The sequence below is a fragment of the Glycine soja genome, chromosome 15 (assembly GCF_004193775.1).
Source record: "Glycine soja cultivar W05 chromosome 15, ASM419377v2, whole genome shotgun sequence".
Classification (NCBI taxonomy): Eukaryota; Viridiplantae; Streptophyta; class Magnoliopsida; order Fabales; family Fabaceae; genus Glycine; species Glycine soja.
Window position 1 is genome coordinate 15,898,744 of NC_041016.1, and position 72,089 is coordinate 15,970,832.

Here is a 72,089-nt window from a genome sequence, read left to right on the forward strand (position 1 = left end):
GACTTGGTGAATCACTACTATAGTAGAGATGAACAACAAAGAAATAAAAAAAGCCTCAGCATAGAGGGTTTCTTTTTTTTCTTTTCTCATGGGGAGGGGGGTAGCGAGTAGCAACACTGCGAGTCTGTGGCATGAACAGAAGTATAAAAAAAAGATCAAAATATTAATGTGTTTTGATTTGGTGTAGATGATATCAATTGAAGGTCCTTCGTATTGTTTTTGCCCAAATACGAATTCCTTGATAAGCATCCATTCTGGCATCTGTAGCCTTTTTAATTTTTTTCTTATAAAATTTAAGCATGAATTGAGTTCTACACAAATAGAATATTAAATATTCCACAAAATTGTTCACCTTCAAGATTAAAATTTATTGCCTGGAAACCTGATTTTTCTGTTATTTCGCTGAAAAGTCTTGCAAAAGTTGATCAAGTATGAATTCTGCTACTAAACTTTTGATTTCCATGTCTAGCAAGAAAATCTTGAATAGTAATGTTAGTTCAAACTGTCTTTTTACATGAGGATCTATGTAGGTGCGGAAAAATTAGTTGATTAAACCAACACTAATGCCCAATACTACTCCAGAAATTTGTGAACTTTGAATAGAAAAATCACGAAGATAATAGAAATTGAACACAAAGCAAGATACATTTGATCAGAGATGTTCTATCATAAAATTACTATTGCATGCTAAGCAAACAACACACTGACCCAATATATATATATATATATATATATATATATATATATATATATATATATATATATATATAATGGCAGATATTTCCAATAATTGATAATGGAAAGCATGAGTCTATAATGATCATAGAAGAAGAGTAAGATTTTCCAAAATTTTATTATCTTGTAAAAAAAAGAGAGGACTACTGAAAAATAAAGGTATAACATACCAGGCAAAAGATGGATAAGAACACTGACAATCTTGTCAACCGAACTGAAAACTAAGCTACAGCGCCAAACAATTAAAGCCCACGCTAATGGCCCCTGCAAAACAGTTATAGAATAAGTTATAAAGTTGACAAATGAACCATTCTTCTACCAAGACATCAAATTATCAAGGATAACATGCTTACCTCAGCAAATGAAAAGCAAACCAGGAAAAGCTTTTCATTGCTTGGGTAGAAAAGGAGGTAAACCAAGAAGATTGTATTGGCATAATAGCAAAAATCCTGAAATGCATGAACAAATCACTTTACCACCTAGTTTTCATCACATAGGTTTCTACTACAGCAACACATGGAATTAATACCTATATCCTTATGATAATGAGAACATTGAGACATATATAGAATAGTTTCATGAGGAGTGTTAGCAATTCACTCTCTAACACACTCTTTAACAAAGTTAAAATTGATTAGAAAACACAAATCATGAGTGAGAGTAGCGAGAGCCACACAAAATTTACTATTTCTAATAAATTCCAACCAATAATGAGTGAATTTAAAAGAGTATGTTAAAGAATCCATTGCTTCTTGTTACCATTTCTCTAGTTTCATAGTTGCAAAAAAAACTTGAAATACAAAATTTGAGATATCATCATTTACCAGGAGATAGTAATGCCATTTCTTGAACCTGTAATATATCCAACGGAGAGGAACAAATACCACATAGAACAAACAATATACCAAGGGAACGGCTTGTGGCCCTGGCAAAAGAGGGTAATAAAAAAATGAAAACCAATAAAGAAGGCATTAAAATCTGTTTAAAAAAAGAAAAAGAAAAACCAATGCATTGTGCCAAACAGAATCAACTTACTTGCCCCAAAGATGAAGCAAAACCAACCAAAGCCAAGAACCCCCAAAAGATGAGTCACCTGAACATTCATAAAAGGAAAAAAAAATCAAAATCCAAGCTTGTTCACTATTAACATACCCAAATGGCCTTAGATGATGAAAAAGAAACACATAGCTAAAATACATGAATCAGTAAGAGGGAAATATAAGGTTGGCCAAGTAATTGGGAAGGGAAAGGAAGAAGGGAGGGAAAGAGGTCGCGGCCCCAACTCACATTTCCAACAAAACTAACAAACTAACGGTTTGCTGATAAATAAAAACCTGAATCAGAAACAAGAATATACCCACCTTGTTGATGAACCTTTCATGCTCTTCAGCTTGTTTGGCTAACTTAACGGCTTGTTTGGACAATGCCTCCTTCATTTTCAGCCAAAACAAAAACAAACCCATGTCATGAAATTAAAAAACAGATGCAGCCATTCATGGAAATTAAATTGAAAAACCAAAAAAGGCAAAAATTATTACACCAATTAATAACGTGTCTGGTTCCACATTTTGGATGTGATTTTCAAAAGCAAATAATTATAATTTCTGCATCTCAATCAAAATTCCTTCCTTCCTTCTAGTTTCCAAAGATACTATAAATACAATTTTTGTACGTGCTTTTTATACTATTCTTCTGTTAGAATATAAATTTCATTTTATTACGCCAATCACCAAAGTAAAATTTCAAAATCTAATTCAAGAACAACACCAAAAAATGCATCGAAGTTTTATATAAAGAAAATGGATTGAAGGTAACGTACCTTGGACCTATCCCTGAACCTACGCTTTGCAAAGGATTCATTGTCTGCGTAGTCTGCATGGTCTTCGTGATCAGACATACTCACGTGTGTTCGATTCAGACAAAGAAAAATGAACCAGAATTCTGGGAGTGAAATATGGCCTATTGTTCTTCCATCCAACTATATATATGTGTCTTTCTAATTTTGATTGGTATAAAAAAATAATGTCTTCCAAAGCAAACAAAGCATATCAATTATCAGTTAATTTAACATTTACCGGTGGAATTTAATTGAATGTATTTTCTTTACTTAATTTTGAATTTTATGTGATTGGAAATTATTAATTTTTATTATTTTCAAAGTTATAATTAAGATAATTTTTAATTGATTGTTGGTATAAAAATATATACTAATGATGCATTAAAATTAAAGTCATTTGTAAATTTAATGGAAAATATGTTATTAAAAAATTAGTAAAATATTGGATAGTACATAGTTGTAATGAGAAAATTATTCATCTGTTAAGAAATATAAATTATTAGGAAAAATAGAAGGTTGTTGATAATTATAACATTTTTCTGAATTAATAATAATAATTACTATTATTATAACATAATTAATAAAAAAAATATGTATATAATTAGAAATTTACCCTGTTTTGACGAAGATATCTTAAAATAAAAAATTAATATGTGCAACCTAACCATTTAATCTAATCCAAATTTGGTTAAGTTAAAGTTAGTGGAGATATTTTAATACAATAACTAGACTAAATCTAATCTAAATTAATTAGATCTAGTAAATGTTTAGTTTTTCAAAATTATATATTTGACTTTTATTCTATGTTCGCGAAGGATAGCAGTTGATAAGAATTAGACTTATATATATGCTATAAAAATGTAAATTCAAATTCATTTTGACAAACTTTATTGATACACAATCTATAAATATATTTTTTATGAGCGTTTAATAAATTTTAAAACATATCTTGATTTCATGAAGTTCCTATCATCCAATTCACTAAAACTTTTTATCTTAAAAAAAAAAAAGAATAACAGCAATAAGCAATACAGTAAACCAATAAACACATGGTAAGGATGAGATTCATATAATATATATGTGAGTTCAATTTGATAATAGATAATCTACAAATATATCTATAAATATTTGTTAGACTTAAAATCTGATCTATTGCTAGAGAGGAGTGAATGTGTCTTAAAAGAAAGGAAGGAACATCTGACAAAGAAAGAGGTGAATTTGATGTTGAATTGTTGATGGTATTGGTGCCACACTATCAAGAGGACACGCCAACTAATTTTACCAAAGTTTGCGCCACGCGTCTCGTCCCAATCGCATAGAAATCTCAAAACTGCGATAGCATTGTTTATTGTTTCTTGTTCTTCGTATAAACAAACAATATCACACACGCTTTATAGATTCGTAGAAGTTACCAGAATTGTTACGTGGAAAAATCTTACTTGCAATAGTCTTTAATTAAAAAATTGTTTTATGATATATATATATATATATAATAATATTATAAGCATATATAAATTAATAAGAACTATTTATACACTAATAATATAAAAATATTTTATACTATCTTTTAAACAAACTATTATGTAAAAAAATTACTAGTAAATAATAAATTTGTTGCCTTGTATATACTTATCATTATCAAGAACGTTATTAATACTATGATTAATTTTTTATTTCTTAACCGTGTGAAATTTTTAACTTTAAAATTAAACTCAATTAAGAAATTTTAATTTTAATTTCAATAAAAATAACATAAAAATAAAACAAAAACCCCTAACTTTTTTTTCATACACTAATTAGCAGATCTTTTATTTAAAACGAATTCAAAACGAATTCATGAGTATTGCTAAATGTTGATTTTATAATAGATATTTGAAGTTTATATTCTTTGATCTGAATTAAATTATGCATATAACTAATATATATTTTTAAAGAAACATCTAACTATAGTAGTTCTTCTGTCAACAAAAAAATAAAAATAAATAACTAATAGTCAAATTTTAATAAATACCACAACGCTTATAAATTGCGGTTTGGTTTTCTATTAACATAAGTTTTACATATCATATCAGATTGAAATTTCCCAAATACAAAAAGGTACCAATTAATTCTTGTGAGGAGCATAAAGAAATATACCCAAAAATAAATCAAAATTTCGGCAAAAAATGTTAACAAGCCCAAATCATCCATTTGTATATTGACCAAAATCAATTAGAGATTACTATCAATCCCTGCTAAAATTGTTATTGACTCCTATATGCAGGCAACGAATCTATTATATCTTCCATTTTAAATTCATCACCCCTCTTTCCTTCCTCTATTCTACCTCCCTTTCTCACGCCACTCCCTTTGCACTCTTCCTCTTTTTGAATCCTTCTCCTCCCAACCTCTTCTTCCCTTCCCCTACTTCTTTCCTTTCCAACCCTCTTCCTTCACTTCCCAACCTAACCCTTCTCCAACTTGTTCGGAGGTATTATTTTTTTATCCAAGTTCGTGGTCAACGGCATCATGATTGTATTGTAAATGTAATTACAATGAAATCTTAATTCTATTTATATTTTTTTCCAGGCAAAAATAGGTAATAAAATGATTCTATTTTGTATTTGGACACAACAAATCTCAATTTCATTAGCTATATTTTTTTTGGGTTTGAAAAATCACAACAGAATTGTGATTCCATTGTGGCTCTATAAAACAATACAATGAAATCATGATTTCATTGTACATTTTGAAGAAACACATAATGAAATTGTGATTCCTTTGTATGTTTTATTTTTTTATTACTTTTAGACAAACATAATGTTTTTTTTAATTTTATTGTCTTAGTTAAATATAATTGTTTATTATGAAAGATTACTAGCTTATTTTTCATTTTTTTCAGATGGTTTGCATGAAACAGACATTGTATGTTGCTGGATGCGACCCCTCCCACGAAGGCCTATCACAATAAGGAGAAGATGCTACAGAGGCCCGTCACTAGTGTACCTCTACAGCCATCTCTCCTGTGTGAGGCAATATAGTAGCAAGCAATGTGGAGGTTATATGACATTGCTCATGGTAAGTAAATTATTTTAGTATTTTAATTTTTTTATTATTGTAATTAGTATTTTTATTAATATTTTTTACAGTCATGGGTGTTTGCGCATCTGTCCACTGTTGGCTACTCAAAGCTGAAGGATTATGTTGTGGAGGACCCAATAGCCACTAAATGAAAGTCGTTGAGAGGTACCAAGTTTGCCCTTCCGATCAAGGAGACACTAGATGACCTATAGATGGATGTTGTCATGTGGTGTCCGTATGAGGACCATAGGGATATGAGGCCTTTCATACAAAAATCCTTTTTCTCTGGCTTCATCAAATGCATGATTGACGTGAGGCCTTATCGTCCGTAGAGGGTGTTGAGGCAATTTGGTTATGTCCAAATGATTCCATGCCAACTTGTTTGAACTGAATGATCCATCCGTAGACAATCCACTCACTTCTTAGTTTTGATGAAAACAACTATATAAATTTATGATGACTAATGGTTTAAATATAAGTGAACAAGACCTATTAGTTGAAGTTAACATGGCAAGATTTTTCTATTCTTAGCGAGCTTCATGATTGTCCACTCTCATTCACTACAACCTCATCCATTCTCTTCATTTGGAGCACCTAAGGCTAGGGCACATCCATTGGAAAGAGACCCACTCATTTGGAGCTTTTCATTTCTTTTCTTCTTCATTTTCATCCATTCTCTTCCACTCCTTCCACCCTTAAACCACTCATTATTGGGAGCTCATCAACCAAATATTCTTGATGTAATGATTCTAATTATCTATTTAATGTTATTTCAGTATTACTGTCTCTTTTATGTGCTTATCATCATGTTTGTGGTTTGATCACACATGCTCATGTAATGTTATAGGGTTAGGCGTTGGAAAATGTTTATCTCTTAAGAATTGAAAAAAAAACATCTAAGTAATCCATCTCTAGGGATAGGATGGTGTTATTTAGCCTATTTTATGCATCTCTGTTCATAATGCAATTTGTTTAATTTGTCTCTTAAGGGATTAGAGGAGAAATTAAGCATGTTAGACTTTTTCATGTGAGGAATCATGACTAGAGTATGCAAGTTGATGTAGGTAATAATTAAAATAATATTGAATAGAGAAAAATCATTAACATTGCATCAAGAGTAGTTGTGGTAGGCTGAGCCCCTAACATGCCCATAATCCTGCATCAACCATCACTTCATTGCTCCAAGTGTTTGTTGTCTCGCCCTTGCACATGCTCGCTTTATAGTTTAATTTTATGTCAAATTCACATTTAATGTCACATGTTGTAAATATTCGATTCAATTCATTAATTGTTTAAAATTGGATATATACCTAAACTCTGAGTACAGTCAAAGTCCATGTGGACTCGACACTCAGTCTTACCATTTTAAAATACTACTTAGATGAATCGGTACACTTGTCAGAGAGTTAACAATTATAAAAATGGTGTAATAGTTATCAAAATTATACCAGTGTAATTTGATCTATCCTCTTAATATTGTTTGTACAAGTCATTTTTTTACAAAAAATATCCTTTAGTTGAATAATTGTTTATAAAAGATATTTAATTTTGATTTAATTTTATATGGAAGCTCAAAATTATTAATTCTTTTGCAGTAAAAAAAACCTTATATTTCGATGTATTTTGTTCCTCCCAAAAGAGAGCTTAGTAATACACTAGTAAGTTTCAATATGCTAATAAACTTAAAGAACCATTTGGGTTTTCTAGTTCTTAAACAGATGACATTTGAACTACCATATTAACTTGTCACCTTCCTTGACCGACTTTTGTATAAAGTGGTGTAATTTTTTAATTAACTATCAAAATAGGTAGATTTAAAAAAAAAATTATGAAAATAGGTATTTTAGAATTAAAGAAATCATGCTTCAAATAAGATTTCACTTTTCCAACTTTTTTATTTTTTATTTTGAAAAAATTATGATCCATCACAATTTGCTTCTTTTGCCACCACAAAAGTGGGAGGTTTGTCATTTTTTTATCAACAAAGCAATTTTTAACGATTTATAAGCATTTTGTGGTGGTTTTTTAGCCGTCACAAATATTTTTTAATTTTTTTTGTTAAAGTGAAATCATGTTTTGAAGTACGATTTTTTCATATATAAAATATTATTTTAAATATGACTTATCCTTTTTCATAATTTTTTAAAAATATATCCATTCTTGTAATTATTTGAAAAAATAGCACCATTTTGATAAAAAAAAAAGTCTTCTTAATGCCTTCTTTGGCAAAGCATAATAAAGTGTCAATTAACTTAAACTAAATTTGACTTTATTTAGGATTGACTAATCTAGATTTTTTTTCTTGATTAGCCTATTCTAAATAAAGCTAAATTTACTTTTTATACCCATTTTTTCTTCTTGCACCCTAAAAAACTCAAATCGGACAACAATATCCTTCATTAGGCACCCAATGTCCTTGCCCTTCCCAGCAAACCCTTGCCGCCATCAAGCCTCACCATTATGCCACAACACCATCGTGCCCCAAACACCATCATGCACCCAACACCTTTGCACCATTTTAGGAGGATGTCACCACTGTCAAGGACCGGAGATAAGCCCTCAACAAAGTCATTCCCGCTATTGTCGTTCTACGCACCATCGTCACTCACTCCTTCAACATAGATGTTATTGTCGTAGTCATATAGCCACCATGTGCTTGCTTCCTAAGAAAATGGTTTTTCATATTTCAGAATAGGATAAATAATCCAAAATTTATTCTCAAATAGGATCCTATTTTGGATTGGCCAGTTTGAAACAAGGGTGCCTGGTGAGAGGGCTATTTTTGTTCATTAGAGTTTTTTAGGAGGTGTAAGAAGCAAAAGATGGAGCAGGAAATAAAAGCCCAAGAATTTTTATTGCATTCTACAAGTTTGGATGTGAATCTTCATCTTAGGTTGACTTTCTCCATTTGAAGGGCATCCTTATTTTGTTATCGTTTTAGTAAGCAGTACAAAATTTATTTAATGATTATATATATATATATATATATATATATATATATAGAGAGAGAGAGAGAGAGAGAGAGAGAGAGAGAGAGATTTAAGAGTAAATTACAATGACACTTCCTACAGTTTTGTGAAAATACATAGACACTCTCTGCCTTTATCTATTCCTACACTAATACCCTCAGTTATTTAAAAATATACAAAAACACCTCTTCATACATTACATTACATTGCCCTCCTTAATTAGTTATTTAAAAATATACATTGATGCCCCCTTAATTGTTCGAAAAATATTACATCAGAATTCCCTGAAGCAAAGTCAATGTAAATGCCAAAAAGGCCGAGAAGATTAGTGTAATTTAACAAAACCTCAAGGAGAAATTGTGTGGTGTACTCTTTTTTTAATCATGTGCCGCCTTAACAAATGGTTTACAATTCAACCATAACACGTAGATTAAGTGGTATTTATGCTGAATATTCAAAAACAAAGTTGTATTGTTTGTAATGATTTCTCTCGGTTCAAGCACTATCATCTCTAATAAAAGACATCTTATATATATATATATATATATATATATATATATATATATATATATATATATATATATAAATATGCTCAATTCTTCATCTTTTGTGTCTAGGGATATTAAAATGAACCCTGCCCTATGGATACCTGCAAAAGCATCTACAAGGAGGGAGAATAATTACTCGCTTATTAAGGTTGTGGATGGGTATAGGTATAGGTATTCTATATAGTACCCACCCCCACATGCCACACACACACATTAATGTAGTTAAAATATGTTACTTAAGTAAATAATTACATTATACATATATTTTTTTGTCAAAAAATAATTATATTTTTCTAATTCAATTGGTATTTCAAAGTCGTGGTCGTTCATGCTTTTCAATTCAAGTGCTGATGTGGAAATTGAAGTTATTGGACTAAGATATGTCATATTGATTTTATTTCATGTAAGACCTTTTATGTTGGGACAATGAAATATGACTATAGTTTTTGTTTGTAAATTTCATGTTAGCACTTTTATGTCGAGACCAATATTATCCATATGCTTCCAAATAGCATTTTGGGCTGACTTGCAAATTCCAAATATTGTTTTGTGTAGCAGGATAATACTAGATTTAACATATCTTATATTATATTTGTTTCACTCTATTTAAGAATAATTAATTTATATATGTAGATCATCATCACATCATGTGCAAGTTTAATTAGAGATTTTGTTAAGCGATTTGAACATTAACTTTAAAAATTCATTTGTTGGATTGATTATATTATAATGTTGTTTATTTATGAATTAAGTTTGAATGAATCAATGTTATATTTGTTTGTTTCTAATATTATGTGTGGATGCTTAGATTATATGAGAGTGAATTTTTAATTTACTTAATAGTAATTTTTTTTAATTAATATATTTTTATTGATTGATTAAATTTATATATAAGTAAAATGTGAGTCATAAGTGCGGATATGAATATATAGATATCTAACGGATACAAAATAAAGATTAAAATTATTAAGTGTGTGAATATGAGATCAATTACATATATTTTTTAAATGTAAATATGAGGATGAATACTATAAAATCATGCCGCGTCTTAGAGTAAAAGTAGTAATTAAAAAATGACATAAAAACAGATAACAATAAATTGTCATGCTTGCTTAATTGTTGTGGAATATTTATATTTTCAAATTTTGAATTTATGAAGATATGGTTGCTTGGCCGTATATGTTGATTTTATATCGCTTGGTCGTATGTGTTGATTTTATGGAAGCAACTGTGAATATGACTCACAATTATTTAAAGGAGTTGGCGCAATGGCGCCTCATTTTGAAAATCGCAGATGGACCACGGCTATTATTATTTTTATTATTTATACTACTAATTATTATTAATGTAAATATTTCATACATTATCATTCAATTACATACAATATATATGACTACTTTGTTAAATTTAATAATAACTGCTTTAAAATAATTCTTATGATTATATTTTATAAGTTGACAATATTGTAAAAATCTTCATATTACAAATATATGTAAATTAAATTATTAGTATTATTACCTAAACTCATTATTTGTTTATTTTAACTAAAATAGAGCATTATTTTACAATAAATAAAAGGAAATATTCCATCAAAACAACGTGACACAGTCACCTCAACCTAATATCACTTCTAAGTTGCAACATAGACGAAAGGTAATAAGAATTAATGCTTATTGTAAACTTCCCACATGCTCCTTGTTGAAAATGGGGTCAAGATATGCTAGGATTAGGCAATTCGCCCAAGTAATCGACTCGATGGATGATTTTTTTCAAATTTCCCGCACCATGATCAACAAATTAACCTATACCCTCTTTATTATGGCACACCTCCTAAAATCTATTAGGGTGTTAAATAATTTTATGTGACATTGACTTTGACATTAGCGTCTCCAAAAACATGTGACTAATAATTTGAGAAAATTAACGTTAAAAAATTTACATTTATGATAACGTGAGATCTTTGTAAAAAGCTATTACAAAAGCATTTAATTTGTCTATGTATTTAACAAATTCATCTCTTCATCTCCCTCAACAACAAAAAATTATTAAGTGATCAAAGATAGTTATCAATAACCCTCATCAATAATTATATGACACATGAACAATTAAAAATATATATTCATTATTAATTTGACAATAATTAATGATATTATCCTTTAATTTAAAGGATTTTAATTAATTTAAAATATTAAATTATTTTTGGAACCACCAATGATATGATAGTCCTAGATTATCTAGTAATTTCTCCTCAAAAATCCCCTTTTTCTTATCTAAATCTCACCCCAATCCATAATACTCAATACTAATCCACAAACCCCGCTGTCATAGTAGTAATTAACCCCACCACCAAGCATGTGAAGAGATTGAGATCCACTTTATTTGAACCAGCCATAGGCACTGGATCACTAGCTACTTCATCTCCATGTGTGTAACAAACATGTGTTATCATGTTGTTTCTACAGAAACATACCTCAAGGTATGTGTGGTTCTCTTTGTATAATTCATCACTATTTTGTGGTGTTGTCTCCAGTATCAAATGAAGTGGTAGACAGTATTATTAATAGTTTCTCTATGTATTTTATTATGATGCTGCGTGGTCCCTATTATTTTTTTATTGCCTCTATATTATTAGTGTTATATTTGGTTCTCCTAAACATGTTGAAAAGGCCTATTAAACAAAATTCCGCATCATGTATAGAGATGAAGCAATACAAATATCATACTTGCATTATAATTACATATGTTAGCATATAAATTTTCTTGTTAGATACATGCTTCTTTAACATATGCGCACTTATTGTCATAGTGGTGACATTAGTTTCGATCGATGATTTTTGGAAGAAGTTTGGCAGGATGAGATGATGGAGAATCAGGAGATGGTTAGGGATTTGATTTCATTATATTTTTTAATATCTAAAATAAGTGTAATAATTATCAGGAACAATATTGAAGGACCAAACAAAACATGTAAAAAATATCACACTTCGACATTTATTTTATTTTATTTTTACGTAGGAAAAGGGTCACGTTCATGCAGTATTATTTTATACTTATGTTATTTACTCATAAACAATATTATATTTATGTTATTTATAGTTGTTTATAGTATATCAATAAAAATCTATCGATTTTTGTTGAGTAAAAATGCTTTTTATTTTTTAATAATAACTTTCTGCGAATAAGGCACAGGCGTTAGATATTTAAATAAAGGAATTTTTTACTTTTTCAATTTTCATTATTCCATTAATCAATATTTTTTTTTTCAATTAACATTAGATGTAATAGAATATTTGTAAATTATTACTATTAAAATAACTTTTATACAATTAAAATAATTTTTTGAATTATATATTATATTGTTATCATTAAATTAATTAATTAAATCAACTTGTACCGTACATTTTTCAAAATAAATTTGTACCTTTTTTAATAAATATATATACTCGAATTGCACAGGTCACGACGTCACGTGGTTCTCGCTGGAGAGAAGAATATGCCAAGACGAAAGAATTTATAAGCCATCGTTGACAATGATCTTTTGTGAACGACAGGCCAGTGCTATGCCTATATTGAGAAAACTATACACAAAAAAATTTATAATTATAGCCATCAATTTCTGTAAAACTATATACAAAGATTATTAATCTACTTGTATCGTGTATTGAGTTTTTATATGATGAATGCATATATATTAGTAGTCTCAGATTGACCTTTTTCTTTAAAGGAAAAACCCATGTTTAAAGTTTGGTAACCACATATATAACACTACACTTGTCTTTTTCATCAGATAAGTGATGTGATCTGGTTTATTTTCAAAAGGCAATTTCCAATTAAATCGTGTGCATATTTTTTGCCAAAGAGGATACTTTTATGTTGTATATATTTAAAACTTAGAATGATTGAGGAATAATAACAAAAGGACAATAACCCACAATGTTGATGTTTTGGATAAAGCCTTTTTGTGTTCACACCTGAATATATATATATATATATATATATATATATATATATATATATATATATATATATATATATATTTAATGAAATAATTTATGTTTAATTATTTTTCGTAAAAAAAAAATAGATTGCCAATAATTATGATAAATAGTTTTTAAATTTAATGATCGAGTATCGAGAAGACAAAGAAGATATTGATATTTGCGTTCGTACACGGATACATACAAGTGTAGATGCAAGGTTAAGTATATTGGCACATTGAAGATATTAGATATTCCCTGCATTTTTGCCATAATTTAATTGCTGCATTTTACTTTGTTCCATATACCATTTGCATCTTCATCTTTTGTTTTTCAATTGTAAGTAATGAGTTGCTGTTACAGTTGCTCAATTACTTTTTCATGAACATATATCAAGCATTAAAGTTGGTCGGAGAAATAATAAGGTGATATAATTGAATCACTATGGAAGCAAACAATTATTATCCTCTTCCATCATTATTTTAATTTCATTGAATATAATTAATTTTTTTCTCACATATATCCTCGTAGTCCAATATTAAATATAAACACTCCTTTAAGTAAAGATATAAATTTAAATTTAATATATTATAAGAGACTAACTCCGGATCCTTCTATTATCCAATTCGACGGATTAATTCAATATTTATTTTTGGTTTCATTAAAGATTGTTCTTCCTAACTTATATTGAAATTACTTCATTTTTACTGGGGTTAAAAGCTGATCTTTTATCTCTATTATTATTATTTAAACATTCCATGATATTATTATTTTTAGTTCAAATTTGAACCACGTGAGACCATAAAAGAATACTACTTACAGATGAACAAAAAATATTAAGCATTTGATTGTCTTTATTGCTATAACATAATTTTAAAAAATAAATTATTAATAAAAAATTCTTATTTAAACTAATAATATAATAATTTAACTAAAATTTATTGTTTTAATAACATATAACAATTTTTAATATCAACAAAATTATTTATTAACGTGATATATTATAGAGATTAAATGTTTGTGTACTATTCATGTAAAATTCTTTTATATTGAATTTCAATTAATATGATCTTTTCTATCACATTAGATACTATTATTATAATTAAATTAAAAATAATTGAAAAACCTACAAAAAAAATTGTATCTTTTTTGTCCTATGTCGTTCTACATTCACACTATACCATAAAAATAAAAAATAAAGACTTTTCCAATATGGTCACACTGGTTCGTCCATTGCCATCAAATAGAGAGGAATTAGGACAATTTGTTTTTTGGTTTTCTAATTATTTTTAATTTAATTATAATAATATTATTTGAAGTGGTTAAATATATCATTTTAATTATCTATCGGTGTAAAAGAGTTTTACACCAATAATACATATCTTTTACTTTTTATATTATATTGTTTAAATATTATTTGCATTTATAATTTATTTTCGCTAGATAAATGTTATATTAATATGAATTAGCTAATTCAATATTAAACTTGTAATATATGATATTTTGTCTTGTAGTATGAGTTTAATACTTTAATAACTATTATTAGTATAAACAAGGACGTGTTTGGTTGAATGAGGGATGAGAGAAATAGAAAGAAAATTGTGTGAGTCTCATATTTTTATATTTTATTTTAATTCAAAAATTTCTTTTATATTTCTATCTTTTTATTTTCTTTATCTAAACGAAACACACTCTAAGTATTAAATCTAATGGAAAGAATTTATCTCATTAACGGATTAACGGATGAGTACTCTGTTTTAAAATCTAGTGACTTATGATATAAATTTTGTTAGAGATATATCCATATTTATTGTCAATAATATCTAACTAAGATTCTCTGTTTTAAAAATATTATGAATAGCAATAAGTAAATGTAATTTGTGAAACTTCAATGTATTTGGTTGGGTGGAACAAAATAGAGTGTCACGAACGATATGATAGGTCATCAGTTCCAACTTTTTTTTTTTTTTTTAAGATGAGATAAATATAAATGCTTATGCAAGTATTTTTGAGTCCAAATACATTTCTTGTTTTTCTACCGGACACTATCTCTTTCCCTACATTTTCAGATATTTTTTGTAATTTATAGGTTATGTTAATATAAAAAAGTTATATTATAGTCAATAAAAAACTATAGGTAACATGATTTTTAAATATTATTATTATAATTTTAGAAATTATCAAACTTATCATATTTGTGAATAAATGAGAATTTACGAAATTTATGAAGATTAAAACTAATCAATGACTGTGTTGTTTAAATTTGATGGGAAGATTCAGAAAAATTATCCGCCAACCACATTTTACAATTAGGTGCGAATTCTGTATTTCTCTCAGGTGTTTTTTCCTTCAATATTCTCAATTTTTATAATTAATAAATTGTTTAAAAGTAAAAAATCAAATCAAATCTTACCTACTGCAAATTTGAATGGAAAATAACCATATAAAAAAGGACATAAAAAGAAAATCCCAACAATTGTGCAATTACCATTAGAATTACGAAAGGGCACAAATTAAAGCTTATAGGAACCGGTGCGTGAGGTGCAGAACTAGAAATAATTAAAACTACTAAGAAAGTAATAATTGGGGGTAGAAACGCGCATGAATTAAATTGCACATCAAATATTTCATATACTACATACATACATTGCATATAAATATTAAAATTATTTTTATTATTCCTTCAATTCTTTGGGTTTGAAAGAGGTAGCGGCAATTTCTAGAGAGAGAAAGAGACAAGAAAAAGAGATTGGAGAAAAAGATAAGAAACTCTGCTAAAAAAATTCGAAACTTTTCGTAAGTTTTCGTTTTAGCTTCCTTCTTCTTAGTTTCTCTCACTTTGACTTGTGACTGAAAATTGGATTCTTTTTGGGTTACAGAGTTTCAGTTTTGAATTTGAGAAGGTGGGTATCCATGGATTAAATTCGCAGACCTAAATTTCATTTCCAACACTATCAGGTACTCAATCTATCAACCCGTTTATTTTTTATTATGAAGTTTTGTTATATAGTTTATTAATTTTATGTGTTTGATTTTTTATTTTTCAATAAAAAATTCTGGGTAGTGTTCTATTTGATTTGAGTTCACTTTATTTATTTATTTATTTTTTGGGTAAAAGATGATGTTGTCGAGAATGGAGGCTGGGAAGAAGGGTGGTGGGGGTTCTAGTAACCAGAAGAAATTGTTAAAGGATGTTGAAACCATGAACAAAGCTTTGTACTTGGATAGAACCTCTTCAAGGAGTTCAATACCTAGTGCAAATTCTAGATCTAAATTCACAGGGAAACCTCAGTTGCCTGATCCCAAATCCAAGTCTAAAGCCAGTGGTGATAATAATAGTGAGAATGTTCAGAAGGATAAGAAGTCCATATGGAATTGGAGGCCACTAAGGGCACTCTCGCACATCCGAAATAAGAGGTTCAATTGTAGTTTTTATCTCCAAGTTCATTTGATTGAGGGGTTGCCTCCGAGTTTTGATGATGCTAGCCTTGCTGTGTACTGGAAGAGGCGCGATGGGGTTCTTGTGACCCAGCCGGCCAAGGTGGTTCAGCGTGTGGCTGAATTTGAGGAGAAGTTGACCTACACTTGCTCGGTGTATGGAAGCAGGAGCGGACCTCACCATTCTGCAAAGTATGAAGCAAAGCATTTTTTGCTCTATGCTTCACTTCTCAGTGTGCCAGAGATGGATTTGGGGAAGCACCGGGTGGATCTGACAAGGTTGCTTCCTCTCACTCTGGAGGAGCTTGAGGAGGAGAAGAGCTCGGGGAAGTGGACTACTAGTTTTCGATTAACGGGAGTGGCTAAGGGTGCTGCGATGAATGTCAGTTTTGGGTATACGGTGGTTGGTGATAATGCTAGTGCTACCAGAGACAGCCTTCCTAAAGCATTGACCTCCAGGCAGCATAGTTTTGCTCCGACTCCGACAAAGTTAGATGTTAAACCCAGACAGTTTGATGGAAGCAGCAAGATGAGACGGGCCACAAGTTTGCAATACTCATCTCAAGCTGCAGATGAGGTGAAGGATCTTCATGAGGTATTGCCATTAACTAAGTCAGCATTAGCCAGCTCAATAGACGTCTTATATACGAAATTGGATGAAGAAAAGGCTTGTAGTCCTCTGGATGATGAGGCAGAACTTGATTCCTTCAATCTTGGGCCAATCAAGCCAGATGCCTATGCTTCTGATCTAGGAAAAGAAAGGCTTGAAGAGCATGCAACTAAGGATGAAAATACATGTCCAGTGGATGACAAACCTGAACCCTACGTATTTCAAGAAAAGCTGGAGACAGTTAAACCAGATGGCTATTCTTTACCAGATTTTGAAAATGAAAACCCCGAACATTGTCTTGATAATGATTTTTTTGTTGTTGATAAGGGCATAGAACTTTCATCAAACGAATCTGTTAAACTAGAGGAATCCATCATAAAGGCTCCTGACGATGCTTCTACAGTTGATAGTGCCAGTACCCTTGGTATATCAGGTATACAAATATCTTCTGAAGATAGTGTTAAGCATGATTTTCTGGATGATGCAAATGATAGTTCTAAGGATCAAGCAGTGGTAGAGGAATTTGCTAGCATAAAGGCTCCTGAGGATGCTTCTACAGTTGATGCTTCCTGTACCCTTGGTATATCAGGTATACATGTATCTTCTGAAGATAGTGTTAAACACGATTTTCTGGATGAGGCAAATGGCTTGGACACTAATGAGCTGCTCATGCAAGAACTAGAATCTGCTTTAAATAGTGTCTCAAATTTGGAGAGAGTGGCACTAGAATCTCCTAAAACTGTAGAAGCGAAATTGGAATTTAAAATGACAAAGTCACATAGCTTGGATGATGTTACAGCATCTGTTGCCACTGAATTTTTAAGCATGTTAGGCTTAGACCATAGTCAAATGGGCTTGAGTTCTGAAAGCGAGCCCGAGTCTCCAAGAGAGCTACTTTTAAGACAATTTGAGAAGGAGGCTCTGAATGGGGGCTTCTCTTCTTTGTTCGATTTTGACATGAACTATGATAATGAAGCAGATGGTGGCTATGATGCTTCTGCTGCTTCTGAGCAGTGGAACTTTTCTGAAGGTGTCAAGTCGTCATCCTTCTTGCAAGATGATCTGCAGGAGGAGCATCCAGTTGAGTCTCAGGATGTGAGGAGCAAACAGAGGGCTCAAATGCTAGAAGACTTGGAAACAGAAGCCTTGATGCGTGAATGGGGTTTGAATGAGAAGGCTTTTCATCATTCTCCACCAAAAGATTTTGCCGGTTTTGGAAGTCCAATTCATTTACCACCTGAAGAGCCTCCCACATTGCCTCCACTTGATGATGGGTTGGGCCCTTTTCTTCAGACAAAAGACGGGGGTTTTCTACGCTCTATGAATCCCTCAATTTTCAAGAATTCTAAAAGTGGTGGGAGCTTAATCATGCAGGTATCCAACCCTGTTGTGGTACCTGCAGAAATGGGTTCTGGGATAATGGAGGTTTTGCAGTGTTTGGCTTCAGTGGGTATTGAAAAGCTCTCAATGCAGGCAAAGGAGTTAATGCCACTGGAAGATATCACAGGGAAGACAATGCAACAAATAGCATGGGAAGCTATGCCTGTCTTAGAGGGTGCAGAGAGGTTAGTCTATCCTGTTTGTATCACTGCTCTTGGAGTGAGTTTTTAGTAGTCATTCCTAAATGTTTTACTGATTGAATTTTGCTTTGCTTTATGTAGGCAATGCCATTTGCAGCATGATCCAATAACATGGCCAGACAGTGCTTATGTGCAAAGGGACTTGAAAGGAATGCCATCTAAACAAAAGTCTGGCAAGTTTAGTTCAAGAACAGTGGCCAACCAAACAGGCTCAGAGTTTGTTTCAGTAGAAGACCTTGCTCCATTGGCTATGGATAAAATTGAAGCACTTTCAATGGAGGGTTTGAGAATCCAATCTGGGATGTCAGAAGAGGAAGCACCGTCAAACATCATTGCTCAGTCCATTGGAGATATTTCAGCTCTCCAAGGCAAGGGGGTTGATGTTAGTGGGTCCCTTGGCCTGGATGGAGCTGCTGGTTTGCAGTTGATGGATGTAAAGGACAGTGATGATGGTGGTGATGGTGTTGATGGGATAATGAGCCTATCATTAACTCTTGATGAATGGATGAAGCTGGATTCTGGTGAGATTGATGATATAGATAATATCAGTGAGCACACTTCCAAACTTCTTGCAGCCCATCATGCCAACTCTTTTGACTTCATTCGTGGGAGTTCAAAGGGAGAGAAGAGACGAGGCAAAAGCAGAAGATGTGGTTTGCTAGGAAACAATTTCACAGTAGCATTAATGGTGCAACTCCGTGATCCTCTGAGAAACTATGAGCCGGTTGGAACACCAATGCTTGCTCTTATACAAGTTGAGAGAGAGTTCATGCTTCCAAAGCAAAGAATTTTCGACAGTGTGTCTGAGATTAGGAAAAACTATGATGAGGATGACGAGAGCGAAATAGTAGCAAAGGTGGAAATGAAGGACACTGAGAAAGAGGAGAAAAGTTCTGAGGAGGACGAGGGCATTCCTCAGTTCAGAATCACTGAAGTCCATGTGGCAGGTCTAAAGCCTGAGCCTCAGAAAAAGAAGCTCTGGGGCACTTCAAGCCAGCAACAGTCTGGTTCTCGCTGGTTGCTCGCTAATGGAATGGGGAAGAGCAATAATAAGCTTTCACTAATGAAGTCAAAGGCTGCATCAAAATCTAATGCTCCAGTTACCACAAAGGGGCAACCTGGTGGTGACTCCTTGTGGAGCATATCATCTCGTATTGATGGCGCTCGAGGAAAATGGAAGGAGTTGGCAGCACTAAATCCACATATAAGAAACCCCAATGTCATTATACCAAATTGAAGTCCACAAGTAAGATTTTTGTTATCTTTTGGAGTTAATTTCATCAAGCCATGTGATTCGGAGCTCCTTGTCACTCAGGAACCTGTGCTAGGGCATTGTTTGGTCTTGTTATAGCATCAATGAAATTGGACTGATCCTTTAATAATTGCAAAGTACCAGATACAGAGAGAACATGGTGGATTTTGTGTATTTTGCTCTAGGCACATTTTTCTTTTGTAAAGTCACTTGTAACTTTTGCATGCGTCTGTTGTATTTATGTCCTCTGGAAGCAGTGTTAGTATGTTAGATGGGGTAAATTATATTGCAGTCCACAAATAGGTGGACTATTCTTGCAGAAAATATTAATTATATTGCAAGTGCAAATTTAAGCTGCACACTTGTGGTCTCATCCATTTGATAAAATGTTTTCTGTTTGGTTGATTTTGAAAAACCATTATGTATGTATAGTTGGTTTTGAAAATCATTCTCAAATGTTAATCCTCGTTGTCTTCTAATTTTAGTGGTGTTATATTTTGATTTATTTTAATATAAATGGAACTTTGACATTGAATCAATGTGTAAAGTAATCAGTAATTAATTTTAAATATATTGATTTTAGTATTTAAAGTTAAAATTATTAGCATACATTCAAACCTAATTATCAACAATGAAAATTGTCAAGAATCACAGAAAGGAAAAAAAATATTTAAATTTTTTTATATTAAAATTAAATTGAAATATTACACAAATTCATCTCTTATCTGGTAATATATTCATTTTTAGTTATCGTAAAATATAATTGTTTGTAATTCTTGTAATGTATAAATCTTGTCATTACAGGAAATGTAAACGATTACGTGACTTTATGATTCATGGAAACCTCAAGTTAATGCTTATATGGCAATGTCAAATGGAATCATGTAAGTGTTTTTGTATCAGAGACAGACTAGAAGAACAAAAGTTAATGGTTTGGAGTTTGGACATCACAGAAATTATAAAAAAAATATGGATCAAAAGCAAAAATTTATGTATATTTCCTCAGATAAAATAGGTATTTAACTATTTGAATATCTTTCAAGAGAGGAGAATATAATTTATATTAAAAAAAAAGAACAAAAAGCTACTTAAATATTGGGTGTATGGAAATAGTACCTATAATTTATATGAACTTTTAGTTACGCCTAAACATAGAAAGAAAAATTGGCAAACACAACAAAGTAATCAAGTTAGCTACTTCTAATGTTCACTCATGTTTGTCCTTTCTTTGGTTCGTTAAAATCTGTTGTAAGAACTGAACTAGACCTGGTTGAAATGGTTCGACTATGAACTGAACGATGACAATTCCGTCAAGTTATTCGAATTGGTGTAAGGATGCTGGATCAGATAAGAGCAGCGTTGTTTAAACCAGTTCAAATCAAGGCAAACTTAAAAGCTTAATTCCACTTTTGATTCCTTAATTATTTTTTTTAGTGCATTCCTTAATTATTATAATTTTACACTTTCGGTCTTCTAATCAACTATATATATAGACAATTTGATTCTCTTTGTGACAATCCCAAATTATTCTCGTAAAAATATTTTATTTTAATATTTAATCAATTCTATTAGGGCTATTCATAATTCATTATTACCTGTAATTAATAATTGATTATTATAATTGATTGTTATAATTAAATGAAACCGAATTATTAACAAAAAAAAATAAAATATAAAAATATTATATAATTGATTTTTTTAATATATAAAAATATTATATAATTGATTGTTTATATCTTAATATTATTTTAAGTTAATTATTTTAAAACACTAATATATATTTGTAATTATAGCATGTTGAAGAGTATGTATAGCTATATATTTTTAATAGAGTTTAACAAATATTTAAAAAAATACAAGTAAATGTTATTCCTTTTATTGGGTTTGGGAAGGGATGTTTGTGCCTATTGTATATGTTGGAACAAGGATGTAAGGTTACAGATGTAGTTAGGAGGTTTGTTTTTTTTACAACTCATTAGAGGGATTTGAATGGTAGGATTGATATAATTATTTATTGAAGTATGATGGTTAGTATTGCTAGCGTCTTTGTGGTTTTTGTTCCTGCACACATGATACTTGAGCATTTATTTTTTGTTGAAATATTTGCATCTAAAAAAAAGTTAGAGAATAAAAAATGGCCGGAAGAATTGATTAAAAGAACGCACATTTGACAGAGACTCAATCTTGGTATTTTTTTCTGTAACATATAACATATTATATTTTTTTAACTAATGTATTATTAAATTTGCTGACAAATTTAATTTTGAAGTAATTAAAATAATTACTAAATATATTTCATTCAAATAACTACATGTAATTGGTACCTAATTTATTTTTTATGAAATAAGATTGTTCTGTCACATATCAACACCACGGAATGTTGCATAACTGCATTGATCTTAATTATCATAATTAATAAAATTATGTAGCTAATATTTAATTATTTTATAAAAATTTAACAATTATATTTTATAAAAAATATTATAATAATAAAATTGATATCACAATATGAATCAGTTATAATTACCATGATTAATAAAATTAATTATTAATCAATACACATCAACTCAAAATAATTTAATAGATATGATTTTGGTTGGAAAGACCATAACAATCAATATACAAATATGTATTATTTTGAATTACCATGATTAATAATACTTTCAACACAATAATTTAATATCCGTGTTAGGCACAAATTATTAGACTAGTATTTTAAAATATTTATATTATATTAATTTTAATCTACATGAAAAATTTAATAAATAATTTTAGATTAATATGAAATTTTATCTATAATTTATTTATATAAAAAAACTTTTAATTCAATAGTTAATTTCAAGTTTAAAAATCATAAAATGATATACAAAATTATATTTTTGTAATTTGATTCCTCCTATTTTTAATATATAAGAAGAAGAAATAATATAAAAATAACAAATAAACATGGTGTGCCTGACTTTTTACTTATATTTCTAAAGAGTTCTTATATTTTATTTTCTTCATGATGATATTTTGAAATAATTGGTACATAATTTATTTGTATGAAGTTGATCTTGTCTGAACCATTAACTTTATATCTAAAGATGAATTAAAGTTTAAATCTTGAATCATTCATTTGACTAAGATGATTAAGAATCATAAGTTACAATTATTTGATCAATCATTGTTGGTAAAGACTAAAGAATCCTTATACTAGATTCAGTAAATTGTCATATATCATTTTTTTTTTGAAAATTTTATATGATTTTTTCGTCCTATATTAAATACAGTAACTTTGATGCTTTCAAGGTAAGAAATATATTATTCTTAGCGCCTTTTATTTTTATTGTAATCTTTTTGATAAAAAAAACTGTGAACATAAACATAATTAGAAAAGTCATTTTAAGATATTAATATAAAATTAAATATTTTATTTTTAACAAATAATCTTAATTTCCATAATCAATACTTTTAAGATAAGAGTGTATCAGCATTTATTTGAAACTAGTTACAAAACATTTGGTGGGATCTTTCCTAAAATTGTTTGTTCATTTTAAATAATTCAAAACAAATTTAAGAATTACTAAAATTGTTTCAACATTTCTTTTTTCACTTTCACGTCATGATTCCTGAATATGTGCGATATTTTATTTGTAACTATGTTATTGGTAGGAATAATTTTTTATCTTTGTCTGTAATCAATTTTATTCGGAGAACTTAACTGATATATTTGGTGAGATTTTTCTTCCAATTATATTTTTTTATCTACAAGACTAATTTAAGACCTTATTTAAGTGAATTGAATCCATACCACCTATTTAATCTATTAATTTTTATCAATTTTGACTTGGGAAAAGAAACAAATTTAATAAGGTATGAACAACTTTAAAAAGGGTATCCTCCACAATTGGAAATAACTTAATAATTAGGATAAATTATAATTTTGGTCTCTAATATATCAAATTTATGATGTTGATCCTTACTTTTTAATTGTAATATTTGGTCATTCTAGTTTTATAAATTGATAATTTTGGTTCCTTTGATAAATTATTAACAAATAATTTTGATTAATAGAATTGTTACATTAATTATAAATTAAATAAAAACTATTGATCATTAAAAACTTTAATAAAATATTATTGACCCTATGGTAGTGTTGTTGCGGTGGAGTTGCATGTGACAAGGGAGGTGAAAGAGATATTTATAGAAAAGAGAAAAAATAAAGTATTGTGAACCATTAGGATTATTTTTATCAACATTTTTAATAATTAATGATTTCTAATTAATTTCTTATTAACTTAATAACTCTACTCATTAGAATAATTTATTAATAATCTATCAAATGAATCAAAATCGTTAATTTATAAAACTAGGAAGACCGAATGTCATAATTAAAAATTAGAGAGAAAAAAAATCAAGGATTTAGAAAATTTGAGAGACCAAAATTATAATTTAGTTTAATAATCGTAACATTTTCGTTTATCATTTAAAATGTCTTTTTTATCTGCAGGTGATTATAAATTAATTGTTTTTACCCTGGTCGGGCGAGATAGCATGTTTGGGTCCCATAAAGCCCAGCCCATATAGACCCACCCAAGAAAATTGACTCATGAAGTGCTCGATAATACTAAAGAGCCCATGTCTCCGTAATCGAATCAGGGAATAGTTTCAGAAGAGTGAGTAACAACCCTTTTTGCTCCACAACAAGGTTTTCTCCACAGTAAGTTTTTTTCCTCTACAATTCCTTTTTGCTTCTTCTTCGTCTTCTTCTTCTTCCCACTTGTAGCTAGCATGGTTTGTGTTTATTTTCCCATTTCTCGAGTTTGATAGGTTTAATTAGTGTGGGCTATTATTTATTCATTTTTTAAAATTCTGTTTTGTTTTGATTGCAGGGGCAAGAAGCTGGTTTGGTGTTTCTTTCATTTCACTTTTATATGAATAGAAGTTTGAAGGGTTTTAGGGATTTGCATGATGTTAGGTTCATTACCTATATTGCCACTCCCTGCTCCTCCTTCTGATGGAAATCTAGGTCCTCTCCCTGAGTCTCAAGTGATTGAGGAGGAGCAGAACCAATCAAATTCTGCTTCTGTTCCGGCGCCGGTAACAGTTGCCACCCACACCAGAACGATTGGAATTATACATCCGCCTCCGGACATTAGGACCATTGTTGATAAAACCGCCCAGTTCGTCGCTAAGAATGGTCCAGAATTTGAAAAGAGGATTGTTGCAAATAACACAGGAAATGCCAAGTTCAATTTCTTGAACTCATCAGATCCATATCACGCATATTATCAACACAGGTTGTCTGAATTTCGTGCTCAAAATCAGTCTTCCCAGCCTGAAGACTCGGCTGTTCTTGAATCCGCCCCGTCTGCACCGGCACCTGATAGCAATGGCGTAGCAGCAGCAGCAGCAGAAAAGCCAGATGTTTCTGCCCAGTTTAGACCTGTAAGGAAAGTGCTCGAACCCCCTGAAGCTGAACTGTATACAGTTCGGCTTCCTGAAGGAATTACGGGGGAAGAGCTGGATATTATAAAGCTTACAGCACAATTTGTGGCTCGAAATGGGAAATCTTTTTTGACAGGGTTGACAAGTAGGGAAGTTAATAATCCCCAGTTCCATTTTCTGAAACCGACCCACAGCATGTTTACGTTTTTTACTTCCCTTGCGGATGCATATTCAAAGGTTTTGATGCCACCAAAGGGTTTGACTGAGAAGCTAAAGAAGAGTGTGTTTGATATGACTACTGTCCTTGAAAGGTGTGTGAATAGGCTGGAGTGGGAGCGTTCGCAAGAGCAAGCTAGGCAAAAGGCTGAGGATGAGATAGAACAGGAAAGAATACAAATGGCTATGATTGATTGGCATGATTTTGTGGTGGTTGAAACAATAGATTTTGCTGATGATGAGGATCAAGAGTTACCTCCTCCAATGACTATTGAGGAGGTTATAAGGAGAAGCAAGGTGACTGCCATGGAAGAAGATATTGTTGAGCCTGGAAAGGAGGTTGAAATGGAAATGGATGAGGAAGAGGCCCAGCTTGTTGAGGAGGGCATGAGAGCTGCTAGTTTGGAAGACCATGATGACAGGAAACAGAATGAAGTCAGGGTTACTGAAGACCCTGAACCACCGATGAGAATTGTTAAGAACTGGAAGAGACCAGAGGAAAGGATTTCTGTGGAAAGAGATTCAACCAAGTTTGTTGTTTCTCCTATCACTGGTGAGTTAATTCCTATTAGCGAAATGTCAGAACATATGCGGATTTCTCTCATTGATCCCAAGTACAAAGAACAAAAAGAAAGAATGTTTGCCAAAATTCGAGAGACAACTTTGGCTGCGGATGATGAAATTTCAAGAAACATTGTTGGACTTGCTCGGACCCGTCCTGATATATTTGGTACTACGGAAGAAGAGGTCTCCAATGCTGTCAAGGCAGAGATTGAGAAGATAAATGATGAGCAACCAAAGCAGGTTATATGGGATGGTCACACTGGTAGCATTGGGCGCACTGCAAACCAAGCCATGTCACAAAATATTGGAAACGAGGATCAAAACGATGCTTCTAATAATGAAGCCAGGAACCTTCTGGGTCCTGCTGCACCTCCTCCAAGACCAGGTATGCCTTCAGTTCGTCCTCTTCCACCACCACCTGGACTGGCATTGAATCTTCCTCGTGTTCCTATCCAATATTCTGCTCCCCATAGTGGTGCCCTTCCAATGCCTCCACCTAGACCCATGATGCCATCTATTCGGCCTGCTCCTCCTCCTCCAATGCCAATGAATACTGGACAGCAGTCAGTTATGGCTGGCCAACCACCCCCAATGCATCCATCAATTCCTATGAATAACCAAGGGATTCCCATACCCCCACCACCGGGATCTCAGTTCACTCATGTTCCAGTTCCACGACCTTTTGTTCCTCTTTCTGTTCCTCCATCAGTTATGCCTATGATGCATCCACCACCTTTGCCTCAAGGACTTCCACCACCACCGCCACCAGAGGAGGCTCCTCCCCCACTCCCAGAAGAACCAGAACCAAAGAGGCAGAAACTTGATGATTCTGCTCTGATCCCCGAAGATCAATTTCTGGCTCAACATCCTGTATGGACCAACCTAGTTAACAATCATTATTATGTTCAATGTATATATAGATTATATTTATTGTCAGTGCTATTTTTGTCCATCCTAACTGGCATTTTGTCTTCATGACTGTAGGGACCTGTTCGCATTAGTGTATCTGTTCCTAATGTTGATGAGGGAAATCTCAAGGGACAAGTTCTGGAAATTACAGTGCTATCTTTGTCTGAAACTGTTGGTAGTCTGAAGGAAAAAATTGCTGGGGAGATCCAGCTCCCTGCTAATAAGCAGAAATTGAGTGGAAAGCCTGGCTTTCTCAAGGATAATATGTCACTTGCCCATTACAATGTTGGTGGAGGTGAAACACTTACCCTCACCTTAAGAGAGCGTGGTGGTAGAAAGAGATGAGCATATTGCTTGCATTTCTGTTCAAGAAGGTTGTTGTAATCTTTGCCTTATTATGAGGCATATGGATTCTTATAGTATTGATAGACTACATGATGTTATATCTGGAATTTTATGTTGAATACATTAGATTTATTGTATTGTGATCTTGAGGTATTTACTGCTGTCATGGAGACTGATGTTAATTCTGGAATACAGATTTTGGCACCTTGGCACTTCTCTCTTGAGGTGAATGGGAAGTTCTATTAGTGGTTCCTTTATCTAAACTGATCGATTCAAATTATTTGCAGCACTAGTTTTTACATTCTTTTGAATTACCATTGATTTATTGCGAAGTTACTGATTTGTTTTTAATTGGAGCTCCTTTGTTGTCAGGAAGGGATCATTTACATATCAATATATTTGTTTGTTTTTTTCATTTTCAGTGTTCTTGCAATAATGAATGTGGAGTGATGATTTAGGGTTTTCTTTTTCTAGTTTTTAGGTTTTGCCTTATGTTGGATATGTTTGTACAAGAATACAGTTGGACAGTTGGGTAGAAGGCCGTTTGTTCCTGAGCATATGTACCTATAACCAGTGTATCTTGTTTGGGTTGTAGTGACAAGGTTATTTTATTTTGTTATGTCCTTAACTTAGGTTATTTCTGGTAATGGTTGGGACGCTTGTTGTTTATGATTTTGCTGTTTTGTGTCAACAGAAATTCTACTTGGACTTGTTGGAAGGGCTTTGCAGCTTAGCCTGATGTGTTTTTGAATGACACGAGGCAGGTAGAATGGTCAATGATATTTTTTGCGATGTTATAATCCCTATATTGAGATCTTTCACTTTTTATCTTTTAAAATTTGTGCTGATGGGCAGTTTGTGCTTGCCAGTTTATTGCAGAATGGACCAGGTTTAGTATTTTAGAGAAGGCACTGGTTCTCGTGTTTCATCTTTATGGGGACATCTTATGAAACTTATTTGCAGCTGATCTTGATTAACATGTCCTATTCTGCTATAGCTGATTTGACTTTGAGCTTTTATTTAATTTGTCGTGCCTTTGTTTCTTCCCTCTTTTTTTCTCCATTGGCCTGAATCTTTGCGCTTTTTTCCCTTGCCGTGTGTGTGTGAGATTGTTAGTATGACTTATTGGAGCCCTTTGTTTGACTCTCGACAGATTCACAGGTTTAAGATTGGTTAGTTTGCAAGCTTCAATGGTTCATTAGTTCATTTTTGTTCAGTAGGTTACTTGTGTTAACAGGGAAAATCAACATTGATGGCTGAAGATATTGAATGACATTTGTTTCAATTAGGTGTAGTTTGATAGCCAGATTAAAGTTTCATTTATCATAGGACTAGATAATAAGATGACCGTTGTTAATTTTAACCGGGCATTTATTTGAGTTCCACATTTGTCGTCCAAACATTGGCAACAAAGAAGTTCAAAATTTAGCTCTTTCTAAGTTGCAATCCATATGATCCCCGAGCTCATTCTCTGAATAGAAAAGAAGTTTTACAATGTTCTGTTGGTGAACCTCCTGATTTGTATATTCACGAATTGGGGCGGGAACATCAACAGAAACCTGTTTTTTGCACTGATTTTTTTTTTTTTATTGGTTTTGGATCAGTCTGGTTGATTCTTGATCAGTTCCTTCTGTTTTTTCAGAACTAGAAGACTGGTTCATCAAACTGGGAAACCATTGGTCCGATCTTGAAAACTATGATTAGAAATACTAAATCCAAATTTTAAAGTACTTGAAATTAATTGGCATGTGAAATGATGATTTCTTAATGTAAAGGTTTTTGGGGTGGGGCCAGAATTTTTATGTAAGGGGGACCAATATAAAAAAAATCATGACTTAGGAAAACTATTTAAATTTTACATGCTTGGCATTTATAAGAATTTTAATATATAACTAATATTTTTTTATGAATAAAAAGAAATATGTAATTCTGTTTAGTATAAAAGAGATATTAATCAATAAATGCAACCAATACATAAAGGTCTAAAAAGGAGAAGAAAGTAAAAAAAAAAAATCATTTAAATTAAATGAAAAGAAAATTGTATTATAGTCAAAGTATATTATTTAAAATATTTCAAAAAAATAAATACTTGAGTCAAACATAAAAAAATTTTGAAAAATATTTGGTTAGATGAATTACTTGTGATAAATGCTTAAATAAATTAACCGAGTATAAATGTTTTCATTGATAAAAAATAACTTTTGTTTCAAATACAACTGTAAAACCAATAATTATAATTAGATGTTTAGACTAAAAAATTCATAGCGATGAAAAATGTTATATCATAATAAAAGAAACTCATAACACAAAATAGGAAGAGTTAGCAACAATGGGAAAACTTGTGATATTGTGAAAGCTAGAAGAGTGAATGAGAAACTAAATAAAATTATTAAATATAAGAAAATAAAAAATAAAGAAAATTTTCACTTCAGATAAAATGTTAATAAAAAAACTATTAAAGAGAACTTAAAGAATTAAGAAAAAGGAGGTCAAAAAATAATTTTATATATAATAGTATGAAGGTTTAAAAACCTTGGGTGACCATGGCCCCTATATAGCCCCCTCCCCCAATTCCCTCCACCTCTAATTGGTTTGTAGGTCATGTCAATAAAGAATTCTTCATGTCATAGGTTGTGTTGTGCCAACCCAATTTTTTATACTCTTGATGCATTTTTCTTTTTGCAGTCATCCTTTTATATCTAAATAGTTTTTTATTGGCTTAAATAACTTGTGGATTCTTAATATATACTTATTTTTGTTAAGTCTTGATAAATTTTTCTGAGTTCCAGAAGATATATTGAAAGTTTTGTTTCAAGTACTTGACAAACCAATTACTCAAAAAATATTCCCATGTATATGATTGAAATTTGGTAATCCTCATAAATAACAACATTGAAAACTTATGGAGGCATTAACAACCTAATATTTATACGATGGTGCCTTTGTTTAGAAACCTTTGTTAGGAATCTTTTACACTCTCTCACCTTTACACACTCACAGCAGAGTAAAGTAACGAGAATTGCACAAGACACGAAATAGGGAAATAAAGAATGAATCTTGTATTGATCACATTCTAATAGAATTCTGTTACAACAGAGGCCCTCATCTCTTACATAAGACATGTCCTTGTACAGTTACAAATGAGCCACCCCTTTAATCAAGAGTCAAGCCTTATTTATATCAACTCCTCATGCTGAGCTGTCATAATTGATTTACTATAAATCAATTCTGACCCCTAACTACTTACTTTTTATCTTTTCTGCTGTAAACCAACAACGACTTTAGTACGGTCACAGAATGACCTCTACCCACATCCCTAACAATACCCCCATAAAAAAAACCTCGTCCTTAAGGTTGAAAAGATGGAAGTGCTCCCAAATAAAAACTTTGTCCACCCAAGTGGCATCCTTATCTGATTGTCCTTGCCACTGTATCAACAATTACTGCTTTGCATCATTCCCCTAGTTCTGAACCCTAGTACCCAACACCAATTCTGGTTGCACTTCCTCAGACGCTACCTTCAACTCCTTAGGTAGATTTGTTTAAGCTATATAAGTGCCTATTGCCAGCTTTAGTTGGGATACATGAAAAACTAAATGAATTTGAGCTTCAGCAGGAAGTTGCAGTTCGAAAGCCACAGTTCCAATCTTCTTCACCACCAGATAAGGACCATAAAACCTTGCTGTCGATTTAGGATGTAACCTACTTGGCATAGATACTTGCCTATGGGGTCGGATCTTCAAATACACCAAGTCCCCTTCTTTGATCCTTGAAGGTATTCTATAGGCATTGGCAAACTTGATCATGTGATCTTGAGCTCTTCCCAAATGGAACTTGAGTTGTTGCAGGACCTCATCTCGTTCCATTAAATCCTATGCCACTGCTTCCACCATTACCTCCCCTGGAATAAATTTGGCAAAGAAAAGGAGGCACCTTCCCATACACTATTTCAAAAGGGGTGCATTTGGCTGCCCCTTGATAAGTTGTGTTGTACCAATATTCTACCCAAGGAATAAAATCAGCCCATGCCTTAGGCTGCTTAGAACTGAAACATCTAAGATAGGTTTCTAGGATTTTGTTTAGAACTTCTATTTGCCCATCTGATTGATGGTGATATCTTGTGCTCATTTTCAATTTTGTGCCTTGCATCTTGAATAATTCTTGCCAAAATTTACTAAGGAATATAGAGTCTCTATCACTGACTATTGATGCAGGAATACCATGCAGCCTGATAATTTCCGTAACAAACACATCAGCAACTGATCGTGCTGAATAAGGGTGTTTTAATAACAGAAAGTGGCCATACTTGCTTAATTTGTCCATAACTACTAGAATAGAGTCAAACCCTTTTGATTTAGGCAACCCTATTATGAAATCCATGCTAATATCTTCCCATACAACATTAGGGATAGGTAAGGGTTGCAATAGTTCAACTGGAGAGGTTAGATATTTGCTCCTTTGGCATATGTGAAAAGCAATAATCATCTCAGATTGCTTCATTCATTTCCTGAGTGGCCACTAGAAGGGGTGGAATGAAATTCCTGGAGTAATTGAGGGATCCAAACTTATTGAACTGACAAAACCAACTTGCCCTTATGATACAGTCTACCATTTTCCAGAGTGTATTTGCCATGTGAATTTGGGTCTTTCTACAAGTCTTCCTTGATTTTAGAAAGAATGGGATCAGCCTCAACCTCCCTATCAATATTATTAACCCCTTGCAAGTAAGGTTTGATAACTCTCTGCAGCTCCTTATCCTTTTCTCTCCTTGATAAAGCATCGGCCACCTTATTTGTGGCCCCAGTTTTGTAAACAATATCGAATTCATACCCCAAAAGCTTTGCAACCAATTCTGTTGGCTTTGAGTAGTTATCCTTTGATCTAGTAAATATTTTAAACTCTTTTGATAAGTATATATTGTAAATTTTCTGCCCCCCAAATATGACCTCCAATGATGAATAGCCAAAACTAAAGCCATTAACTTTTTTTTCATATACTGATTTCCTTAGAGAAGCCTCAGATAAACGCTTACTGAAATAAGCTACTACTTTTTTATTTAGGGAAAACATAACCCCAATTCCTTTGCTAGAAGCATCACATTCAATGGTGAATGGCTGAGAAAAATCTGGTAATGTAGGTACAGGGGCAGTAGTCAATGCCTTCTGCAATTGTGTAAAAGCTTCTGCACTATCCTTTCCCCACTTGAAACCCTCTTTCTTTAACAGATTAGTAAGTGGTCTTGTTATCCTGCCATAGCCTTCAATAAACCTTCTATAATACCCAGCCAAACCAAGAAATCCCTTGACTAATTTCACTGTTTTAGGCACAAGCCATTTCAACACAACATCCACTTTCTTCCTATCCATGGTCACGCCTGCTCCAGAAATAATATGGCCCAAGTATTCCACCTTTTTTCTACCAAAGCTGCACCTTTTGAAATTGGCAAAGAACTCATTCAGAATCTGTAGTGTTAGGACAAATCTAAGGTGTCCAAATGCGCCTCCCAACTAGCACTATACACCAATATATCATGAACGAAAACTAACACATTTTCTGAGAAATGGTTGTAAAGTGGAATTCATAGCACATTGAAATGTTTGTTGGGGGCATTTGTCAACCTAAATGGCATCACCAAGTAATAATAGTGTCCTTGGTGAGTACAAAAAGCTGTTTTGTGAATGTCCTCAGAGCATATTCTTATATAATGGTAACCAGCTTTAAGGTCTATTTTAGAAAAATATTTGGCTCCATGTAACTCGTCCAATAACTCCTTTATTAATGGAATAGGAAACTTATAAGGTATTGTGACCTTATTGAGGGCTCGATAATCAATGCAAAATCTCCAGCTACCATTTTTCTTCTTAACCAGAATGACAAGACTAGAGTATGGACAATTGTTGGATCTTATGATTCCTAATGTTAACATCTCTACAACTTGGTTTTCAATTCCATTCTTCTGCAAGTAAGGGTACCTGTATGACCACACATTGATCGGATCTATTCCTAATTTGACAGGAATACGATGATCAACCTCCCTTGTAGGTGGCAGTCTTTTCCTTTCAACAAAGACCTGAGCACAATCCTGCAACACCTCAGCCAGTTATTGTTGCTCTTCTTCTGAACCTTGCCATTGATCACCCTCTACACTCTATTCTGGTTCTAAAACCCATAGCCTACAAGCCTCTTCTATTTCAGGGAGTTTGAGAAGTGTCTGGGCAGAAACCAAAGTTCTGGATAGTTGTGGCCCACCCTTGATCTCCACTACTATCCTTTGGCTCCTAAACCTCATTGATAAATTCTTTCAATTAGCCTTGACATCCCCCAAAGTTTCCAACCAAGCCACTCCTAAAATAACATCCACACCACCCAATTCGAACAAGAAAAACTCCCCCTCCATGGTATAGGCTCCCATCTGCACCTATAATCCTTTACAGCACCCTTGGGTTTGTTTCTATTGCCATCTCCCAACTTGAGTCCATTAGGTTTGGTAGGTGTGACCTGCAAGCCCAACTCCTGCACCAATTCCTTGAAGTTATGACTATCGCCATTGTTAATCAGAATTACGACATTTCTATTGTGAACCCTGTCACTCAGTTTCATAGTATGAGGTTGTGTAAATCCTCCTATGGAGTACATGGATAGATCCATCCATTGGCACTCCACCTCAAGTTCCTCTGCAACTATATCAGGAACCTCCTCCTCTTCTTCTGTTCTCATAATTTCCCCTTCTGCATTGATCCATTTATCCTCAACCTCAACGAGAATAATGAATCTCAAATTCTTTTCTTTGCATTTATGACCAACCACAAACGGTCCTCCACAGTGATAACACAGTTTCTCATTTCTCCTTCTCAAATATTCTTGATACGGTAGGTTTCATACCTAGCAGGGTCAGGCTGCCATGCCTTCTCCTACCTTACTTTCTAAGGAACTAACAAAGTTCGACCTCACTTGGCTTATAATCGAAGTACTTGGATTTGGGTGACTCCCCAAGAAACTCCGTGTGAATGGACTGCTCTTCGTCATGAATCGAGGTCCACGGTTGCACGCCTCTCCCAATTTGAGTTCCTCTTTTTCTATTTCTTCAAAATCACCCGCCAATTCCATCGCCATTGAGAGATCTTTTGGCTTATGAGGCCGAATGCTGCACTTGACATCTGGTTGGAGTCCAGTGAAGAAGTATTCCATCAATTGCTCCTCTGACGCTGAAGACATTTGCGCCACCAACAATTCAAACTCTTGAACGAACTCCGCCACACTTCCTTGTTGTCTAACCGCGGCTAACCTCTCAAACACCATTTCGTGACCAGTTATGCCATATCGTTTCAACAATGTTGCCTTAAACGCCGTCCAGTTGTGAACCTTCACTTTCTTCTTCCAATATTGAAACTAGAATATCGTGTTCCCCTCCATACTAATGAATGCCAATCGCAAACATTCACTCTTCGCAACCTGTTGCAGATTGAAGAATTTTTCTGCACACATGATCCAACCCAGCGGGTCATTAAATTCTGCCTCAAACTCCTTCTCCAATTCTTCCTCCTCCTTATCACTACTTTCTGCCATTAATCATTGATGCTCCATCATCATCTTAATCATCTTTCGCATATCATCAATTCCATTGACCTTCTTCTTCACATAAGCAAGTGTTGCTCCTTGACTCTGCAAGGATTTTTGTAATGCACTGGCAGTGGATTTCAGCGCCGTAACAGAAGATTCCAACGCAATGATGCGCTCGTCAGAGTGCGCCATGAGATCACCGATCGAAATATCGAACCAATTGTTAGGAATCTTCTACACTCTCTCACCCTCACACACTCACAATAGAGTAGAGTAATGAGAATTACACAAGACACAAAATAGGGAAATAAAGAATGAATCTTGTATTGATCACACTCTAACAAAATTCTATTACAAAAGAGGCCTTCCTCTCTTACACAAGGCAAGTCCTTGTTACAGTTACAAATGAACCACCCCTTTCATCAAGGGTCAAGCCTTATTTATATAAACTCCTAATGTTGAGCTATCATAACTGATTTACTATAAATCAAGTATAACCCCTAACTACTTACTTTCTGTCTTTTCTGCTATAAACTAGCAACGACTTTAGTATAGTCCCAGATTGACCTCCACCCTCATCCCTAACAACCTTTCTAACTATATCTTTCTAACTACAAAATTAGAGTAACAGTTATAAAAAATGTTTTACATGTAATCTCAGATATAGATTAATAACTCCAATTATTATATATTATGAAACTAAAATAAATATTATGAAGCTCACATGTGGTAAGCAAAATTCAAAACTCTTATAAAAACTTTTCTTCACTTTTATTTGTTACCTTAGAGCATCTCCAACACGGATGTCTCATGAGTTGTTTAAAATTAAGTAATGTTTTTAGCAAGTTTTTATCATTAGAAGAAATGACTTAACAATGTGTTATTTAAGTGAGTTATATAAATAATTATTGCTTAATTCATTCATATTAATTATAAAATTATTTTTTCAATTATAAAATTTATTGTAACTCAAATTAAACACTCATTCTACCAACTTTTTACATTGGAATAAATTTTTTATATATAATTTTTAAATCTGTAATATTTTAGAACTCATAAATTTAAGATATAGAACATCGTAAATGCTCTTACTAGCACGTACATGCCCATAAATCACAAGATTCCAAACACGTTACTATAGATATTTTTGGGACAGAAAACACGTTCGCTATAGATCCTATAGAATATAATGAAATCTGGTGAATTCTGCAGTGTTTCAATATAAGTATCGTATCAAAGAAAAATCCTCTAAAAAAACGTAACAGAAAAAGTATATAATTTAGTACCCCTTGAAAGTGTTTTAAGTTTGGTGTCCTTTTGTTGAATTTTAAAGTTTCGTGTGCGATCATGACAACCATCTTGGATTTTTTTAGCAAATGGTCCCAACAAGTTCCATTAAATGAACTTTCTACAAAGCGATCAAATAGTCTGAATACTTTGTTCCGCTTGCACCAGACAATCTTAGACATGTTAAAAAAAATTTGGTCCCAAAATGAACCAAACCAATGTCACGTGTCTACAACTATCCCAATACAAAATGGAAAAAAAAAAAAAAAAAAAAGTGATTAAGAGGAAAACTCCACTGAAAGTATTCAACCAGATTTTTTAGCAGATATTAATCATCTGGAAAGTTAATGAATACTATAGTAAACCTGAAAAGTTAATAATCCACTGCTGGACATCACATATTTTAAAGAAGGAAATTCAACAGTAACTAACACAAACATACTAGTTCCATGCACAGACTATTCCAATCCAGTTCAGAATCCAGTACAATAGCAACTTTAAAATACATGCCAAAGCAATTGGAAAGGTCTTATTAGTGCTAATGCAGACTGAAGAGTCTCTCAAAATGATCATTTAGTACGAACACATTAAGACACAGACAAAAGTGACTAAGCCAAGGATGATTTGCCTGACCGGTGAAGTCGGTTTCGATCAGTTTCTTCTCTCACCGGACAACTGAAGTGCGTTGCTTTGCTCCGCCAAAGGTGAGTCCCCCACTGCACTGTGGTGCTCCACTCATGTTTGCAGAATTCCCCAGAAACATGCACTCCTGCTGCCGAAAATTGAGGTTGTTGCCAGATAAACATGGCCGGTCGGAGTAGGTTGTTATGAATGATGCATTATCTCCATCTTTTGAGGAATGACTTTCCACCTCTAATGGATGTTCTTTCTGATATATGTTGGTAGGGTCAGAACCAGAATGTGCACCGGTGACAAATTCTGCATTAGACTGTGCAAGCTGTTTGGTACTCAGAAATCGACCCCCAGATCCCCTAACCCTATTCAAAGCATGGCGGTGCCGAGACTCATGAAGATATGGCTGCATTCAATTGATGTAGGAGGAAATTAAGTAAAGTAGCATCATTTTATTTGGTCCAACCAGATTAAAAAAAGCAGGCAAAACTTTGCTATACAATTCAACATTTCAACAAGAGGAAATATTATTTTTTTATAAAATAATACAACATGTAATTCTACTACTATATCACAGTTTCATTTCTGAGTCTAAAACTATCCTTTTGATGTTTAAAGAGAATACAACACTTGCAAATAAAAAGCTAACCCTGTAATTAACATGTAATTTTTCTGTAGCAAAGGTTGTTATACAATTATACTATACCCTTGCCAGGGGAGGAAATATATTCACCCTAGAAGGGTTGTACAAAATGAAAATCTCAGTCAAAATGCAAATATGCCACTTTATCTTATGGTGCATACCTTACGACTTTTGATAAGTTTGTTCTGAGCCTCAAGTTTTGCTCGTGACTGTCGCCTTCTCAGTATACCATGGTATTGTTTCGCGTTGACATAAATCGGTCCATCTTCAGCAAGATCAAGTGGTAATGCCACTCTGGTGGATGCTAGTCCCAGCATCTGGGGTACCATTTGGGGATGACTCTAAAACATAATAAAAACAGTAACATCATTGTGATTTTAGGGACTGCTGGGGAGAAAAACAATAGGAGAGGAAGAATAAATCTTGTATTTTATTCAGGAATAAAAGATTTACATATATAGGCAAGGCTGCCAATTACATAATAAATGTAGAAAGAAAAGTAAATAAAAAGGGATAAGATTAAATCAGAGAGATTTGATTTTGACCCAAAATAATAATCAAATCAGATCAAATCGGAATAATCTGATCTTGATCCTAATTATTCAATCTTCTAGCAAATTAATTCCAAAAATAAACATCCAGCTGTCTAATTAATTCTTAATATAGACATACAGCTGTCAACACCCCCCTCAAGTAGGTGCATAGATGTCCAACATGACCAACTTGCTTACAAGAAACTCAAAGTTGGACCTAAACAATCCTTTTGTAAGAATGTCAGCAACTTGTTGTGAAGAAGGAACAAAAGGCATGCAAATTAGGCCAGTATCTACCTTCTCCTTTATGAAATGTCTATCAATTTCAACATGCTTGGTTCGGTCATGTTGAACAGGGTTCTGGGAGATATTGATTGCAGCCTTGTTATCACAATACAATTTCATTGGAAGAGTCATAGGAAGCTGCAATTCTTCTAGAATCCTTTTAAGCCATAAAATCTGTTTGAGAATCCGGTTATGTCTGGACGGGTATGGGATAGATAAATTAACCTCCCCACTAATCTCTTATATCAGGTTATGTCTACAGGGTCTCCTTTGTCTTCACTCCGAAGTTTCTGGTTGGGGCCTATTGGAGTATTTGCTGGCCTACAACCCATCATCCCAATCTCTTTGAGTAGGTCCAGAATATACTTCTGTTGAGACACCATAATCCTCTTTTTTGATCTTGCAACCTCCATTCCCAAAAAATATTTTAGGAATCCAAGGTCTTTAATCTCAAATTCACCCGCAAGAGATGCCTTCAAATTATTTATTTCTCTATAATCATCCCCGGTAATTACAATATCATCCACATAGACAATTAATACAGCCATCTTTCCTTCAGAAGAGTGTTTCACAAACATGGTGTGATCACTCTGACATTGAGAATATCCCAGCTTCTTAATAAATTGGGCAAATCTATCAAACCATGCTCTAGGTGACTGTTTCAAGCCATAGAGAGACTTTTGAAGCTTGCAAATCTTTTGATTGAACTGAGATTCAAAACCAAGAGGTGAGTCCATGTAGACTTCCTCCTCTAAGTCCCCATTTAAAAAGGCATTCTTTACGTCAAGTTGTTGTAATCGCCAATCTAAATTTGCAGCCAATGATAAGAGGACTCTAATGGTGTTAAGTTTTGCAACAGGAGCAAAAGTTTCTGAGTAATCAATACCATAGGTTTGGGTGAAGCCTTTGGCAACTAGCCTGACCTTGTACCTCTCAACAAACCCATTTGCGTTATACTTTATAGTAAACACCCATTTGCATCCCACGGTTGTTTTTCCTCTTGGTAGGTCCACCACTTTCCAAGTCTGATTTTTTTCTAGAGCTCTCATCTCCTCCATGACAGCTTCCTTCCACTTAGGAACCCTTAGAGCTTCCTGTATATCTCTTGGTATTTCTATTTTTGTCAGTTCACAAGTAAAAGCTCTAAAGGTAGGAGACAATTTTTCATAAGATATAAAATTAGAAATAGGATGTTTTGTACATGACCTTACACCTTTTCTAACAGCAATAGGAAGGTCAGAATTGTCAAAAATAGGTTCAACAAGGTCAAGAACAGTAAGAATAGATTCAGATTCCACAGTATTTTGAATGGGTTGAACAAAACTAGAAGGATTCTTACCAGATGAATCCTCAGATGACTGGCAGTTTCGAGAATCATTTGGTTCTATTCTTTGAGGTCTTTTTTTCCTTAAGTAAACACGATCAAAGGGTTGAATACCTTTGTTACCAACTCTAATTGTCTCATTTTCAACTTCTGGTTTTGACAATCCAGTTTCTGAAATATCATTTTCATGACTGTCTTGACTTGACTGGTTTGATTCACCCAAATTTTTTGTTTTTCCAATGTCTGCCTCTTCTAAATTTTCCAAAAAATCCAAACTTTATGAGAAATCTAAATTTTGTGTTTGAAAATATTGAACATCTTCCTCTTGTCTCCTCCCCTGAAGACGATCACTAAAAAAAGGAATTTTTCCAAAAAAGGTAACATCCATAGTAACAAAGGTTTTCTTGGAAGAGGGATCAAAACATTTGTATCCCTTTTGGTTGGGAGCATAGCCAACAAAAACACATTTTTTTGCTCTAGGCTCAAGTTTCCCTTGGTTCGGTTCATGAATATGTACAAAAACAGTGCACCCAAATATTTTAAGAGGTAGAGTACACGAGAGCCTGTTATTTGGAAAAGCACTTGTGAAAACATCTAATGGAGTGCTGAAATTCAAGATTTTGCTAGGCATTCTATTTATCAAATATGTTCCAGTGAGAATTGCTTCACCCCAAAGATATTTTGGTGCCTTATTTGAAACAATAATGCCCTAGCTACTTCAAGAAGGTGTCTATTTTTTTGTTTAGCCACTCCATTTTGTTGTGGAGTGTCAACAGAAGAGCTTTGATGAATTATGTCATTTTCAAGAAAGAACTTGCTTAAGTGCTTGTTAAAATATTCCCTTCCATTGTCACTACGGAAAAGTTCTATTTTCACTTGAAATTGTGTTTGTATCATTTGAAAAAAAGTTTTGAATATGCTTTCAACCTCATATTTTGTTTTCATCAAGTAAACCCATGTTATCCGAGTATAATCATCTATAAAGGTTATAAACCATTTTTTCCATTTGGTGTAGGGTCCCGACAAGGTCCCCAAACGTCACTATGAATTAAGGTGAATGGCCTAGATTGTTTATAATCCTTAGGGGAATAAGAGGAACGATGATGTTTTGCAAATTGACAAATTTCACAAGAAAACAAATTTGGATTTTTATTTTTAAAGAGGTCAGGAAATAAATGTTTCAAATACAAAAAATTGGGGTGACCTAGCCGATAATGCCATAGCATTATTTCTTCATCTTCATGAATCAGAATTGAATTGAGACAATTTTTTTGGAGTTTCTCCTTAGGACTAGACTTATCTTCAAAGAGATAGAGACCATCAACCTCTTTAGAACTGCCAATCATCCTCCCCGAACTCAACTCCTGAAATTTACATGTAGAGGAATCAAAAATAGCCAAACAATTTAAGTCTTGTGTTAATTTACTTATAGACAACAAATTACATGATAAATTTGGAACATGAAGGACATTGTGTAGGGTTAAAGTTTTAGATATAGGAATAGAACCAACACCGGCTATAGTAGAAAAGGTACCATAAACTATTTTGACCTTTTTGTGACCTGCACAAGGACTATATATGGAAAACAATTTTGAACAGTTTGTCATATGGTCAGGGGCTCCAAAATCGATGATCCATGGAGCTTTGGAATCAGGTTTGGAACTAAGGAGTGCAGCAAAGAAAGAGATACCTTTTTGAGCCAAAGAAGAGGATGGAGTCACTGACATTTTTGTGGTAAAGAGTTTATACAGGTGCTCTAGTTGTTCCTTAGTGAACGGAGATGACTCGGAGTTGCATTTCTGCTCCACATTTTCAACATTTGAGGTTTGGAAAGCCCGACCCTCTCCAGTTGGTTTTTTTTTAGTTGGGTGGTTTTCCATGGAGTTTCCAGCAGGTTTTCTTAGTGTGCCATGGTCTTCTACAATGATCACACCAAGGTCATTTCTTTTTTTCTCCTTCTGGTTCATGTCCCCTTGCAACCAGGGCTGAACTTTCAGCTTCTTGCATCCTTGTACCATCAGAGTTTCGCAACATGATTTTCCTCCTGGATTCCTCCCTCCTAACTTCAAAGAACACTTCTCGCATTGACGGCAGTGGTTTTCTGCCCAAAATCTTGCCACACACCTCATCCAGTTCTTGATTTAAGCCTGCTAAAAACATGTAAACTCTATGATTCTCTTCTCTCTTCTTGAACCTGGTTGCATCATTGGGATTTTCCCAATCATCCTCATAGCACTGGTCTAGCTCCTGCCAGAGAGTAACCATGAGATTGTAAAAGGTTGTGACATCCTTATCTCGTTGTTTGGACTGCCACAACTGAGTCTTAAGTTCATAAATCTGAGAAGAGTTTTCTAGATCAGAATAGCAATCGTGAACAGCCTCCCACACATCTTTCGCAGTTGGGAGGAATAAGTATGGCTTCCCAATGGAAGAGTCCATTGAGTTGATCGACCATGCGATGATTAGTGAATTTTCTGACTTCCATCTTGGGAGAGAGGGTTCGGTCATTCCTGGTGGAGAGGTGTCTCCTGTCAGGTAGCCCAACTTTCCCTTGCCATCAAGGGCCAGTTTCACGGATAAAGCCCATTCAACATAATTTTTACCATTCAGCTTTTGAATCACAAGCTGTAAATTGGTACCCATGGATAGAGAATCAGATATGATAGGGGATGATACAGTTTCGTTACCACCAAAATTCGTAGAAGTGGTGGAGGAATTTTCTCCAGTTGTAGCGTTTATTTCCATGGCGGGATACCACAAGATCAAAGCCGAAGCTCTGATACCATGTGATTTTAGGGACTTTTGGGGAGAAAAACAATAGGAGAGAAAGAATAAATCTTGTATATTATTCAGGAATAAAAGATTTACATATATAGGCAAGGCTGCCAATTACATAATGAATGCAAAAAGAAAAGTAAATAAAAAGGGATAAGATCAAATTAGAGAGATTTGATTCTGACCCAAAATAATAATCAAATCGGAATAATCTGATCTTGATCCTAATTATTCAATCTTCTAGAAAATTAATTCCAGAAATAAACATTCAGCTGTCTAATTAATTCTTAATATAGACATACAGCTGTCAACAATCATATTAAAACATTATACTACTAAATCAAATTATAACAAAAATTCCCATCACCAACAATAAATGTAACAAAAATTTTGCATTGCCAAAATCAGGCATCATAAAGTGCACCTAAATATTAAGAGGATCCATAAAAAATATGTACTAGACATAATACTTACAATAGCTTGTGGTCCATAAGCAAGAATTGGATCGCCGTAGGGATAAGAAGAATGAGCCTGAAATTGGAGGACAGCTAGTTAGTCACTTAAAGTACAAGCAAGAAATTCAAAAACAGCAGTCTCTCATACCATTGAGTGATTGCAATCAACTTGTGAACAATTGATCTCGGTGTCAGGAAGATTCAAAAAGAGAAATTGCTTCATGTAACCTTCAAAATGCTCATCAGACTAATCACTTAAAATTAGATCGTGACCTGAGAAAAAGTTACATATTAGACAGGCCCAAAGGTGAAGTGAGTCGAGGAATATCACATACAAGTAAAAGAAAGTTCAACAAAGCATTATACGCAAGAGGAACAACATGAAAGGACAGGTACATATTTACAAATCACAGGAACTACAACACAGCAGATACTAAAGGTTGGAAAAAGAAAAAGAGGTAACCTTCCAAAACTTTATATAATAAGGATATCGTACAAAGTGGAGGAAGGAAATCCAACATAACACAGAAATTGATACAAGCTTCATAATAAAAGGAGCTTTCCAGTCCCTCCTCATAATTGTAAGGGAGGAAATAAACAACATAAAAACACCCTCCAAAAAACATCCTCCTCGAACCAAATATGCCAAAGGGAATTATCCCCTTGGATTTAATGAGTATTCAACAGAAAAGTAGCCATGGCTGGGTCGTATTCAATGGAAAATCCAACCAGGAACCAAACAACAAAGGTTATAAAACAAGGTAATTAAAAAAATGATGACAATTAGCTTAGCTGCTCTGAAATTAAAGATGACATTCTACTTTCTTCACCTTAGAAGTTCTTACATAACACAAGCCATGAAAGCCGCACCCAGGTACAATTCCACTCATGTGGAACAAAACATAGATTTGAAAAAGGTCAGTGATCCTAGAAACACTGGTTAAGGCAACAATCAGCAATCCCTAAAACTCTACATTCCAAATTTATATTTAATTTCCCAAAATCAAAAAGCATACATACCCAACTTTGAACGATCAGAAAATTACTAAGCTGCTTCTAGCCTCCTACAACACATAACATGTTAACTTGAAGAAATTTAGGTTAGAAAATAAAACAGATGAGTTCTTCCACTTCTTTCTCATCAGAGTACTATATCGTAGCCTTAATTCTAAATTACTGCATACTTCTATTAATCTATGTCATAATGAAAAATTGGGGAGGGATAGAGAGACAGAGAAAAATCATCACTTGAGCCATGCATGCTTGGCTAATTTTGAGTTGGCTTAATTAAGTTTGAACTCTTAACTCGTTACATTTTCATTCCATGTTTTAGGGAGTTTTAGATGCATCATTGTCCTCATAGTGATTTTCTACCAAACTATTTGTTCAATTATGACATGTCCGTATAAAATATTGTTACATGGCCGACACATCAAAATTGGTAGTGGGTATTTTACCTTGTACATATCATTGTATGAAAAAAAAAATGATAATTTTGAGGCATTAGCCAAAAAAAATATCTTGAAAAACAAAATTTATTCGCTTAATATAGTGTTTATCTTGCATTGTAGCCTTGATCCTCAAAATGATCACAAAAACCTACAGATCTTGAATCCAATATTTTCTGTCTGGCTCATTAGAAAATGAGGAACAAAAAAAAAAGAAAAAAAAAGTTCGTTGATCAAATCAAGCCTCAAACATAAATATCTATGACATCCCTTTCACTTGTCTTTGATCTCATCGAAATAATACAAATCACAAAATTTGCCGACAATACAAAAATAGGAAATTCATCAAGAAACTGTATAAAAAAGCATCATAAATCCCTTCATAAAAAACAACAAAAAAATTGCATTGTTTTTGCTGTATTATAGCATCTCTTCTCATCTAATCCAAAAACATTTTGAGAATTTAGATATACAAACAAGCTCAGCTGCCATGTTTGTCACGAACGTAGACTTTTCATAACAACAACAAGACAACACAGACATGCCCGAAAGATATCAAACATGCCAAAACGGCAAAACCAAGAACTGGATCAACCATGAGTTGATTTAAAAAGAAAAAAAAACTTAAAAACAAACTTTTTTTCAACTACAACGTCCATAGCTAAAAACTGAGAAGAAGAAGAAGAAGAAGAAGAGAATAAGCAATAACAGAAGAAAGAACCTTAACAACCACTTTCCAAATCTTAAGTCAGTAGTGACCTCAAACTACACATGCAAAATGGGAAAGAGCAAAAATTCTAACTTCACCACTTGGATTCCACGCACAATAAAATAAACCAAAACCCAAGATCAATAAATAAATAAAGTACATACAAAGAAAAGAAAAGATACCCACAAAAAAAAAAAAAGAGATAATAAGAAGGAAAGTGAAAAAAAAAAGGGTAGTGGAGAGAGGGAGACAGGATAAGGCAGAATAAGCAGCAGAAACAGTGAGAGAAAGAAAAAGAGAGAAGTACTATAGATATGTACCTTTGGGATCTGGTAAGGGCATGAAGAAGCAAGTACTTGAAGTGTTGGGTTGAAGTTAAGCATGTCTCCTCTCTTGAAACCCAAACCCACACACACACATACCCACCACTAATATCTACTGAAGCTAATTTCTCTCTGTCTCTAGAATGATCTCTCTCTCTCTTCACTTCTTTGCTTTGCTTGTTGAAGGCTTTGTTTGATGAAACGACAAAACAAACCCATTAATACACACACTTGACTCGACGCAGTAACAAACAACCAACAACACTAGGTCCACCATCAATGTCTTCTTCACTTTCTCTCTCTTTGTTGCATTTTTGTCTATATTCTAGTATTTTACGTCGTTTTCTCGGCACAGTTCCTCAACCCTTAGGCCTTGGGGCCTCCCCTTTCATTATTTTAATTAATTATTAATTATTAATGCTTGGTTTGTTTGAATATCGAGTAAAAGATAAAAGTATTGTTTATTCGCTTATCTAGTATAATAAAGTACCATCTAGTTTACTATAATAAAATAACTTTTTGAAGTAAAGTAAAAGATAGAATTATAATAAAATACCATCTAGTTTACTATAATAAAATAACTTTTTGAAGTAAAGTAAAAGATAGAATTATGTATCTTACGTTATTTTATTGTTTTTCTTTTCTTTTTCTTTTTTAATTTTTCTACTATCATAGGCACAGATACACACACAACTTCAGAACATCTTAAATGAAGATTTTTTAAGAGTTTCTTAAATGAATTTTTTTGTTCTCATATTATTTTTTTAGGCCCCAAAATATTATTTCATTGTAAGCAAATAAGAAATTACATGAAACTCCAAAAATTTTATACTTTTATATTTTATATTTTCATGTAATTATGGTATTGTTATACGTCAAATAAATATTATTTTTTATTGTTAAAAAATAATTTCATGTAGAAAATACATATCTTATTTTTAAGAAATTCTTATTATAACAAAGATTTCCTCTGATGAAAAAGAAAAGATAAGAAACAATTTATTTACTTAAGAAATCCTTCAAAAAATTCTCATGAGAGATGCTCTAAGAGTAAAATATATAAATAAAATAAAGATATAATATTATATGTTCTTTGATTAAAAATGTAAAACAAAAAGGAAAAAGTTTGTTTTCAATCATAAATGTTATGTTTACTTTTCTCTTAATTTAAACTAGGAGAAAAAATGCATTTTACATTTTTTATTAATGATTAATTTCCATTGGATAACTTGACCGATCATCTTTAGTGAGGTCTTTCCTTTTAATTACATTTTTTTTTACAATCATACGACTTGAACCTAAGATCTTGCTTACGGAATTGAGTCTAAAATCACTCAAATCAACACCTTATTAATGGAATTTTATTGTAATTAAACAATTTCAATCAATATTTTGTTATCCAAATCAACGGTACAAACTAAACAAAATAAATTAAATAAACTTTTCATAAAAGAAAGTATAAAAAAAACATGAAAAATATCACCAAAGTGAAGGGAGATCTTACCAAAGATAACATGCCAATAATAATATTTTTTCTAGAACATGTGTATATAAATATATATTTAAATATTATTATCACACATTTACTAAAATTTAAATTAAACAATTAATTATATTAAAAATTAAAATAATATAAAATTACTCTTATAAATTATAAAATTTGAATTTAATACTTGACATAGGACATTAAGCCAAATTTAATTTAAAACATAGTTTAATTTAAAATAAAAGCAAAGAAAGAATTGTTTTTACAAAGTGAGTTACAAAATAAATTTCTAGATTTAAATTTACAAACCTTAAACGGAACCTTATAAATTAACCACCACCAATTTAGATCTACAGTAAAATAAATTCAAATTTAGCATCTTGTGATTAATGACTAGTAGTATATGTGTCTCTTCCTTTTATAGATCCTTTTTATTAACAACAACTATCATAATCAATTGATTTAAGATTAAGACACACTTAAAATTTTTGTCTATTTTTAAAAATATATTTTAAAAAGATGGAATTCGAATATTCGAATTCTTTTATGATTGTATTATTATCCGAGTTACACTTATTTATTTAGTCATTTTACTATAGATTTGTTTCATTTCATTTTATTTTCTTTCATTTATAACTATTAATAAAGACAATTACCTCATTTGGTGTACATATTTCTTATTCTTAAATTATCCTTTAATATATATTTTTTTATTTTCTTCCTAAACCTTCAAAATGTAACTCTTGTTACTTAAGTTAAAAAGCACTTCTACCACATTTCTTGTTGCATCTCATTCTCCACTTTGTTCTCTTTTTCTTTGGTCACCCCCGAGAACAAAAACACACAAAATGGTACCACAATTTTCTATTCATTTCATCATCTCATCGCATTCGCTTCATTTGATTGTTCTTTATTTCATTTTCTATTCGTAGGGGTTGACACTTCCCTATAATGTTGCTCAATTCGAGTCACAACATGCAATGTGAATGAGAGTGGTACAAAGAAAGAAACAATGAATAATTTTAGAAAGAATATTAAAATCAGAGATTGGTTGCATTTAGACAGAAAAAGATAACAATGTGAGCCAATGGTACCAATAAAGAAATAATGGTTTTGAAGAAGGAAAAAAATGCAAAGGAATAAGGATGTCACCTAATTCAAGTCACAACACATGATGCGAGTGAGAGTGATACAGAGACAGAAACAATGAGCGTTTATTTTTTTTTTTTTTGAGAAAGAATGTTGAAATCACATATTGGTTGCATTTATATAACCTAACCTTCTCCACCAGTTAAAAAAATGTTGCACTTTCTCACAATAGAGATGCCTCTATAGAAACAATCGAATTTATATTTTATTATATTGTATGACAAAATCAATTTAAATAAAAAATATAATAACATAATAGAATTGCAGGTACACAGGTGCAACAACACCTTTGTTTCAGCTAGGGTTTTGGGGGTTAAAAAATTGAGAGCTGCTAAAGGAAGGGAGGGTTTCTTCAATGTTTGGAAGAGTTACTAGATATGAGAGTTTTATTTTGAATTATTCTATTGAGGAGTGTTTTTTTTATTAATTACTTACTAAGTTAATAATTTTTTTGCATTAATTTATTACATTAAATCAACATAAAATTGTTCTAATTTAATTAAAGGTTTAGTAGTTGAGATTTTAATGAATTTTTCCGCTAAAGAGAGGGTTCAGTTGATGACAATTATTTATTTATTATGTTAAAAATTATTTAAGATGTAATATTTGGTAAATTTTCATAGTCAATTAATTGAAATCTGAAAAACAGCTTCCATGTAGAAGCTTACATGAAATAAGAATGTCAACCTTTTTTCAATTCAAACTGAGGCACTCGAGTTTTTTGTTCTGAAAAGTAATTTATATTTTCATTTTTTATGAATTTTTCTTAATTAACTTAATCATGCAATATTAACTAATTTGGAGTAAAATATATAATGACCTTATATGTCTAAGCTTCAATGTATATAACAATATAAATTGAAAAAGAATTCCTTCAATGAGTATATATAATTATTGATATGAATTTTTCCTTCTCATACACTTCAAAGTATATGATAATGTAAATTGAAAAATATTTTAATTTTAATAAAAAATGCAAACTGAAATTGTGTTTTTGGTAATTTTAAATAAAGGTAAGTTTGTATTCGCTCTTGACTATGCAGTGTGCACCATTTTCTCACACGCAAATCATCCACGCGTCATGTACACGGTCACATCAACAATACGTGATGGTAAAGGCAACACACGCTCTACTTACACGCGTCACACATACCTCTAGTGATCTTGGAAAGAAAAAACAATTCTTAGATTATTGCAATTTTAACCTTGTGAGTGACTTTAATTTCCATGTCCATCCACCTCCCAATGACAATTATATTCCAATAGAACCAAAATTATCCATTAAATAAGTTTTCTAGTTAATTCATTTATTTACAGAAAATAATAGGAAATGTATAAATATGAGGATTTTAATAGTTTTTAATTGGTTTAATTATATTTTCTCACAATTTTTTTAATTTTTAGTGAATAATTTCCAACAAACTAATTTAAAGTATTTTATCCCTTAAATTTTAAAAAACTTGTAAATATTTCTTAATTTATTTTACTCCTAACATAATTACACTTTTTATCCCTAATTTTATTTTATTTTTGGCAAATTTCTTTTCACCTAACCTTTTTTTTGTTTTTTTTTGGCAAATTTTATCTCAAACTTTTGCACTTATTAATGAATAAATGACAAATGATAAAATTCACAAGTTTCTTAGAAGTTGGGATAAAATGTACCAAATTAATAAGAAATTATGAGTTATTAGATTGACTTGGTGATTAAGAAAAAAGGAAGACAGAAAGAAATCGACATGCTGATAAGTATCAATTTTACATGTTAATACTTTTCATGACACTTATTTATTTGAGTTTTAAAAGAATATGTTCATAAAAATCATGAATAATACTCATTTGAGTCTTTTGTAAAAAAAAATGCTAACTCATTTGATAATATCATGCAATTTATTGTTGCATTACTTACTTAATAACTCATTTGAGTCTCTTGTAAAAAAAAATAATAACTTTTAACTCAGATGTCCGACTGAGGTTCATAGTTTATCGAGATAATCAAAATTGAACAAGAAAGCTCCGGACAAATTCAAATGATCATAACTTTTGACTTAGATGTCATATATTGAGACGCACAAAATTGAACAAGAAAGTTCCGGACAAATTCAAACGATCATAACTTTTGACTCGGATGTCCGATTATGACATCATACGACGATCTAATGATGGAACTATTTGATTTCTATTAGATACTAATTAAAGTATATATCTTATGTGACAGGTTGTTGCTTTTGCTCTCCTTTTCTACTCTAGTAGCTTGTTGCTTTTGTAAATTATGTTAAGATAAACTAATTTTTATATGCTTTTTAATTTTTCTTCTCATGTTATGACCATTTGAATTTGTTAGGGGCTTCCTTATTCAATTTTGAGTGTTTTGATGTATTAAAAGTCTCATTCGGACATTTGAGTTAAAAGTTATGACTCTTTGAATTTGTTAGTGTTCTTGTTGTTCAATTATGAGTAGGTTTAAATCTTTCTCATTAACAAAAAAATAACAAATTAATAACTAATATTAGACTTTAAGAAAATTCTACCAAAAGTTAAGATTTAAAAATACAATTAAACCTATTTAATTTATACCAGTTTCTTCTTTTTACTGGAATCTAATTTTATACTAGTTATATCATAATTATAATTTTTGTAAAGGATAAATAAAGGATTTTTATCATTTTATTACAGATAAAATTAAAATACAGTATTTTAGTGTTGTTTTTAAAATTAGAACTAGATTTTTCCTCTATATTATACAGAATAAAAATTTGCATTAAATTTATTGAAACAAAAATTCAATTCTGATTAGGTATAATAAAATATTAAAAAAAATCAAATCTTTACATTTCTAAAAACAATTCTACAATGCTTCATAAAAAAACTAAAAAAATTATACAATTTATTGAAAAATGTAACATTAATAACTAAATTAAGAATATTTTAATTCTTGTAAAGTAGTTAAAATAATCCTATACAATGATGGTAGATAATAATAAGTTTAAAATTAGTCAATATAATAAATAAATAAATAAAAATATATAAAATATAGTCTTGTGTGTTGATTTGTTACTGATTTTTTATATAAAGAATATATCAAAACAAACTTTTGAAATGGATACTATAAAAAGATGAGATAATATGTTTTATGGCCAATGATTACAATATTCTTAAATAAATTTTTAATAAAATCATATTTATATTTTTTTTCTATTTTATTGATTTTTACAATTAGTTTTGATGTTGAAATAACAATTTCTTTTGGTTAGTATATATATTATATAATTAAAACATGAGAACTGCATTCAAGTATAATTTATCAATATCCATCCAAAAAGTAGAAAAAATGAGGGTAAAGTTATAAGTCATGATGTGAAAATAAATCAACACACTAATATCATAAGTATTGTCTTATTCATTGTTCATTGTCCTTCTTATGCATAACTTTAAGATTCTCTCTTGCTTAAGTGATATTTGGCTGAGTGTGCTAATAAAAATCCAATTTGTCTTCTAATAAAAATCCAATTTGTCCCTAGCTTTTCGTTATTTTTTATTTGAAATCACTCTTTGTATTAGCGTGTATTTAGATAAATGTTGATAAAAATAATTTTGAATAAAATTGATTTTAAAGTAATGTAATTTATATTTAAACTAGTCGTTATCAATGCATATGCACGAATCGCTCCGCTTAAATTAAAAAGTAAAATACTCTAAAAAGTATTAAAATTATAAGAAAATATATAAAAAGTCATTTATATTGTTTTTTTCAAACTACTTTTTTGGTGAATAAAAGGAGTTAAGTCTTTTTTGTTACTTAAAAAAAAATAGAAATCATTATTTCTACTCTCCTTCTCTCACCTCTAAGCATATGCTCGGTATGCCCCGTCCCATGTATTTATTTTTCTATTTTCTTTTTATTTTCAATTTTTACATTCAATAGTAATTTTTTTTCAAAATTTTTATTTTATCCCTATTTATACCAAATATCAACGATATAGTATGTTGGTTTTAGACTTTTTAGCCAACCTATTCTTTTATATGATAGAGATAGATGTTTTTACTATAGAATAAATTAGGAGTAAACTAAATTTAACTTTTCTATTAAACACAAATTATTCAAATTTGCTTCAACTTATAATTAATTTAAAAATATTATTTAACAATAAAACTTAATATGTAAAAATTAATCTAAAATTAATTTTAAAATTAGAATCAATTCGTATAATCAAACACACAATTATTTTTAATTGAGCAACATCTTGAAAAATCAGACAATTGTTTAATTAGCTTGCTTTCTTTGGAATTTTCAGTGGCGACAAGACGTGTCTTTTTTTTTCCTTTTTCTCTTTTTCTTTTGCCAATGATCAAAGGATGTCTGTATTAGATGCCACTAAATAATTTATTAATTAATCCATGCTGTGTTAAGCTTATCCAGAAAAGGACTACTACTATTAGTTTTGTTCAAGTCTCTCATCATAACATTTTAGTAATAGTGATATTTACAATTTAAATAAGCAAAAAAACATCTGTTGGGACCATTTAATGAACAAACTTAGGTAAATTGAAAACTTTCACATTGTTTGATAAAAATAAAATTTAATGATCAACTCACAATTTATTGTTAATATAAATTTTAAAATTATTATTATAAAAATTAATAAATTTATTATACATAAAGAATTATAATTAGATGATCATATAAAATTTTGTATAATGTTAATATATAATTTTTTTTTCTCATAAAAATAAATGAAACAAAGTTTGAATCTAGAAAAAATACATGTTTTAATTATACTTTCAAAGAGTGTCTTTATGATAATAATTGATAATTGATTAAGTCGCAATCTTTAAATAATATTATAATTAGATTATGGTATAAGAATAATTAACAAATACAATAAGTGATAATTAAGTTTGCCTTTTTAGCAATGACCTTAAGGCCTTTAAAAAAAAGCAATGACCTTAAGGAAGAATTAATTTTAATTTTGAAGATATGAAGAATTTTGAAAGACAATAAATTATAACGTAAAAATATTTAATTTAGAAGGGATATTATTTGACGGTTTTCACACATTCTGTTAACTTATAATGAACATTTTATATTAAAGATGCAAAATTTCTAAAACTAAGGAATAAATATGAAAATAAATTATTTAAATTAAAATAATAATAATAATTTTCTTATATGTTAAAATTTAAAATTTATAGATTTCATTAATATTATAATAATCTTCAAAACATGTGTAAAAAAGTTGAAGGAATAAAAATTGTAAATAAAAAATTTTAAATTTAATATAAAAGCCATATAATTTAACGATAACTTCTCAAAATACTTTAATATATGAGTGATCACTCAAATACGAATATAAGGAATAAATTATTATTATAAAACTATTTCTTGATGTTTTTTAGCATGTTATTCTTATTTTGTTTTTCGAAATTTAATCCATAGGCCCTCATAAATTTATTTACTAAGGAATAACTGGATTATAATATAAAAAAATGTTAGATTCAAGTACATGAGAATAGAATACATAAAATAATTAACAGGAATCAGTCCAAGATAAGGCTTCCACTTTGTAAAAGATGGAAGAATTCTAAAAATTTATAAACTTTGGATTAAGTACGAGAATGTCGGTGTCGTGGAATTAAAAATTTAGATCACCAACCTACGAGCAAAATATCTTTAAGTGAATCATTTTTTATTTTGTATTGAGAAAACAATGTTGACATATTTTGTTCATATGAGAATACAGAAGTATGACTAACAATGTATAGCACAATAATAATAAAGTATTTGAGTTTCTTAAATATATTTACAATTGATTAAACAATAATTGATTAAATTTAATTAAATGAATACAAAAATAATTATATAATATTTTATTAAATTTAATTAAATGAATTGTTTAATATGATGATATAAGTCACATGATTAAATAATATATAAATCACACCTATATGACTTATTTTAAATTATACAAAAATAAGAATATTTTTAGGAATTTGATTCATAGTCATCTATATGAATTTTATGGAAAGAGATAACATCTATAGATTGGAAGTAATTAATCTTTAAAATATATATCGAGAGATATCTCTAGTGTAATAAAAAAGAAAATGCAGAAATACGAACCATATATCGATCAAGAGATAGAGATATGAAATAAAAAGTGAAACGATGTAGTCCTTTTGGTACTTGATCCAACCAGGGAAGCTGATTCTTAGCTAGCTATTATTGCAGAAAGAGTAGCTTTGTTATACATGAAAAAGTTATGCTAGGTTGTCCATCTTGGGAAGTTATACCACAGATTGTCCAAAATCAATGATATAATTATGGTGCACCAAAGCAAATTCTGTGGTGCGTTAAGTAATTGTCCTCAAGTTACTAATCTCTTCCTTCTTCAGAGGCATATGGGCTGGGGCTGAATCAAAATCCAAACCAAAACTTGAAAAGGACAGCAACTGCCAAACTCATCATATGTTGCTGTTGCGGATAAAAATAAATCCATTGTTGTTAACCGGTAATTTGTTGCTCTATACAAAAATGTAAGGGTGTGTTTGGTTTGTATTTTCATTTTCTGTTTTCATTTTCTATTTTCATTTTCTGAAAACTGTTTTCATTTTCAAAAAATTAAAATTCTGAAAATATGTTTGGTTTGACTTCTTGTTTTCTGTTTTCATGAAATAAAAATACTAAAAATTTATGATATATTGACTTATTGTCTTTTTGTATTTTTAAATTTGCTTAAAATTACATTCATTGTTACCACAATTTCATTTTACCCGAAATGAGATTTCTGTTCTCAACTGAAAACACTGGAAACGAAAATTTATTGTTTTCATTTTCTGATTATTTCCTGTTTTCATTTTCACTAAAAATGTTTTCAGAAATCCAACCAAACACATTTTCATCACCGTTTTCTGTCAGTGAAAATGAAAACAGAAAACAACCAAACCAAACACTCCCTAATATTTTATCCTCTTATTTTTTTAAGGATAAAATGTCCTGAATTTTTCGGAATTTTTGTTTTTAATCTCTAAACTTAAACTAAAATTTGCCCCGTCTTAATGCTAAATTATTTTTTATTTGACAAATTTTACTTTCAACTTTCTAATGGATAAATGACGAAAAATAAAATTTACAAGTGTAACACTTTTTTTTTTTTGTAACGTCTGATAAGTGATTTTAATTAATTAGTAAGTGTTTTCCACACATAATGGAGCCAGACAAAGTTTTATAGAAGTTTAGTAGGGATGGAATATATTCTGTAAAATCTGCCTATTTCCATATCATGGAGCATATGTTGGACAACTCTCATTTGCCCGTGGAAGGGAATTGAATGCTGATTTGGAGACTCTACAAAACCTTTCGCATATATGTTTGTTGCTGCTTTGTGAACCTTATGGAAAAGTCGAAATGAGAAGATATTGGAGGATAAAGAGCTACCTATCAATGTCTGCTTGCAACAATCCATCGAACATATCTATGATTGGCAGAGTCTTCATATCAGAGACAAGGCACAACAGCTCGATGGCTCCCACCACCCATCGATTTTGTCAAGTGTAATATCGATGCTGCAGATTTCCAGGACCAGCAACAACACAGAATGGCGGCCTGTATAAGGGATGCAAGAGGTAATTTCGTTTCTGCAATGACCTAAACCTTCTTCCTTCCTCCTTGTGGTCATTTTTTGGATTTTGGGTGATGTTGTTATGATAAGGTTACTTTGGAGTGAAAGAAAGCTCAGCCTAGGACCCAAAGTTCATTCATTTCTCCTTCTTCTTCACAAAGTTATCTTTTTTCTTCTAAAGAGGTAATGGAAGCTTAAATTCTTGTTTTAGGATGTATTTGATGTTTTAAATATTGACCTATGGCTTTGGATGTCGTAAACTATGTATTTTCAAAATTATTGAAGCATCGAGTGTCGCACTATAGCAAAAGTACTAATTTCTTACTGACTGATAAAAAAGTTGGAGATCAAAGGAGATCCTTTTCTTCTCCCATTTAGTTTATGCTAGCTAATAAAAAAAGCCATTAAATCCTTAAATACACAATCAATTTTGAATTATTAACGTTGTTAATTATTATTTTATTCTTACTATTGATAAAAAAAATTTAAAGATATATTATTTAAAAATGGAAATTTAAATAAATATTAATATAATATATAAAAATTCAGATAAAATATGCATAAGAAATTTTTTTAATTTCTAATGTTAGCTATAATTTTAAATAAATTATTATAAATTATTTATCCTATATATATATATAAACTCCCCCTTGATCCATGTATATATTTTAATATATTAAATTTTTATACTTGAATATTAAATAAATCTTTTTTCTCCCATAAGTTAGTTTTTAAAAAAGGTGCACGCAAAAAGTTGTAAAAAGAGAAAAAAAATTGATAAATAAATATAATAATTTATTTTTATCTTTTTTATGTTGGACAAGTGACTTCAATAACTTAGAGGGGAGGTGAATTAAATTTCAAAATTTCCCACTAACAAACTGTTATCCCCTTCTAAATGATATGCTTAGAATACAGAAGAAGAAGTAACAATCAATTTAATAATGTTCTTTAAACATGCAAGACAAAATTGATTACAATAACATAAATGAGATAAGGGAAGAGAGAAATGCAAACTCAATTTATACTGGTTCGGCCACTTCTCGTGCCTATGTCCAGTCCTTAAGCAACTCACTTGAAATTTTTCACTATTTCTGTAAATCCTTTACAGACTTTGAACACACCTTGGGATCCCTCATCCTTGTGTTCAAGATTCTCCAAGAGACAACCCGTCTCTTGATTACAATTCTCACAATCCAAGAGACAATCAGTCTCTTGATTACAATTGACTTTCTGAGGTGAACAGAAAGATTTATCTCCTTTGGAGTGGATGATACAAATTGAAATTCCTAGAGAAATTTCTCTCTTTTAGAGACGATAATACAATTTGAAGTTCCTGGATGAATTCTCAATAGATTTGCAAGTGTTTGCCCAAGAGTTGTTGAGAGAGCATTTGACAATTAAGTTCTCTTAGAATATCTCTCTCTTGCTTTTCAAAGTTAGACACACATAGATATAGGCCCTTCGTGCCTTTTCAAAATGGTTTGAAGATATGTGTCTTTTCAAAAAGCTTTTTCTGAAATTCTTCACTGGTAATTGATTACATATTTCTGGTAATTGATTACATAGTTATATTTTGAACGATCATGCCTTTTTAAAGTGTTTTCTAAAGTGCCATTGTTGGTAATCGATTACAAACATCTGGTAATCGATTACATGATTCAAAATTCAAATCCAAAACCCTTTTAAAAAGCTATTTTTCAAAATTGTCTTCTGGTAATTAATTACATTGCTTGATAATTGATTACCAGAGCCTTGATCTCTTGGAAACACTTGTTTTGAGGCAAAAGCTTGATCTTGAATTAATCTTGAAGCAATGCTTGTTTGTTGAAACAACCTTGTATTAACCTTGAAGCAATGCTTAACTTTTGAATGTTTGTTGAAGTAATCTTGAAAGCAACCTTGTTTGATTATTCTTTGGCATCATCAAAATCATGTATTCATATATTCACATTCTCCCCCTTTTTGATGATGACAATAATTATTAAGTGAATTCTTTTCAGCATCATCAAAACCTGCATTATTCACATTCTTTTCCTTTTTGATGATGAAAATCATTATCAAGCAAATTCTTTTTTGGCATCATCAAAACCTGAAACCTGCATGATTCACATGCTTCTCCTTTTTGATGATAACAACCATCTGTAGGTTAAGAGTAAAAAAAAAAGAATATTTATCTATATATTTTACTTCCCCTTAATTTTGCAATGATTGCTTATATGGAACAGTTGAAGATTGCATATATTTCATATATAAAAAGTTGTCTCATAAACCCTTACTATTTTATCTTTTATCTATCTTCCCCCCTTTGTCAACATAAAAAACAAATCATGAACAGAGAGGAGAAAAACATTCAGCAATTTATAATGAATTAAAAGAGTAGAGAATGTCATACCATTCAAGTATCATTTTATGGCTTTAAAAGAAAATGTTACCGCTTGTTTGAATATATGAGAATCAAATGATATAAAAAGACCTATTTTTCCAACTCCAACAATTTTACCTATGTTGTTGTCTCGATAGATCACATGTTCACTATTTTTGGGGAAAACATGAATAAACTATGATGCATCTCCCGCCATGTGTTTGGAGCAACCGCTATCAATGTGTCAACTTTGCTTCAAGGAGTCCATCATTCATATAATCATATTTTGATTTTGGTACCCAAATTTTCTTGGGTCCTTGAATGTTTGTTTTAAGTAAGGATCCTTTTGGAACCCATACCATTTTTCCAATGGTACTACCATTATTTCTAATATAACATGTTGATGCACTATGATCATTCTTACCACAGTAAAAACATGTTAACAAGGGAGAACTAGCCTTTTGAGTGGAGACAAAGAAATTTTTATGCATCTTTTGTTGATTTTTTGGATTATATCCTAATTCAGCTTCATCAAAAACACATCTTTGTTTGCCAAATATAATATCTATATTATTTTTACCAAGAGTAAATTTGGCAAGAGCAATTTTTAAGTCTTCAATTTCTTCTTTGAATTTATCACAACGTTCACATGAATGAGATGCTCTATTATTTTCTTGTATTAAGCATTTTGTAGAAAATTGATTTTTATCTACTGATTTTAAAATTTTAACTTCAGATTTAAGATTTTCTAACTAAATTTAATTTCAAAATTTCCTTTTCTAAACTTGAAATAATTTTCTTAGAATATGAAACTAATTTGGCAAGTTTGATAGATTCTTTATGCAAATCATTGAATGCATCTTGAAGTTCATCAAAAGAAATAGATAAGTCATAGTTAGAAGACATTACCTCTTCTCTACTTTCATAGTCTTTCGCCATGAGACCCAGATTTATGATTTCATTTTCTGGATCACTTGAAGAATCCATGTCATTATCTTCCCAAGTGATGTATGCTTTCTTTTCTTTATTTTCTTTGAAATTCCTCTTGTTGGATTTTTCCATTCTTCTTTTAAAGATAGGACAATTGAATCTTATGTGTCCAGGTTGATTGCATTCATAGCATTTTGGGGCTAAGGAGGAATCTTTTCCTTTCTTTTTTGGATTGATGTTTGATCTCCTTTGATTTCCTCTGTTTCTCAGAAATTTGTTGAATCTTTTCACAAAAAATCTGAAATCATCATCTTCTTCTATTTCATTCAAGTCCCCTTTATCACTTTCTTCTTGAATAGAAAATGATAAGGCTTTGAGTGCCATTCCTTTCCTTTTTTTTATCATTCTCTTCATGTTGATGGAGTCTCATAAGTTCTATTTCATGTTCTTGAAGTTTTCCAAAGAGAATGACAAGAGACATATTAGTGAGATCTCTTAATTCTATAATCGCTGTTACTTTTGGTTGTCATTGCCTACTTAAACATCTCAACACTTTGTTAATGAGATCTTCATTAGGAAATATTTTTCCCAATGATGCAAGATAATTAACTATATGAGTAAATATCTTTTGCATATCTTGTATGGTCTCATATTGATTAATTCTAAACAATTCATATTCATGTGTTAGAGTGTTTATTCTAGATCTCTTGACATCAGTTGTGCCTTCATGGGTTACTTGTAATGTATCCCTCATTTCTTTTGCATTTTTACAATTTGAGACTCTAAAATATTCATCCATGGCTAATGCAAAAGTGATTATATTTTTTGCCTTTAAATTGTATTGAACCTTTCTTCTTTCATCATCATCTCATTCTTCTTTAGGTTTTTCTATAGTTGCATTTCCCACTACCATTGTAGGAATGAAGGAACCAATTTCAAGGGCTTCCCATATATTTAAATCTATGGTATCTATAAAGATCTGCATTCGGGTTTTCCAATAGTGATAACCCTCGCCATTGAAAACAAGAGGCCTATTAATAAAATTTCCCTCAGGAAATGGAAATTTAGATGATGCCATAATTATTCTTGAAGTTTTTAAACTTTAAACAAGTATCCTACTCTGATACCACTTGTTGGACAAGTGGCTTCAATAACTTAAGAGAGGGGGGGTGAATTAACTTTTAAAATTTCCCACTAACAAACTATTAACCCCCTTTCTAAATGATAGGCTCAGAATGCAGAAGAAGAAACAACAATCCATTTAATAATGTTATTTAAACATGCAAGACAAAATTGATTGCAATAACATAAATGAGATAAGGGAAAAGAGAAATGCAAACTCGATTTATACTGGTTCGGCCACTTCCCGTGCCTATGTCCAGTCCTCAAACAACCCACTTGAGATTTTTCACTATCTCTGTAAATCCTTTACAGACTTTGAACACACCTTGGGATTCCTCACCCTTGTGTTCAAGATTCTCCAAGAGACAACCCGTCTCTTGATTACAATTCTCACAATCCAAGAGACAGCCAGTCTCTTGATTACAATTGACTTTCTGAGATGAACAGAAAGATTTATCTCCTTTAGAGTGGATGATACAAATTGAAGTTCCTAGAGGAATTTCTCTCTTTTAGAGACGATAATACAATTTGAAGTTCTTGGATGAATTCTCAATAGATTTGCAAGTGTTTGCCCAAGAGTTGTTGAGAGGGCATTTGACAATTAATTTCTCTTAGAATATCTCTCTCTTGCTTTTCAAAATTAGACACACATATATATAGGCCCTTCGTGTCTTTTCAAAATGGTTTGAAGAGATGTGTCTTTTCAAAAGCTTTTTTTGAAATTCTTCACTAGTAATTGATTACACAGTTATATTTTGAAGGATCATGTCTTTTCAAAGTGTTTTCTGAAATGTTGTTGCTGGTAATCGATTACAAACATTTGGTAATCGATTACATGATTCAAAATTCAAATTCAAAACCCTTTTAAAAAACTATTTTTCAAAATTGTCTTCTGGTAATCGATTACACTGCCTGGTAATCGATTACGAGAGACTTGGTAACACTTGTTTTGAGGCAAAAGCTTGATCTTGAATTAATCTTGAAGCAATGCTTGTTTGTTGAAGCAACCTTGTATTAGTCTTGAAATAATGCTTAACCTTTGAATGTTTGTTGAAGTAATCTTGAAAACAACCTTGTTTGATTATTCTTTGGCATCATCAAAATCATGTATTCATACATTCACATTTTATTCTTTTAATTTTTATTGTTTCCAAATCTAATACCATCTTAATAAAAATTATTATATTTTGTCTTAGAAATATTAGACTATTTTTTTCTCCCACTTGATTTTTTTTGGATGTAGATGCTACTTAATTCATAGGGAAATATACCACTACTAGTTTTAAGGATGAGAATAGGTCAAACTACTTATATGAGCCTGTGAACCAATGACCTCTTTAAAACCCGATCAATTGTCATTAATGGCGTTAAATAATTTTAATTTATTTTATCAATAAGCTACTAGAACAATTAAGTTAGTGTCCTGATGAATCCAGTTTGAGGATCGTCGAGGTACTAAACAGTGGACTTAACCTTATCAATTAAAAGCGATAAAGGCCTTACTCAATTCCTTTCCTTAGCGTCAAGAATTGCGGCCTCTTTAGCTAGTCTTAACCATTCGTGCTCCACATTGTTGAGCCCTCACTCCCTATCTGCAATAGGAAATTAAACCCCAATTACTAGGCACTGCATCCAAAGCAACTTTTAGAAGTTGAAAAAAGAGTAAGATTAAGCACGAGTAAATTATAAACTGCAATAGTGTGTTTCCGAAACAAGACTAAAAGAAAAAGTAAAGGAAAGATGGATGAAATATGACCAAATTGGAAGATTTTTATCATGCACCACTATACTTTTCCCATTGGTGCATCACAATTCAACACTTCACATAATAATAATGAATGAAAGCTTCAAGGCAAGCTCAAATTTTGGAACATTGAGTTCTGGAATATTTTGAAAGTTAAAAAGAAAGCATATAAGAAGACTTAATGCCATTATAAACAATTGTCATATGGCACAAACTCTTTTTTCATGACCTCGATGGCAGAATATGGGCAGATTCTTTTCAGAGATGCATTGCTTAATTTGGTTTAAAAAATTTAGGTGTAAACGGTTCAAATTTGGAGATAAGACTATTAAATATCTCCATAATGTCACAACCTATCTATCGGGGAAGGAAAAATACCTATGATTCCTTTTAGAATGAGGATGGAATTAATTTGAAAGTGTAGAGTATGATTCTTGAATATATGGATAACTTTATTGATTTAGAAACTTGAAGTGGATTTATGCATAGTGTATTGGACGTGTGAATGCAATGGAAACACAATAAGCCGCCATCTCTGCAAAAAGACAAAAGTACCATTTTCTATAATATTGACACTGATCCTACCCTTTTTTTCTTTTTCCTTCCTTTCCTCTTTCCCTTTTTTCCTTCATTCCTTTTCTCTTTTCTTCTCTTCCCTCACGAATCTTTCCCCTGTGCAGGTTTTTTTTCGTTTGTGTTTGTCAACTTATTTGAATCACAATTTGGCTATACAAATTGTACAATATAATCATAATTTCATTTTTTCTTTCTTGATTTTCTGGCAACCCAATAGAATTGTGATTCCGTTGTTGCAATTTCTATAACACAACGAAATCACGATTCTGTTGGACTGCAAATTATGCATCAAACAATTTAAAAAAAAATAGTTTGTTCTCTTAATTTTGTAGGTCAATGGATTGATGTCTAATGAGGTTACAATGTCAATTGGTTGGAGAAATATGAATGATAACAACCAATGTTTCTTTTATCAACTCGAACTTTCATATGGAGTCGAGTCTAATGATACTGGTTTGAAGAATGATAATGATGAAAATATGGGTGGTGATGCCATTGATATGCAACCTAACAATCCCAACTTTTTTAGTTATTTCATGATTGATGGGGTATATTTTATGACTTTTATATGTCCGTGTTTTGTGAAAATGATTTCGTTGTACACTTTACAACACAATCAAACTTTCATTGTATAATGGACACAAGAAGTATGATTTTATTGCATAGTATACAATGGAATTATACTTATGTTGTACATTCTGTATAAACCCCCACTTGCATAATGTAATCGTGATTCTGTTGTACATTTTTTTCACAAACCCAATTAAACAATGAAATTACATTTTTGTTGTACTAGTGGTGATGTAAGCTCCATTGGAGCTTGTAGGCCTAGGATCTTCTTCATCAATGGATTCCTTTGCTTCTTGGAAGATGAATGTCAGCGGAATGGAGAAGGAAGAGAGAGAGAGAGGAGACGCCACTTCAAGGAGAAGATGAGTCTAGAAGAAGCTCACCACCATAGGAGGCCATGGATAAGAGCTTGGAGGAAGAATGAGATGAATGAAGGGAGAGGAAGAGAAGAGCACGAAATTTTATGCTCTAAAAGAGTTATGAAGTCTAAGTTTAATTTTCAAATGATCAAAGTTGAAAAAATGCACACACATGACCTCTATTTATAGCCTAAGTGTTACACAAAATTAGAGGAAAATTTGAATTTTTATTCAAATTTCACTTGAATTTGAAATTGAATTTGTGGAGCCAAATTTTGGAGCCAAAATTTCACTAATTATGATTAGTGAATTTTAGCTATGGTTCAGCCCACTAATCCAAGATCAAGTCCAAGATTCTCCACTAAGTGTGCTTAGGTGTCATGAGGCATGTAAAGCATGAAGGACATGCACAAAGTGCGACTATATGATGTGGCAATGAGGTGTAGCAAGCAATTGCTCACCTCCCCCTCTAAAATTTAATTGGATTGAGCTTCTCCCAATTCAATTAAATTTATTTCCAACCACACACATCAAATATTCACTTAATGCATGTGAAATTACAAAACTACCCCTAATACAAAAACTAGTCTAGGTGTCCTAAAATACAAGGGCTGAAAAATTCTACATTTTTTGGGTACCTTACCTATATGGTGGAGCCCTAAATACAAGGTCAAAAAAATAATGAAACTTTAATCTAATATGTACAAAGATAAGCGGCTCATACTTAGCCCATGGGCCCGAAATCTACCCTAAGGCTCATGTGAACCCTAGGGCCTTCTCTTGCATCTCTTGTCCAATCTTCTTAGAGTCTTCTATCCAATGTCCTTGCGGGATAGGATTGCATCAAGTGGGGTGCAAAAAAATGAGTAACAAAATCACGATTCCATTGTTGCACAAAGTTTTTTGCACCTCCACTAGGGTAATGGAAATGTGTTTTTGTTGTGCATGATTGAAAAAAAGGGTGTTTTTGAAATTTCAAATGTTGGTAGGGGCCAATAACAAATGTGTTGGGCCAATACAACTCCCTATTTCATAGGCTCTTTGGGCTTGGTTATAATGAGGCCCAAATCCATTAGTAATAGCCCTAAGTTGTTACCATAAATTTTTAATGTTTTAATAGTTTTTATGAATTCACTTCGTTTAATGCCTTAGATAATTTGTAAGCCAATATAAATTGAAATTATATTGTTTTGAAATTAAATCCTAAATACAAATAGAAAGGGGGGGGGGGGGGGGGGGGGGGGTTGCTAGCAAATCAACAATTTGATTTGATTCATGAGAGTGCTCAACCTTATTAGGTTAAATATGTTTTTTGTCTTCATAAATAAATAAATATTTATAATTCGTCCCCACAAAATTTTCAATATGTTTTTTGTTCTCACAAAATTAAAATTGTTATTTTTTGTCCTGGATGTAGGTTTAGATTCTGAACCTACAATGATGAATTTTTATATTGTTAATGCATATAATTGATTTAAATGCGAATTTTTTTATATTAGTCATGCATATAACTAATGTAAAATGTAACATTTTTGTATTGATTGTGCATATTATCGATGTAAAAAAATAATACATGTAAGCTTGGATGTCAGAATCTTACTCTAAGAAAAAAAGTGACATATTTAAAATTCATAAGAATACAAAATGTACTAAAAAATTTATAAGGATAACTTTCAAACATTTTCATATTTATGAGAAAAAAAAACATTTTTTAACCTTTCTTTTAAAAGCAACAACAATTCTTTGAGTAATGCCATATTGCCATAGCAAGAGTGACTAACCAGACATCCATCACTAAGAAGGTCAATCACTAGTATGATTCTTCAACAAACATCTTGAATCTCGCTTCCATGCAATATCAATACCTAAGTAGATTGCCTAGATCTCAATACAAGTAATGGGAGAAAAACTGATATCTAAAGCATAGGCAACAACAAACTCACAATGATCTTGCAGAACAACATAAATTTTGAAAAAACAAATGTTTTTTAATTCCTAAAAATTAAATTTGAGAGACTATAATAATTTGTTTAATATTTTTTAGTCTCAAAATAACAAATTGGATTAAAATCATGTTTTTTTTTTAATTTAAGAAACTAAAATAATCTTTTTTTTAAATGAGGGACACAAAGTAGATTTATTCCAAATTTGAGAGACTAAAACATAATTAAGCCTTAAATAAATTTAGATTCTAAAATTATAAGAATTTAATTAAAAGCCACCATTTTGCATGATCAAAACAGTGGAAGCGATGATCAGAATTTGGAATTGGATATTTATCATTTGAGCAGTTACTACTATATTGGATCCAAAGATGCCATTCCCTCCAAAGACCTCACCCTAGCTGATCGTGTTCTAAGGATGAAGTCCAACTTTGTTTTCTTTGTTCTCTCTGTTTTTTTGTTTTTTTTTTTTGCAATTTATGTTTCTCTTTATTTGTTGATTTTTTTCACCCTAATAATACAAAAAAATAAAAATTTACCCAAATAATACTACCCAAAAATTATTTATACAAATGATACAAAACATTATTTGTGGTGGAAAATTGGTCTCCTTTAAATCGTTTTCTTACCTTCATTTTTTTTAAATGTTATGAAATTGAATCCTGTTTTTTTTTTTTAAAATGCAGTTTAGGCAGTGTATTTTTGACTTTTTTTGTTATTTCTTTTTGTTTTTTTAATTGTTTTCTATTTTTTCTTACAATTTTTTAAAAACTTTTTTTTTTGTTTTAATTTGTTTAGTTTACTAATTTATATATATTAATTTATAAAAAATATAATTTATCTTATGCTACTCACATCACCATTTTAGTTTTGGCACCCCCAACCTTTTTTTTCTAACAAAAAATACTCTTTACAAAAACTAGTTTTTACAATATAAAAGCATAGGAGATCTAGTTCCCATATCCATACATAAACTACTTTTCGTAATGTAACTATAACTATGTCAAAATATATATTCAATTAAAAGAAGTAAGTTATCAAGTTATAACCATAATTATCTTAAAACACACACATTCATTTTCGATTTTGATCCTGTTTGGATTCCATTCTTGGATCACGATTATGTTACCTCTTTGATCGCGATTTCTGTTTTGTGCGATTTCTCCGTTCGTCGCACTCCTTTGGTCTCGATCTCTGGTTGCGCGTGATCTGCTAGTGTTCGCGACATGTGTTTATGGCATCTCTGTTCTTCTTTAATTGCATTTCTCTGATCGCGGTCTCATATTCGTGTTCTCTTTACCTGCGATTCCATAATCAGTTTTTGCGCTTCTGGTTTTTGTCTTTGCTATGTCATCATCGCCGATTAATGCAGTAAACTCCTTCAACGCTATAATTTCGCATATCATGTTACGACTAAACTTAGGGATGATAACTTTTTGCTTTGGAAGCAGCAAATTAAACCAGTTCTAAAGGTTCATCCACTTCAACGTTTTGTTGTTAGTCCACTAATTCCCCCAAAGTATCTTACACAAGAAGATGCAGACATGGATAAAGAAAATCTAGCATATGCAGCATGGGAATTTCAAGATCAATCACTACTAGTTTGGCTTCAATCGTCCTTATCTGAGGCCATTCTGTCAAAAGTTGTTGGCTGTGTACATGCACATCAAGTGTGGGAAAAGATAAATAATCATTTTCATGCTAAAACAAAAGCAAAATCCAGATATCTTCGCATAGAACTTAGGAATACCAGAAAAGGTGAATGCTCTATAGGTGAATTTCTCACTCATAAAAACAATTGTTGATTCTTTACTAGCCGTTGGACAAATTGTTTCTGTTCAGGAACAAATAGATGCTATTCTTGAAGGTTTGCCAAGTGAATATGAGTCCCTGGTTACTGCAATCAGCAGTAAGATTGATCAGTTCGAATTTGAGGAGATCCAATCTCTTCTTTTGGCTCAAGAACAAAGGCTTGAAAAGTTAAGAGAAAGTGTTGTTACTCCTGCACTGAATTTGACTCCAGCTCAAACAAAAAAGGCAGAGGATATTGATTCCAATTCAGCACCTCGAGTGCAGTTTACTCAACACATTGATGGGGGCAGATCTTCTAATTCCAGAGGTAGAGGGGACAGATCTGGTTATGGATATAGAGGAGGCAAAAATTATGGTAACAATGATAACATAAACTATGGAAATAATGATAACAGGAATTTTGGAAATGGTGATCACATGAATTATGGAAATACTGATAGGCATAAAATACAATGTCAAGTTTTGCTACAAGTTTGGTCACAGTGTGTTGGAGCAAGGAAGAGAGATAGGTGAAGAGAGAAAGGGGGAAAGCAGTTACACACAGTTGCACGAGAGAACAAAAGAATAATAGAGCCTTTTTCTTTAATGGAAAATCAATTCTCTCTGTTTATTCAACCACACACTATATTTTTACAATATAAGAGTACTTATTTATATGTACTCAACAATCCACAATTTCATTAACCCCTAATTACATTTCTGAATTATTCCTAACACCCCTCATGATTCAAAATGTAATACTCCAACAACAGATAATAACAAAGCTGGAATTACTTAATCAATCATAAAGCTCTAGAATATTCATCATCATTCTCAGCTCCTTGAATCTGTCTATCTTCAAGGCTTTTGTGAAGATATCTACCAACTGAATTTCTGTCTTGCAGGGAACCAACTTGATTTTTCCTTTAGTTACCTGATCTTTTAGGAAATGAAACTTAGTTTCAATGTGCTTAGAGTGACCATGAGAGACTGGATTTTTAGCAAGGTCAATTGCTGACTTGCTGTCAACCAGTAACTTTACAACATCAGTAGTAACTATTCCCAATTCTTCTAGTAATGAGGACAGCCAACAAGCTTGACATGCTATTGAACAAGCAGTTATATACTCTGCTTCACAAGTAGAGAGTGCAACAACATCCTGTTTCTTAGAGCACCAGGAGATGGGAGCACCTCCAAACAATAAAACATGCCCCATTATGCTTTTTCTGTCAAGAACATCTCCACCACAGTCTGAGTCTGAATAAGCCACAAGTTGTGGCTCAACCTTCTCTTTCTAATGTGGAAATAGAACACCAAAGTCTAGTGTGCTCTCAAGTATCTCAGTATCCTTTTAGCTACCATCATATGTGAATGTCTTGGATCACTCATAAACCTACTGATAACTCCCACATTGAAAGTGATTTCTGGTCTGGAATGACAAATGAATATGAGACTCCCAACAATTTGCCTATACAAGGTACAATCCACTACAGGTTCAGCTTCACATTTACCCAATTTGCAACTCATTTCAGCTGGTGTTTTAGAGGGGTTACAATCTAGCATCTTGAATTTCTTTAGTACTTCCAACAAGTACTTCCTCTGATGCATAAACAGACCACAATCATGCTTTTGAAATTCTAAGCCTAGGAAATATGAAAAGACACCAAGGTCAGTCATCTCAAACTCTCCCTTAAGGCTTTCCTTCAATGTTTCAATTTCTGATGCACTACTCCCTGTGATGAGTAGGTCATCAACATATAGACAAATGTAGAGATTCTTAGCTTTCTGACTCAATTGCTTCACATACATACCATGCTCAACACTACATTTATGAAATCCTGTCTTGGCCAAGAAGGAATCAATCCTCCTATTCCAAGCCCTAGGAGCCTGTTTTAGGCCATACAAGGCTTTCTTCAATCTCAGTACCTTATCCTCACTCCCTTTATTTATGAAACCAGGGGATTATGTAACAAAAACTTTTCTTCTAAGGGGCATTAAGGAATGATGATTTTCATCAAGTTGCCACAATATCCATCCTTTCCAACTAGCTAGGGCAACTAGCAATCTGATTGTTTCAAATCTAGCCACTGGGGAAAAGACCTCTGAGTAATCCAGTCCTTCCTTCTGCATGAAGCCCTTGGCAACAAGTCTGGCCTTATGCTTAGCTATAGTACCATCAAACTTCAATTTTAATTTGAAAATCCATTTGACAGCTGTTGGAGTTTTCTCTGCTGGGAGTGACACCAACTCCCAGGTATTATTTCTCTATTGACTTGATTTCTTCTAACATAGCATCCCTCCAAACACTGCTTGTGATAGCTTCTTCAAGGCTCACTGGTTCTGTATCAACCAGTAATGCCATGTGTTGAACCAAATCTCCATCCTTTGAGATTGCATTATCTGGATATACTTCAAAATCTCTGAGTCTAGCTGGTAGATTCCTTTGTCTTTGAGGTCTGGCTTCATCAATCTAGAATTCCTCAGTACCATTGATTATATCACAAACATTCTCAGTTGTATTTTCATCTTCCCATTCAAACTGTAAACTACTGACAGAGGTGAGCCTTTCTTGAGATTTTTCCCAGTTTCATGCTTGTGTCTCATCAAAGTGAACATCTCTGCTGAACACTACTTCACTCTTCTTAGGATTATATAATTTGTAGGATCCAATAGAATTATACCCTACAAATATCATAGCTTCACTTTTGTCATCCAATTTCTTTCTCTTCTGATATGGTATGTGCCTATAACACAAGGATCCAAAGATCCTAAAGTGCCTCACAGAGGGTTTTACTCCAGACCATGCTTCCTCAGGTACCTTGCCATCAAGATTTTTTGTAGGACACCTATTTAAAACATACACTATAGTTGTGGCTGCTTTAGCCCAGAAATTATGTGGTAACTTCTTACTTCTGAGCATGCTTCTTATCATGTTTAAAATGGTTTTGTTCCTTCTTTCTGCAATTCCATTGTGTTGTGGTGTGTATGAGGAAATGACCTCATGCACAATGCCCTGGTCCTTGCAAAAATCCTCAATCTCTTTTGAGGTAAATTCTCCACCCCCATCAGTTTTGAATATCTTGATGCATTTACCAGACTGTTTTTCTACCAGTGCTTTGAAGTTTTTGAACACTGAAAATATCTCACTTTTGAGTTGTATTCGATAGATCCATATCTTTCTACTTAGATCATCAAGGAATGTCACAAAGTATTTGCTCCCTCCCAGTGATGGGGCATCAAATGGGCCACATACATCAGAGTATACAATGTGGAGTAAGTCATTGGCTCTAGATGGTGTGAAATTACTGAAAGAGTTTCTAGGTTGCTTACTGATTAAGAAACTATCATAGACTTTACTAGGAATCTGGATTGTAGGTAACCCTAGAACCATCTCCTTATTTCTAAGCATGCTCAAATCCCTGAAATTTAAATGCCCTAGCCTCAAATGCCATAGCCAAGTATCTTCAGCTAGGATTTCAACAGTCATACACTGAGATTCTAGATTTCTGAGGCTTACCTGGAATGTTCTGTTAGATGCCATTTTTGTTCTTATCACCAGTTTCTCAATTACTGGCTCAAAAATTGCAACGTATCCATTGTGTATGTCAATGTGGAATTTCTTCTCCACCAGTTGACCTAAGTTGATGAGGTTGCTCTTCATGTTGGGCATATAGAGACATTCTGATAGTATAGCACTACTCCCATCATCTCTTTTAATCAGGACTTCACCAATTCGCTCTGCTTCGATTACCCTGTTGTCAGCAAACCTCACAGTGCTCTTCTTGGTTTCATCAAGATTCACAAACCAATTCTTGTGTTCTGTCATGTGACTCGAGCTTCCTAAGTCAATGTACCATCTTTCATCATCTCTGGGATTATGGTTTGTGACCATCATGAGCATAAGAGGTTTTTCCTCTAAATTTGTCTCAGTACCTTCCTTAGTTAGGTGTGCTTCCTCATGATGATTCCCACGATTGTCATTCTGAGCTAGGGTTGCTGTGCATTCAATGGAGAAATGTCCAATCTTGTTGCAATCGAAACATTTGAGATTCTTTCTATCAACCATTTTCCTTCCTCCACGCCATTTACTGGAAGTTCCCCTCTTATTTGAGCTTTCTGGTCAATCTTGATCACTTCTTTCTTGGTCTTGAGAGAAATTCTGGGAATTTTTGAAGCCACCACCTCTCTGGTCTCTTCCCCTACCTCGATTCCTGAAACTGGATCTTCCTCCATAACCACCTTTCTTGGAGACTGTAGCTTGTTGAACCTGGTCACCAGACCTTGCCATTGATCTCTCCATGAGTCTTTGCTCATGAGCCTCGAGTGAGCCTTGCAACTCTTTAACCTTCAAGATTTCTACCTTCTTGGACTCTTCAATTGCCACGACAATGTGGTCGAAATTTGGGGTTAGGGTTCTCAAGATTTTCTCTACAATTGATTGATCAATGATCGTTTCTCCACAAACCTTCATCGCATTTGTGTGACTTGTGATGCTATTGAGGTAGACAACGATTCTCTTATTTTCCTCCATATGCATCAACTCATATTGACGACGAAGGGTTTGTAATTTCACCTTCTTCAGCTGTTCCACTCCTACGTTACATCTTTCAAGAATCTTCCACGCCTTTCGCGAACTGGTAGCCGTTGAGATTTTCTAGAAGTGTGCTTCATCGACGCACTGGTGGAACAACACCATCGCCTTGCAATCTTTCATCTTGTTTTCCTTGTGTGCCGCCTTCTGCTCCTCCATAGCTCCATCGGGAAGCGCTGACAACCCTTGTTCTACGATATCACTTACATCTTGACTCCCTAAGATCGCCTTCATCTGAATTCGCCAACGATCCCAATTCTTTCCGTCCAGGTATGGTAGGTTTCCGGGGAAGGTCATCGTCGATTGCTTCATGCTTCCAATGATTGTTGCAGCGGAGTTGAACTAGTGGCTCTGGATACCACTATGTTGGAGCAAGGAAGAGAGAAAGGTGAAGAGAGA

The 72,089-nt window shown here is 32.1% G+C and overlaps 3 protein-coding genes and 1 pseudogene across 4 annotated transcripts in view; 2 read left to right on the forward strand and 2 right to left on the reverse strand.

Annotated features, from left to right (window-relative positions):
- Positions 1-2,701, reverse strand: part of LOC114387401 (uncharacterized membrane protein C776.05-like) — a 4,096-nt gene extending 1,395 nt beyond the window's left edge. The window contains exons 1-6 of the mRNA XM_028347588.1: positions 2,555-2,701; positions 2,097-2,165; positions 1,771-1,828; positions 1,560-1,660; positions 1,089-1,184; positions 906-999 (exon numbers count right to left, since the gene is read on the reverse strand). Of these exons, the coding sequence (XP_028203389.1) occupies positions 906-999; positions 1,089-1,184; positions 1,560-1,660; positions 1,771-1,828; positions 2,097-2,165; positions 2,555-2,632 (496 nt within the window). The 5' untranslated portion in view covers positions 2,633-2,701. The remainder of the gene's footprint in view (positions 1-905; positions 1,000-1,088; positions 1,185-1,559; positions 1,661-1,770; positions 1,829-2,096; positions 2,166-2,554) is intronic.
- A 13,106-nt stretch (positions 2,702-15,807) lies between these two features.
- LOC114386580 (protein PLASTID MOVEMENT IMPAIRED 1-RELATED 1-like) lies at positions 15,808-20,415 on the forward strand. The gene is made up of 4 exons (XM_028346602.1): positions 15,808-15,922; positions 16,006-16,084; positions 16,245-18,739; positions 18,836-20,415. Exons 3-4 carry the CDS (start codon positions 16,245-16,247, stop codon positions 19,989-19,991), a joined length of 3,651 nt encoding a protein of 1,216 aa, XP_028202403.1. The 5' UTR covers positions 15,808-15,922; positions 16,006-16,084; the 3' UTR covers positions 19,992-20,415.
- Positions 20,416-24,614: 4,199 nt separating this feature from the next.
- Positions 24,615-28,519, forward strand: LOC114387816 (probable splicing factor 3A subunit 1). Of its 2 annotated transcripts, XR_003661416.1 has the most exons (5): positions 24,615-24,708; positions 24,881-27,086; positions 27,201-27,695; positions 28,165-28,234; positions 28,340-28,519. XR_003661416.1 is itself a non-coding variant. In XM_028348018.1 (3 exons), exons 2-3 carry the CDS (start codon positions 24,957-24,959, stop codon positions 27,468-27,470), a joined length of 2,400 nt encoding a protein of 799 aa, XP_028203819.1. In that variant the 5' UTR covers positions 24,615-24,708; positions 24,881-24,956; the 3' UTR covers positions 27,471-27,750. The 2 variants fall into 2 exon arrangements, 1 of the variants encoding a protein (XP_028203819.1); XM_028348018.1 differs by lacking the exons at positions 28,165-28,234; positions 28,340-28,519 and having other exon boundaries at positions 27,201-27,750.
- An 8,136-nt stretch (positions 28,520-36,655) lies between these two features.
- On the reverse strand, positions 36,656-44,029 carry LOC114387990 (annotated as a pseudogene).
- Positions 44,030-72,089: the final 28,060 nt, after the last annotated feature.

Bases quoted from the DNA above. Each gene is read 5' to 3' on its own strand.
- LOC114386580 (XM_028346602.1), top strand. From the start codon at position 16,245: ATGATGTTGTCGAGAATGGAGGCTGGGAAGAAGGGTGGTGGGGGTTCT. The intron at 18,740-18,835 runs GTTAGTCTATCC...TGCTTTATGTAG, and splicing joins GTCTTAGAGGGTGCAGAGAG to GCAATGCCATTTGCAGCATG.
- LOC114387816 (XM_028348018.1), top strand. From the start codon at position 24,957: ATGATGTTAGGTTCATTACCTATATTGCCACTCCCTGCTCCTCCTTCT. The intron at 27,087-27,200 runs GTATGGACCAAC...TCATGACTGTAG, and splicing joins AATTTCTGGCTCAACATCCT to GGACCTGTTCGCATTAGTGT.